General features: G+C 42.1%; 1 protein-coding gene and 2 long non-coding RNA genes across 4 annotated transcripts; 2 read left to right on the top strand and 1 right to left on the bottom strand.

Annotated features, from left to right (window-relative positions):
- Positions 1-1,099: 1,099 nt before the first annotated feature.
- On the bottom strand, positions 1,100-7,744 carry LOC116412436. The gene is made up of 3 exons (XR_004223696.1): positions 7,655-7,744; positions 1,384-1,528; positions 1,100-1,288 (listed from the first exon to the last, which is right to left on the bottom strand). It is a non-coding gene; the product is annotated as an uncharacterized LOC116412436 (long non-coding RNA).
- A 16,440-nt stretch (positions 7,745-24,184) lies between these two features.
- On the top strand, positions 24,185-53,813 carry slc6a16 (solute carrier family 6 member 16). 2 transcript variants are annotated; one of them, XM_002942139.5, is made up of 12 exons: positions 24,185-24,336; positions 37,506-37,767; positions 40,852-41,009; positions 42,212-42,338; positions 45,387-45,553; positions 47,108-47,218; positions 47,559-47,800; positions 48,121-48,295; positions 48,427-48,628; positions 48,851-49,010; positions 50,361-50,523; positions 51,487-53,813. In XM_002942139.5, exons 2-12 carry the CDS (start codon positions 37,578-37,580, stop codon positions 51,817-51,819), a joined length of 2,028 nt encoding a protein of 675 aa, XP_002942185.2. In that variant the 5' UTR covers positions 24,185-24,336; positions 37,506-37,577; the 3' UTR covers positions 51,820-53,813. The 2 variants fall into 2 exon arrangements, with proteins under 2 accessions (XP_002942185.2, XP_004916326.1); XM_004916269.4 differs by having other exon boundaries at positions 24,186-24,336; positions 45,381-45,553.
- A 2,981-nt stretch (positions 53,814-56,794) lies between these two features.
- On the top strand, positions 56,795-59,127 carry LOC116412278. The gene is made up of 2 exons (XR_004223638.1): positions 56,795-58,138; positions 59,011-59,127. It is a non-coding gene; the product is annotated as an uncharacterized LOC116412278 (long non-coding RNA).
- The last annotated feature ends 12,962 nt before the right edge of the window (positions 59,128-72,089 follow it).

The following is a 72,089-nucleotide window of genomic DNA, read 5'->3' as shown; positions in this document are numbered from 1 at the left end:
GCTACTCCCAGAATTGCTACTCCCAGCATAGTACTGTCTATGGGGGCACTTTCTATCTGGGCACTTTCTATGGGGGGGTACTGTGTATGGGGGCAATGGGGGGCACTATGTATGGGGGGTACTGTCTATGGGGGGCACTGTATATTGGGCCATTGGGGGCACTGTGTATGGGGGTACTGTCTATGGGGGCACTGTGTATGGAGGGTACTGTATATTGGGCCATTCGGGGCACTGTGTATGGGGGGGGAACTGTCTATGGGGGCACTGTTTATGCGGGTACTGTCTTTAGGGCACTGTGTATGGGGGCACTGTGTATGGTGGGTACTGTCTATGGGAGCACTGTGTATGGGGGACACTGTCTATTGGGCCATTGGGGGCACTGTGTATGGGGGGGCAAAACTGGTACAAAATTATAACTCACTTATAACTGACTGCCTTCTCTCTATATTTGTATTTTATATGTAGGAGTTGTTATATTGTTTTCCTTAAATAGTACAGTATGAGGATATAGCACATTTGTGTCTGATCTCACCATTCCAACTATATAAAAGGAGCAATTTTAGAAAAAAATGGGGTGTGTTAATTGGGGCGTGGCCACAAAGGTGGGCGTGGTCAAACAATTTGAAGAATTGATACCTGAGATAGAGAAATAATCTTTCTCTTAACATTTGGCCCCAAAAACTCAATATTTTATCTGTATTCCTATATTAACTTCCACTATAACTATTCTAGCTTATATCTCACTATATCTATCCATCTTATTACATTTATCTAATTTCTTCTGTTCTGCTTTGCTTTCCACTACTACTATTCTATCCATCTAATTAAATCATCTAGGTTTTTCTATCCTATATTAATTTAACTAATCTCAAACTACATGGACCAGTCCCATTTCACTTCCTTACCTTTGGTGGTGACATTTAACAGCAGCCATTGCATTTCATTTTATTCTTTTCTGCCATATTTTATGTTAACCTATTTTTATTTTCTGCCATCCTATGTTATGTATCTTATTCTACTTGTAATGATTCATAGGAGGGTTCCACCAGCACACCTGTACCTCTTATTTTAATGACCTTGTGCTCGGTCTAGAGGGTCGGCACCCTCAATTACAGGATATGAAGAATTTGCCCGGCACAACAGGTACAATGCAAGCGGGTTTATCCCTGCGTGTTTATTTCAAGTGAAAAATTGCAACACCCAACCCCTGTGTTCCAAATGATAAAGTCCAGGTGAAAAAGTCCTTATATAGAAATCCAAGAGGTATAAAGTCCAGTAATTGAAACACCTGTAAAGCAAAAAGTATCCCGGTAAAGAATACTTGTTAGGTTACAAATAATTACAGTGTTTCTAATTCCTTATGAGGGTTAGGGTAATAAATACCTCGTTAGAAGCCACGTGGCTCATCCACATTCCATCATATACTCCTATCTCCTCATATCTGGTGCTCCGTCTATGGGTGCAAGGAACCATTTTCAGGAAAGGTCTAACAAGATGTGCAGCTTTGTTTCCATGTTCGCTTCCTGATCTGCAGGCAGAAGTTAGAACTTAGTAAGTGGGACTTTTACCCAAAACATTGTTTCAGGCGTCAAAGTGCTTAGTGCAGGAGATACTGCTGTGGTATTATAGGTGTGTAAGCTTAGCTGCTGCTCTTTGTTCTTTTCTTTGCATCAAACACGATCTCCAAGTGAAGGTTTACAGAGGTATTTTCATCAGGCCTTAAGGTCCCCATACACAGGTCGATGTCGCTTGGCGATGTCGCCAAGTGAGCGGATCTTCTCCCGATATCCCCACCTATGGGTGGAAAATCGGGAGAATCCAGGTATAGGCAAAGTCGGCCCGGGGACCGCATCAATGAGCCGATGTGGTCCCCGATCTGACTAGATTTTTTAACCTGCTCGATCGAGATCTAGCTGATTCTAGGCCACATATCGGTCGGGCAGGCCCGTCGGTAGTGCCCATATACGAATCAATCTAAGGGACCGATATAGGCAGCTAGAATCGGCCCGTGTATGGGGGGACCTTTACAGGAAGGTTTAATGATAACCAAGGATTAGACATTGATAAAAAGCCCTCTTTATTGACATTATTGGTAATATAAAATTGCGAGGACAAAGCAGAAATAGATACTGCACTCAAAACTTGCACTGTGTGGTTATCCTGATGAAGCGAGGGAGTGCCCCCCCAAAACGTTGATTTTTTGTGGTACATTGACATTATAAATGCAGTCTCTATTTCTGCTTTGTTCTATACATTGTTGGGGTATTGCCATACGTCTAGGAGGCTTTGCACCACAGAAAATTGCCTAAGGTGAGTGCAGCTGTGAATTTTTTTGTTTGCTATAATATAAAATTGCTGCCATACTAAATGCTGGTTATGAATTATCCTTGCGTTACCTAAAACCTTCGACTAGATGGCGTTATGAGGCAGGAAAAGCACAAACAGCTCTATAGCGCACTGATGCCGAACTAATATAATCTTGCTTGCCACAGTGTAACCTCAGCACTTCCATGACATTTCCTTGACAATATTAAAGCTTTTATACAGGTCAGAGAGCTACACGGTAACTGCTAACATATGTATTAACTGTGCTTAGTAATGTCACATTACAAAAACAATGTACCACGTGTTGTAAATTAGTGCATTGCCTTGTGGGCTCCTCAGTGACACTTCCTATCCTTTACACTTTACAATAGGGGGGTACGCTATACAAATTATATAATAATTGGTTGCACACAACCAGAAAAAGAAAACATTTGCTCCAAGTGTGTCTGCTCTGATCAGTGCCCATAAAGCAGCCATAAACCAAAGAACCAGAAAGCAAAACATTTATTCTTCTGATCTTTGCAAATTGTCTTTTTTACTCCAGCCTCTCTTACCCATCATCCACTCTAGTGCTGAGGCTTTTAACATTGCTAGTGTAACCCTTTCTTGGGCTGTATATATGTTTGATACAGATTTCTTTGTACTCTGTGATTATAGATACTGGGAACTGGGATTTAGCGCAGTGCCTCCACCTAGTGGACACTGAGGAACTAGGAATAATCACACACAGTTTTGCAGCAATATCAAACTTTATGTAACTGTTGAAATAGAAAGTAAAACAAATTTCCTGTCCTGAGGAACTTGAGCAGTCTATCCGCTCCTGGCACAGTATCTGTAGGTGCCCAATCCCAACTTGGATCCGGATAGACCCCAACCCTTAAATCAGTTCAGTCCCTTCCCCAAGAGCTCTTAAGTCCCCCCAGGTAGCGCTACCTGCCCCTGAGTACCTTCCCCTATGGAAAGGTGGCTGCTCCCATGTAGCAGGCAAACGAACAATACCTGTTATCACCAGGGGACACACACAGAGATTCCACAGAGGACTCTGTAATCACTGGCAGCCCAGCAGACTTCTCTCTTTGCAGTCTGAATTACAGTTTGTACTAGCTGCTCACTCTGGATCTCTCTTTCAACTCTGGCAAACAACAGCAGGGGCTCCCTTTATAAACTGCTGGGCCCGCCCCTAGAATTTTGGTTCCAAAACCTTAAGCACACCTCCTCCCAGAGGTTCACTGCTGCATCCAGCCAATCGGGTTCCTCCCCAGTCTGTAGCTAGGCTGGATTATGTCACAGACTGAGAAACAGGGAACAGAGTTCTCTGATCCCCTACACTAGTTTGAGTGGGACCCTAGCAACAAAATGTCAGCAGTTAAAGGTCAACAATAAATGGTCAAAAGTTAAAAACTAGCAACAAGTAAATAAGGAACACCAAATACACATTGCTTTAGTGTCACTGGGTGTCACAGGGGATGCTGGGAATGGTAGCTCCAAAGCACAGGTTTTGAGTGAAGTACAATATTCCTCTACTCCTAAAGTTTCCAGAATTTTCAGCAAACGCTTTTCCGATTGTCGAAAATATCCACCCTATGCCTCATCTGGCATTGGCCTAAGTGGTTGGGTAACATACAGGCACAAATTGGAAGGTAAGAGTGCACCAGGTATGGGCATATGCCCTTAAGCGCAGGACTGGGCAAAATAATGTTTTAGTGCTCCAGAAGGTAACAGCTGAGCTTTTTCTTAAAGAGAGTGAGTGAGTGTTCCCTACGGAGGGATTCAGGGATAGAGTTCCAGAGATAAGGAGCAGCGAGATAGAAAGGTTTAAGAAGGAGGGATTCAGGGATAGAGTTCCAGAGGGAAGGAGCAGCGAGATAGAAAGGTTTAAGACGGAGGGATTCAGGGATAGAGTTCCAGAGGTAAGGGGCAGTGAGATAGAAAGGTTTAAGATGGAGGGATTCAGGGATAGAGTTCCAGAGGGAAGGAGCAGCAAGATAGAAAGGTTTAAGACGGAGGGATTCAGGGATAGAGTTCCAGAGGTAAGGGGCAGCGAGATAGAAAGGTTTAAGACGGAGGGATTCAGGGATAGAGTTCCAGAGGGAAGGAGCAGCGAGATAGAAAGGTTTAAGATGGAGGGATTAAGGGATAGAGTTCCAGAGGGAAGGAGCAGCGAGATAGAAAGGTTTAAGATGGAGGGATTCAGGGATAGAGTTCCAGAGGTAAGGGGCAGCGAGATAGAAAGGTTTAAGAATAAAGGGATTCAGGGATAGTGTTCCAGAGGGAAGGGGCAGCAAGATATAAAGGTTTAAGACGGAGGGATTCAGGGATAGAGTTCCAGAGGGAAGGAGCAGCGAGATAGAAAGGTTTAAGACGGAGGGATTCAGGGATAGAGTTCCAGAGGTAAGGGGCAGTGAGATAGAAAGGTTTAAGACAGAGGGATTCAGGGATAGAGTTCCAGAGGTAAGGAGCAGTGAGATAGAAAGGTTTAAGATGGAGGGATTCAGGGATAGAGTTCCAGAGGTAAGGGGCAGTGAGATAGAAAGGTTTAAGATGGAGGGATTCAGGGATAGAGTTCCAGAGGTAAGGGGCAGCGAGATAGAAAGGTTTAAGACAGAGGGATTCAGGGATAGAGTTTCAGAGGTAAGGGGCAGCGAGATAGAAAGGTTTAAGATGGAGGGATTCAGGGATAGAGTTCCAGAGGTAAGGGGCAGTGAGATAGAAAGGTTTAAGATGGAGGGATTCAGGGATAGAGTTCCAGAGGGAAGGGGCAGTGAGATAGAAAGGTTTAAGATGGAGGGATTCAGGGATAGAGTTCCAGAGGGAAGGGGCAGTGAGATAGAAAGGTTTAAGATGGAGGGATTCAGGGATAGAGTTCCAGAGGTAAGGGGCAGCGAGATAGAAAGGTTTAAGATGGAGGGATTCAGGGATAGAGTTCCAGAGGTAAGGGGCAGCGAGATAGAAAGGTTTAAGATGGAGGGATTCAGGGATAGAGTTCCAGAGGTAAGGGGCAGCGAGATAGAAAGGTTTAAGATGGAGGGATTCAGGGATAGAGTTCCAGAGGGAAGGAGCAGTGAGATAGAAAGGTTTAAGATGGAGGGATTCAGGGATAGAGTTCCAGAGGTAAGGGGCAGTGAGATAGAAAGGTTTAAGATGGAGGGATTCAGGGATAGAAGGTAAGGAGCAGTGAGATAGAAAGGTTTAAGATGGAGGGATTCAGGGATAGAAGGTAAGGAGCAGTGAGATAGAAAGGTTTAAGACGGAGGGATTCAGGGATAGAGTTCCAGAGGTAAGGGGCAGTGAGATAGAAAGGTTTAAGATGGAGGGATTCAGGGATAGAAGGTAAGGAGCAGTGAGATAGAAAGGTTTAAGACGGAGGGATTCAGGGATAGAGTTCCAGAGGTAAGGGGCAGTGAGATAGAAAGGTTTAAGATGGAGGGATTCAGGGATAGAGTTCCAGAGGGAAGGAGCCGTGAGATAGAAAGGTTTAAGATGGAGGGATTCAGGGATAGAGTTCCAGAGGGAAGGGGCAGTGAGATAGAAAGGTTTAAGATGGAGGGATTCAGGGATAGAAGGTAAGGAGCAGTGAGATAGAAAGGTTTAAGACAGAGGGATTCAGGGATAGAGTTCCAGAGGTAAGGGGCAGTGAGATAGAAAGGTTTAAGATGGAGGGATTCAGGGATAGAGTTCCAGAGGGAAGGAGCAGTGAGATAGAAAGGTTTAAGATGGAGGGATTCAGGGATAGAGTTCCAGAGGTAAGGGGCAGCGAGATAGAAAGGTTTAAGATGGAGGGATTCAGGGATAGAAGGTAAGGGGCAGTGAGATAGAAAGGTTTAAGATGGAGGGATTCAGGGATAGAGTTCCAGAGGTAAGGAGCAGCGAGATAGAAAGGTTTAAGATGGAGGGATTCAGGGATAGAGTTCCAGAGGTAAGGAGCAGCGAGATAGAAAGGTTTAAGATGGAGGGATTCAGGGATAGAGTTCCAGAGGTAAGGAGCAGCGAGATAGAAAGGTTTAAGACGGAGGGATTCAGGGATAGAGTTCCAGAGGTAAGGAGCAGCGAGATAGAAAGGTTTAAGACGGAGGGATTCAGGGATAGAGTTCCAGAGGTAAGGAGCAGCGAGATAGAAAGGTTTAAGACGGAGGGATTCAGGGATAGAGTTCCAGAGGTAAGGGGCAGTGAGATAGAAAGGTTTAAGATGGAGGGATTCAGGGATAGAGTTCCAGAGGGAAGGGGCAGTGAGATAGAAAGGTTTAAGATGGAGGGATTCAGGGATAGAGTTCCAGAGGGAAGGGGCAGTGAGATAGAAAGGTTTAAGATGGAGGGATTCAGGGATAGAGTTCCAGAGGTAAGGAGCAGCGAGATAGAAAGGTTTAAGATGGAGGGATTCAGGGATAGAGTTCCAGAGGTAAGGGGCAGTGAGATAGAAAGGTTTAAGATGGAGGGATTCAGGGATAGAGTTCCAGAGGGAAGGGGCAGTGAGACAGAAAGGTTTAAGATGGAGGGATTCAGGGATAGAGTTCCAGAGGGAAGGAGCAGTGAGATAGAAAGGTTTAAGATGGAGGGATTCAGGGATAGAGTTCCAGAGGTAAGGGGCAGTGAGACAGAAAGGTTTAAGATGGAGGGATTCAGGGATAGAGTTCCAGAGGTAAGGGGCAGTGAGATAGAAAGGTTTAAGATGGAGGGATTCAGGGATAGAGTTCCAGAGGGAAGGAGCAGTGAGATAGAAAGGTTTAAGATGGAGGGATTCAGGGATAGAGTTCCAGAGGTAAGGGGCAGTGAGACAGAAAGGTTTAAGATGGAGGGATTCAGGGATAGAGTTCCAGAGGTAAGGGGCAGTGAGACAGAAAGGTTTAAGATGGAGGGATTCAGGGATAGAGTTCCAGAGGTAAGGGGCAGTGAGATAGAAAGGTTTAAGATGGAGGGATTCAGGGATAGAGTTCCAGAGGTAAGGAGCAGCGAGATAGAAAGGTTTAAGACGAGAGAGCGCAGTGGGTGTGGATGGCGTAAAGAGACAGAGGCTCTGAGAGAAGCGGAGGAGACGACCCATTTCCAGACACAGGCAGCAGCAATTTACCTGGGAAATGTGTGCAATTATATTGGACCTCCCTACTTAATGTGCCTACCTATGGTGCCCCCCACAACAGCCTATAGCATGGTGTCCCTGCCCTTTAAACGCATTAAAGACGCTCCCTCCCTACCCCATGAGTAACAGCTCCTTATTCCTCTTTTTCCAGACTGGGAAAAGGGGCCATAAGCTCTGTAGCCTCACACTAATGTAGCAAACACATTTAGCTCAGACTCAGTGTCAGTTTATGGGCAGAATTGAACGGAACAGAACCTGAATGCCAGAGACGCCCCAGTAGCACATCGCCATCTCCTCACCCCAGTTTGCCAGACTGTCACAGACAAGGGAAAACAGAGCACACATTCCGGGGGCGTGGCCAGGAGGGGAGGGGCCATTAGGGGGAGGGGCCAGGGGGGCTGCACACGTGGCGGCAGTACACATCAGACTGGGAGCGGGGAGGCTGCAGGTGAGCGCTGAATGCTCTGGGCTATTGGGGCTAATACTATAGGGCAGCAGGGGGAGCAATGTTACTGTGTAGCCTGTATAGGGCACATTATATTAGGCAGCTGGGGCATAATATGCACTTTCCCCTCCCTGCTGGGTGGTGCGGGGTATAAATATAATTGTAAAAGTAACGTGATGTCCCAGTAACTGCGCATAATAATATTCTGCTATTTATTTATTCTTGTAATTGCACGGGAACTTTCTTTTTCTACTGTTTTCTCTTCTTTTGAATTTCAGTATAACCACAATTGCTTATTGTAGGACTATTTTATTGCTAAAGTGAAAGGGTTTATGGGGCTTTTCTAAAGAGTTCTGTTGATAGATCAGTGTGTACAACTAAGGGTAAAGACACACAGAGCTACTTAGTAGCAGCTTCTTGTCACAGCTACTAATTGCCAGAAAATTCCCTGCAATAGACAATACTGGGAATTGCCTCTGCTAAACCTATGTATTACATACATGAACTATTGTGAGTCCTTTTAGCTAATGAATTCTGAGTTTCGCTCTATCCAATGAATTTTAGAATTTAATTTTAATAGAAAACATGTTGGTTTTCAGATAGAATCATGTTATAGCTATATGATTAGAAATAGGGATTTGGGAGTACATTTGGGACTCTATAGATTTGTTTTAACTGTATAAACTGGCCTAAATTCTAACTAGAGTTCTAACTCCCCCTTTTGTTGTTATGAATTGATTTACTATTAATGTATGAACTATTTACTCAATTGATTTATGGTTTATTTATACATTTTTACTATGTAAAATTTGAATAAAGTTAATCTGATTGATTTTCACCATGGGTTGTAGTTTGTCGAGAGCACCAACTCACCGAGGTGAAATATTTTAGTAGCCACGACAAGTAGCTGCTACAAGTAGCTCCATGTGGTACACGGGGAGATTAGTTGCTCAGCGACAAATCTTGGTTGTCGCGGGCGACTATTCCCCCCACAATGCCATCCCACCGGCTAGAATGTAAGTCACCAGTGGGATGGCATACGCGTCGCTGTGATGTCCCACAGTCACCCGAAGTGGCCTTGAGAGGAAACTTCAGGCGACTGCGGGACATTGCAGCAAAGCGTATGCCATTCCACCGGTGATTTACATTCTAGCCGGTGGGATGGCATTGCAAGGAGATTAGTCGCCCGCGACAACCAAGATTTGGCGTGGAGCTACTAATCTCCCTGTGTACCCCTGCCCTTAGAAGGCTCCCTGTATACGTTAATCAGTGGGTCATGAGGTGCAGTTTTTGCCCCAGTTATAGTCACCCAATCAGCAGTTAGTTTTTTGTGGGTTGCAAGAAATTTGGCAGACTTTGCTCGTGTGAGCTGGGGAATGTGCCTGCCTTTCGTATGCATGTGCCTGCCCAACAATTGCATTCCCTGGAGTTCACCAGTTGGGCTGCTCATTAAAGGTCCAGTATTCTCCAGCTACAACCATAGGGCTGTGGAGATGATAGTGGCCCTAAGACTGCTACTTTGGGTGGGTTTACGGAATATGAGACTACAACATGTGAGAGATCAGGACACGTGAGTGTGAAACATATGAGGGTCTGGGATACCTGGTGATCTATCTGTAGTGGTTAGAGAATTGTGTTCTGTGGGAGTGCTGTATGGACATTGAGTTATAATTACATAGTGCTGTATGAGGTTAAGATTGTTTAGGTTTGGAATAATGTATGGGGGTTTGGCAACGTAAGATTCTATTTATGCTGTGTTGTGTTGGGAAGGATTCTGGGCTTGCAACATGTTGCTAGACAGAAAGGATTAATATGGCTTTGGGGCTTTTAGGTTTGGAATCTCAGAAAGGTCCTCTATTTGTACCAGAATTTCATTAGGGGAAGATGACTTATTTTTTGACTACTGTACATTTTCAGACATGTCAACTCATCTATTTGTTTTCTTGTTTTTCTACACTGAAGTTTATTCACAAAATTCATATTTTTAGAAGATTAATTGGCACACTGAAAGATACAGTTAAGATATTGTTGAACAAATTCTGGGAGGTGTATCATTTCAGCAGTGGAAAAGTACAGACAGCAGACTCATAGGTTGCTCTTAGACACAGGATTACAGAGGTCCAGGGGTGATGTGATTCCACAGGAAAAGCATTTAACTTTTATGAAATGTTCTCCATCTCAAAGGAGACATATAGGATAAACAAAAAAGCCTCTCATCTTGCAGGCAATTATGAATTATATATGGTGCTGTTTCACTTTGACCTAAAACTGAACATTTTTTATTAAAATTGCCCTTTATTGGAGCTCCCTATAGATTCTCTCAGGTCCCTGCCTGTGCTTCAAATGAGGAGTGAGTGTGTCCTAACTGTCTCAGAAGCACAGTAGGAGGGGGATAACAAATCGCAGCCCTGCAGTCACACAAGCAAAGACAGTCTTCAGTTCCCTATCAGGTCAGCCTAGCTGTCCTGATGTCTCCTGTAAACCTGGTTCCATACTCGAGAATCTGATTTTAGCAGTGGGGGGATAATAGCCTCTGGAAAGGGACTGTGGCTGTGGGATAGCAGGTATAGTAGGGAGAGATGGTGCCTATAGTAACAGTGGGGGGATAATAGCCCCTGGGAAGTGACTGTGGCTGTGGGATAGCAGGTATAGTAGGGAGAGATGGTGCCTATAGTAGCAGTGGGATAATAGCCTCTGGGAAGGGACTGGGGCTGTGCGATAGCAGGTATAGTAGGGAGAGATGGTGCCTATAGTAGCAGTGGGGAGATAATAGCCTCTGGGAAGGGACTGTGGCTGTGGGATAGCAGGTATAGTAGGGAGAGATGGTGCCTATAGTAGCAGTGGGGGGATAATAGCCTCTGGGAAGGGACTGGGGCTGTGGGATAGCAGGTATAGTAGGGAGAGATGGTGCCTATAGTAGCAGTGGGGGGATAATAGCTTCTGGGAAGGGACTGTGGCTGTGGGATAGCAGGTATAGTAGGGAGAGATGGTGCCTATAGTAGCAGTGGGGGGATAATAGCCTCTGGGAAGGGACTGTGGCTGTGGGATAGCAGGTATAGTAGGGAGAGATGGTGCCTATAGTAGCAGTGGGGGGATAATAGCCTCTGGGAAGGGACTGTGGCTGTGGGATAGCAGGTATAATAGGGAGAGATGGTGCCTATAGTAGCAGTGGGATAATAGCCTCTGGGAAGGGACTGTGGCTGTGGGATAGCAGGTATAGTAGGGAGAGATGGTGCCTATAGTAGCAGTGGGATAATAGCCTCTGGGAAGGGACTGTGGCTGTGGGATAGCAGGTATAGTAGGGAGAGATGGTGCCTATAGTAGCAGTGGGATAATAGCCTCTGGGAAGGGACTGTGGCTTTGGGATAGCAGGTGTAGTAGGGAGAGATGGTTCCTATAGTAGCAGTGGGATAATAGCCTCTGGGAAGGGACTGTGGCTGTGGGATAGCAGGTATAGTAGGGAGAGATGGTGCTTCTAGTTGCAGTGGTGATAATAGCTTCTGGGAAGAGCTGAAGAACCTTAAATTGGGTCACCATGCCTTTTAAATTGCAGAATCCACAAATTGCTTTGGTCCTGCCTTTACTAATGATATCTCAGCACACAAATATAAAAATATAAATATTGCATGTTAAATATTGTGATTATAGCTTCCTGTTACAAGCCAGCATAAGCAACCAGTGTTAGGAATTTCCCTAGGTACTTCCCTAAATAGTGTCCTAGAATTCAAGAACTGTGATTTACCGAAATTGATAGTTTGGGTTTTATTTCTATAATTATGGAGATTTAAGCATATTAAAGGTATATTTAAAGTAAAGGCTAGCCTTACCATTTATGCCACTTTCTCAAACACATTTAAGCAGTGAATTTAAGACTTTTTTTCTTGCTTCAGACCACCTCTGAGGGCCAACATTTGTTCAGGCCCCCTGAAAACTCAGATAAGATTACAGATATATGAGGCAATGCTGTATAAAGTATAACAAAAACAGGGGAGGGAAAAAGTAGTTATAAAGTTATAAAGTAGAAGAGCTCACCTATATATATATGTGGGGTCTGGGTACACATGCCCCCAAACCTACAACTTGAGGAGAAATACTTCAATACAGACGTTTCTGCTGTGGGCCAAGTTGACTTTTCTGCAGAGGTTAAGGTAGCCTTACATGGGCTGATTTAATCTGCTGATTTGAGTCATTCAGACCAATTTGGCAGCTTATCTGCCCATGTATATGGACCCCTGATGGGCCTCCCCAACCAATATATTGCCAAAAATGGTCCAGGTCTTCATTGGGCAGGTTTTATTTTCCCATCAGGACCGCATCAACTCATTAACCTGATATTGCCCACCTTAGTTGGGCATATTGAAAGAAAGATCTGCTTATATTGTGACCTCGCCAAACAAGTGGATCTTAATGCGTATGGCCACCCAAGGGGAAGTTACAAGTGCTTACATCACATAGAACTTTAGGATCCAAACTCTCTATTAAAGGAGGAAAGGGTAATACACCGAGGGCCAATATATGTTGGGCACCCTTGGTGTATTAATTTTTTTCCAGATCAATAACATCTATTGTATCAATCAGCTGCCTCATTAAACTTTTTAAGCTAATGTCATATGGGGCTGATTCTCAGCTGCTGAGCTGAAATGTGCTCCATGTGTCTGAACACTACCAATGCAGTGGCTCTGGGTGCAGGCACAAGGAATAGCTCATGCAATCGTAGGGGCTGATTCTTTGCCTGTATTTATCTGCATGCCAAGAATCAGCCCCATCTTGCATTAGCCTTAAGGTTGAAGATAAGAAATATATCAACAGTATGAAATGTTTCCCTGTTCTCCTCTCTTTTGGTAAATGGCAAACATTCTACTTTAGGTGACACCCATTATGTACAATACATGTCTTTACACAGCTTAGCTGGCAGCAATTCTTCACAGAGAGGCAGGGTATTTGCCTTGGCACCTTGTTCATATTAATGATGCTTGGAATTGTCTGAGCAGCACCAACCTTACCAACCGGAGCTTATGCAATACAAATGGTGTTCGTGTGGGGGAGATGTGCCCAACTTATTTACATGGTAGAAAAATGTAGGGTTTACATGTCCAACCAGTAAACTTTTGAAATGGTGTAGCAGAAGCCAACTGATTTACAGACCCGTGAATAGACATGCAAGCTGTTAATTATTTCAGTAGACAGAACCAGCAGTGCAGAAGTCACTCTAAAATCTCTGAAAAATTGTAGTGAATATATTTTAGCATGTTACTTAGAATTATATTTTCTTTTATTAGGCAACATTTTATCTTTTGCCTTGTTCATCCCCTATTCTAAATACTTATTCCTAAACTCCAGCATTTATTCTTTTCTTTGTCTAGTTAAATATCGTTGTTAAATAAGTGCAGATGGCAAGCCTGTCCTTTCTCTCCAGTATTACAGTGAGTGCATTCTGTCTGTCACTTATTTCTTGTACATCTTGTGCATTTCACATGTCCCTGCTAACCTGCCTGTAAGTCACAAGCAAACAAAGTTTCTTTTCCAAGATCCTTCCTGTAGTGCGCACTACATTGCCCTCTGCTTGGCATTGAGCTCCTCTCATTTTTCTAAGGACGTTTCTGCTGTGGGCCAAGTTGACTTTTCTGCAGAGGTTAAGGTAGCCTTACATGGGCTGATTTAAGCTGCTGATTTGAGTCATTCAGACCAATTCGGCAGCTTATCTGCCCATGTATATGGACCCCTGATGGGCCTCCCCAACCAATATATTGCCAAAAATGGTCCAGGTCTTCATTAGGCAGGTTTTATTTTCCCATCAGGACCGCATCAACTCATTAGCCTGATATTGCCCAACTTAGTTGGGCATATTGAAAGAAAGATCTGCTTATTTTGTGACCTCGCCAAACAGGTGGATCTTAGTGCGTATGGTCACCCAAGGGAAAGTTACAAGTGCTTACATTGCATAGAACTTTAGGATCCAAACTCTCTATTAAAGGAGGAAAGAGTAATACATCGAGGGCCAATATATGTTGGGCACCCTTGGTGTATTAATTTTTTTCCAGATCAATAACATCTATTGTATCAATCAGCTGCCTCATTAAACTTTTTAAGCTAATGTCAGATGGGGCTGATTCTCAGCTGCTGAGCTGAAATGTGCTCCATGTGTCTGCACACTACCAATGCAGTGGGCTCTGGGTGCAGGCACAAGGAAAAGCTCATGCAATCGTAGGGGCTGATTCTTTGCCTGTATTTATCTGCATGCCAAGAATCAGCCCAATCTTGCATTAGCCTTAAGGTTGATAAGATAAGATAAGAAATATATCAACAGTATGAAATGTTTCCCTGTTCTCCTCTCTTTTGGTAAATGGCAAACATTCTACTTTAGGTGACACCCATTATGTACAGTCCATGATTCTTTGCCTGTATTTATCTGCATGCCAATAATCAGCCCCATCTTGCATTAACCTTAAGGTTGAAGATAAGAAACTAATGTAATTAGAACAGTTTACAGAGTCAGAGAACACCCCCCCCCCCCCCCCATGACCCGGAGCTGCTCCAGGGAGACAACAGAAGGTGAATATTAAAAGGAGACATACTGTATAGTATAAGTGAAAACTCCATAATCTGGTAGTCATTGATGAGGAGGCAGCAGGAAGTAGAACCGATGGGTAGGACTAGTAGACGCAGTAATGCAGAATTTTTCAATGAATCAGGCCAAAACTCAACTTTTCTCTGGACATTTTTTCTATATTTAGGCTAAGAACCCACGGAGTGAGTGAGTTAGTCGCCTACGATAGATCGCTGCTATCGCGGGCGAGTAATAGAAGTCGCCGGTGGAAAGTCCTTTGAATCACTTCAGTAACCCGAAGTCACACTAATGTAACACTTGTTTGGCTTAGATATGGCAAAACCCAGGCTAGTGATAGGTATAGAGCATGTGTTACATGCGACCTTAATACACAGGAGTGGGCCTCCGCTATATGGGAGGTATTAATGGAGCTGAGGGTGTAGTTGAACTACAACTAGATAGAGCTTGTGTGGTGCAGATAGAATAATGGACGCCAGAAAGGTTCTTGATATTGAACTATAGTACAAGTTTATTGGACAAGGCACAACTTAATAGTGCAGCAGGGATTATACTCACAGACACAGAGGTATAGGATTTTGTCAATGGATTACAGCAGATGTAACACTTTAGGCACAGAATACCCCACTTGGAGGATGCACAGAGGATTAGTTGATACCCGAGATATAGACCTTTTAGAAGGGAGTGTTCCGGCCGACTGTGGTCCAGGGGTGAGCTCCTAACACTGGTACCTGGCATCTAATAAAACCGGTCCCTAAAGAACGACTACAGAGCCGGGGTAGGCTAAACCCTTTTACAACTCCTGGTTGGGGCTATTAACTGCCCTTGCTAAATAAGCTGACTGTTCTCACCACTTCTAGAGGGTGCTATTAAATAAACGACTTTATAAATGGCTGGTTCTCTTTACTGGGGCCTAATGCCTCAGGCTCAGTGACGTGAAGCCTTGAGACAACAGCAGCCAAAGAGGAAGACATTTCCTTGTGCAAGACACTATATAGTCTGCCAAGGGGAGTGGTCAACCTGGGCTAAACCTATTAGGAGCAGCTTAACACTGTAATCTGAGTGTAGAGGGCTCTGCCCTATAGCAGCACAGATAAGGGAAAGATAAGGGATAACACCATAGGGAGCTTAACCCTATGGGTCCCTACACTAAGTTTCCTCCTGTACTTCGGAAAACGAAGTGATGAGAAGGGCTTTTCACCGGCGACTTCTGTTCACCTTGTTCATATTAATGATGCTTGGAATTGTCTGAGCAGCACCAACCTTACCAACCGGAGTTTATGCAATACAAATGGTGTTTGTGTGGGGGAGATGTGCCCAACTTATATACATGGTAGAAAAATGTAGGGTTTACATGTTCAACCAGTAAAGCTAATGTCGGATGGGGCTGATTCTCAGCTGCTGAGCTGAAATGTGCTCCATGTGTCTGCACACTACCAATTCAGTGGCTCTGGGTGCAGGCACAAGGAAAAGCTCATGTAATCGTAGGGGCTGATTCTTTGCCTGTATTTATCTGCATGCCAAGAATCAGCCCCATCTTGCATTAGCCTTAAGGTTGAAGATAAGAAATATATCAACAGTTTACAGAGCTTTGCCAGTTGAAAGCCTTTTCGGATCGGTTACTCAACCACGATAGCAGAGATATATCGCAGGAGACTAACTCGCCCCGTGGATTCTTACCCTTAGAGTACTGAAATTTACTAGCATAATCTTGTTTTTATGCAGCATGTCTCCTTTAAACCTCAATATTAAAAAAGTTGTAGAAAAAATTAGAAATGAAAAACTATTGGGAAGAAGTTGTGATTTCTGGGGAACTGTCTGAAAACAACTGGACTAAAAAAAGTGTTTTGATGGTGAACAACCCCTTTAATGGAAAGTTTAGCTGACACCCACCCAAGTAATTTGGCATGTAAGTCGCACTCACTGCAGCAGTGGTCAAAGCAATTAGCCATAGGGTAGGAGAATGCAGACTTGCCTGCCTGTGTATATGTAATTACTAAGGTCTTTGGGTTGTAGTTGCCTAGTATTATGCATTTATATGCTAATATAAGTTCCTTCATAAATGATTTACAAACAGGCACAGATATGAAAAAGTGTAGCTGTCAATCAGTTGTAAATCATCCAGGGATGGAGGTTCAGAAAACTAAGTTAATATAAAACAATTGTTTCTAACTAATGTGGATGCATCACGCAACATTCATTTGTATTGGGTGCAGGGTTAGTAGATAATCTCAGTAATTAACTCATGTCTGGCAGCCATATCTGTATCTGGCTTGACATACTGACATTTAAGGGTTTTTTTTCTCCACTTTGTAAGTAGGTGACTCAGCACTTGTGCCCCGGAGCAGTGGCTGCGCGGGTAACCTGCATGAATGGTGCTCATTTACACCTATATGCCCTTGAGAGAGCCAGAAGGACCATGCAGCGTATGCAGTGGCGTAACTAGCTATACAGCAGACCCCACGGTTGCGGTTTGGCATGGTGCAGGCCTGGAGGGGGGCAGGGGAGGAGGGACTATTCCCTCAAAAGATTTTTTTGCAGGGGGTCCCGGTGCGACCAAGTTACACCACTGAGGGTATGCACATATTAATATCACAGCATGTGCTGCAGACTCAGCCAATCAGCAAGGCTACTTTGCACTGGGTTTGTAGAATAGGATTGGTTGCACCATTCCTAGGGGTGGATCCTTGCCAAACCATTGTGAAACTTTATATAACCAAAGGAATGCTGCCAAGTGCAGTCATGTTAAATAAGTGTATGCCCATTCATTATGGATTTATTGTGATTTAGAGGAAATCCGTATGGATAAATTAACACAGTAACATGTGTGGGTCACATGAAGTCACTAATTCTGGTGCCGTTGTTTTAGGGCCGTGGCAGACGGGGAGATTAGTTGCCCGCGACAAATCTCCCTTGTCGCGGGCAACTAATCTCCCCGATATGCCATCCCACCGGCTTGAATGTAAATCGCCAGTGGGATGGCATATGCGGCGCCACGATTTCCCGAAATCGCAGAAGTTTCCTCTCAATTTGTTGCGGGCGACTAATCTCCCCGTCTGCCGCGGCCCTTAAGCAGAAAAGTAGTAGTACTATACCCCCCAACAATGTAGGGCTTTATAAAAAATATACTGCCCATATGTAAAACCCTGTTGCATCTTAATAAACCATTTTCATAAAAATATACTTTTTTAGTAGTATGTGCCATAAGGTAATCCTATATAAAAACCGCCATTTTAAAAATGAAGGGCCGCCTCCTTTTACTACCACACTTCTTCCTGTTACAGTTAGAGCTGCATTATTTCCTGTCAGCTGATCTCTGAGGGAGCACACAGACCATCACAAAATGGCGGCTCAGGGGAAAAGATGTACAAGGGCAGTATTTACTGATATATATTCTAGTTTGGTAATATACATTACTAGGTCAATTAATGTGATATAAACTATTTGTTGGTTAAGTTTTCCTTTAAAGGGGACCTCTCACCCAGACATAAAAAGCTGTGTAATCAAAGTCCTTTTCAAATTAAACATGAAGCAGACATTTTTTAATTAAATTATCCATACCTGTTATAAACGCATTTGAAAATATTAGCTGTCAATCATATATTGCTTTTCCTGCCTCTATGTCTGAGGTACAGCAATCACTTTCACTTTTATTTCTGCACTTTCTAGATGTCAGTGCCCTCCTTACATCCCTCCCCTCTCCTCACTGTCAATAATTTTGTAGCCTGTGCATGGGCATATGCATCAGGTCCTGATTTCTGGCACATAAACATGATTTTGGGATGTTGCAAATTTTGCCTTCATAACAGTGTCCACAAAATGGCTGCACCGTGCTTGCTGCAATTGTGGATTCTGAAAGAAGAAAGGAAACAACATTTAGATAATTTATATAGTGTAGGTGAAGTTTATTTTGCCTGAGTAGGACAATAAAATATTATTGATTGCTTTATATGTTACTCTGTATGTCCAATGTATGTAACCCACTTATTGTACAGCGCTGCGGAATATGTTGGCGCTTTATAAATAAATGTTAATGTAATGTAATGTAATTTTGAATAATTTCTTAGGAAAAGGCAAGAGCCAAGGGTTGGCAGCACAGACGCTTGCCTAGAGTGCTCCTGTGTTGGAAAAGAGAGCAATGGCAGAATGTGTCTTGTGCAGTTTTTAAATTTAATCAAATAACTTTCCAATTACAGCTCATTGTCTCTCCTCTCTATTCCTGTGTCTTGGTCTGTGTTAGTCTGTGCCTGCCACTAACTGGCAGACAGTGGGTAATGGTCTGGGAGAACCGGGAGGGGCACAAAACACCAACCTTGGATGCCAAAGCTCCTTGGCCCAGATCTGTCTTTTTAGCCATGGAACACAAATGTATGTCCTCCATTAATAGGGTCTCTGTAAATTTTATATTAGGGTTTTTGAAATACATCTTGCCCATGTTTAAATACTTTGGAATGTGCCGATGTGCCAGAAATAATATTCCTGTGCCAGTTAACTGACTAAAACCTGTAATGCAGTCACGTAGGACCAGTTCTTTAGCTGAAATCATGCTGAATGTCTTTTTTATTCTGAATAGGAGTTCATATGTTTATAGCCCAGCAACTAGATTGTAGATTAGGTTTATAAACACACGTGTGTATCACGGTTGTTTCAAGTTCCTCATATTACAGTGTACTGAGTAAATCATTACTATTCCATGTTTAACCCATAATGCCCTGGTCACATCGCCTAAAGTGTATACATTTTAATGCACTCTATGTATTAGAGGTTACTTAGTACATGAGTATAAATGTGCCACGGGAGCTGTGTCACTGTCGCCCAGTGTAGCCTGACCTTCTGTTACTAGTTTGAAAGTCAGCCTCTTTCAAATGGAAAATTACTTCATAATGGGAATAACTTTTGGAGATATTCACTATTGCTATGTCTAAAACAGTTGAAATACATAGGCTGCTTTGTAAAATTAAGTGGCTTAAAGCCATTATTTTTCTTTATACTATTTAGAACTCTTTTTGGTAAAATTCTGGGATAATTGCATTGCTGCAAAGGCTCTTTGTAGCAGTGAAACCACCCCCACCAACCCCCCACTAGGGTTGCAACCTTTTCTAGATAGAAATACCAGCCTTCCTAAATTGTCTTATCTTCCTTCCCTATTAATAACATTGGCACCAAGCACCATTTTTACTGGCCAGTTGGCAACCCTTCTCCCTACTAGACCAAGAAGGGTTTTTTTACTGGAGCCATCATAATGCCCTGCTGTGTAATGTTATAATGGAGCCTGCTCATGTGCATATCCCAGAAATGTACCATCACACTCTTTAGATATAAACGTGCATGGGGTGCATTATGTCTCCACATCATGGCTTGCAGTGGCTTCAGACAAAAAATATTTGGTCACAATATTTGGTCAGTCAGTAGTCAGTACCAATAAAGCCAACTAAAATGGGTTTTTAAGAAGATGTTATACTATAATGGGACAATTTCATATTTATGACTGTCTTTTGCACCTTTACCATTATATGGTGAATATTGCACCACCTATTGTAGCCCTCGAGGAGTTCCATGCAGCTGAGAGCCTATCCCAAAGATGGCAGCTTTTGGGGGGCAGCCCTTCGGTGCCTATATACAAGATTTCTTTAAAGGAAAACTATACCTTCAAACAATGTAGGTCTCTAAAAATATATTGCATAAATAAGCTATGTAAAACCCTGCTTTATCTAAATAAACAATTTTTATTAAAATTATACTGTTGTAGTACTATGTACTATTGGGTACTTCTAAATAGAAAATTGCCATTTTAAGAATTAACCCTTTCACTGCCAGCCGTTTTGAACAAAGTGGAACTTCTACTGTCAGACAGTTTTTGAACATTTTGCACTGTTTCACTTTAGGGGCTTTTCCTCGGGGGGACTTTTAGTTTACCCAGGAAAACTATATATCGTTTTTTTCAGGACAACCTAAGCTTTCAAAATATGGTGGAATTTTTGTGTAATTCCAATTATGTAACAAGATATAGGCTTCTAAATGTCTAAAAAATGAAAAAAAAATGGAATATTTTCCATTATATAAACACGTACACCAGAAACAAAAATTATTTTATGAACGAAAATACAACTGATTTGGAAAGTTCCATGTCTCCTGAACATGGCAATACCAAATATATATAGCTTTATGGAGATTTCTCACTTGTATAGGTCAAAAACTCCCAGCAGTACACTACCAAATTTCCAAAGCACTGCTCCAGAAAGCTGCATACTTTAGATTTTATACATTATAAATTATACATTTTTAGAAAGAACAGATTCTGTGGAATCCAGAATAGGTAGAACTGCCTGTCTACTCCAAACTACCAAGTCGCAATGCTTTGCTAAAGTTATTGGTTTTTACCAAAATGTGTGAAATTTCTTAAAAATCGCTTCAAAGCTTCCTGTCTATAGTATCATATCTCCTACAGGTCATAAAGTAACCAAATAAAAGGGAGGGACACAGGAGAGACGCAGGCACAGCAGCTGCACTGAAGAATCGGTGAGTGGGCGGAACAGGAAGCGGGGGAAGCACAGGAAGGGAGAGGGAAAGCAGAAGAAAACGGACAGGAAGGAGCTACATGCTGGCTTTTTCTATGGGGCCCCTGGGCGATTGTGCCCCAGGGGCCACTAGTTACTCCCCTCTGCTCGTTCCCTAGGGGGTTTACCTTGCGCTCGTTCTCTGCACTCGGATTAAGCAGGGAGCACAGAGAACGAGTGCAAGATAAAGAAAACGTAGCTCCTACGTGCTTGGCATTTAACATCTTTTTATGCCAGCACGTAGGAGCTACGTGCTTGGCAGGGAAAAGGTTAAGGGCCACCTCCTGGGATCAAAGGATTCACAGTGCACACAAACAAGGCAAGGCACACATACATGCTAGGCCACATCAGCCAATTAATGGGCAGAGTTCTGCCTTTTACTCCCACACTACTTCCTGTTACAGTCATTTTATCTCTGAGGGAGCACGCAGCCCATCACTTAATGGTGGATCAAGGAAAAGGTTGTAAAAGGGCAATATTTACTGATTTTCCAGTTTGGTGGAATTCTTTAATAGGTCACTTTACATAATATAAACTTCCAGTTTGGTGGGATTCTTTAATAGGTCACTTTACATAATATAAACTTTCCAGTTTGGTGAGATTCTTTAATAGGTCACTTAACATAATATACATTATCTGGTGGTTAAGTATTCATTGTATAGTAAAAAAAACTCAGCCTCCGCTGCAGAGTTGCTGCAGTGTGTGAAATCATTCCTATGGAAGTGACATCATGCGCCACCAAAAATAAAGCTCACGCTGCGTGTGACATCTTTTCCGCAACGCTGGAGGCGCATTTAGGTTCGGTGTGTAGGGTGGCACTGGACTTAAATACAGCACTGCAGGTCATGTAACTCTGTAATGACTTCTAATATCTTCATATTTCACAACAGGGGGTGCAAACACGAGTTTTAGTGAGTCATGTAAAAGAAATGACATCACTAAGCACCAATTATAACTAATGACATTACTAAACACTGTTTATAAAGATATCAAGATATCATTGTGTATTGCATGCATATACTGCACAATATCTATGAATATCTTGTAATATTATCATAGCCTTATATTTTACAATAGGTGGTACTTTATTCACTATATTGTTAGGATTAGGTTATGGTTTAGTTAAAAAAATAAAACCCTGGACATTTCAAAGAAATTTTTTTCCTGGCACATACAGCCAGTCCATGTAAACAAAAAAAGATGAGACCCAAACTCTATAGTACTGTTAAAAGTCTGTCCTAGTGCAGGTCTTGCCTTCAGTAGTGATTTTGGTTATTTAAAAAGTTTCCTTTAGAAAGCACCTCTTAGGGACAACAAAGGGGAATTCAACTTTCATATTATTTTTAGAATAATTAGTGTATTAGTATCTGCAGGTTTTTTTTTTTAATGTTTTGTGGATTTGCCCAGAGAGTTTGAAAAATTCCTAAAGTATCTCTTTATATATTGACAGTTCTGAATGTCAACTTAATATAATTTGAAGAAAATCTTTACTACTCCATATTAAGGGGGCAGTGTACATATGTTTTGCAACATTTGGAATGCTGTAGGCTGCCAATCTCTAAAAACCTGTAAAATAATACAAACTGTATTTTACGGGGGTTCTTTTATAAAATAAAGTGGGTAGCCTTTCTGCCCACTGCAACGCAGACTTCTACCCGCTGCACCACCATGCTGCCCTAGAGAGCAAAGGATATCTGCAATAGCATTGCATGGCAGGACAAGTTGGCTGAAAGGGACACGCAATTTAGCATGGGGGTCTTTACTTGAACACTTTTTAAAATTGTATTTTATGCACAAATATCTGAGCCCTCTGGGCAGGCAAAATCAATATAAAGGACCTGGTTATACTTGTTAAGTGAGGGGAGAGGCAACTAAACTGGAAAGTCTCAGTTATGAAGAAAGACTGGCCAAATTGGGTCTGTTTGAGGTGCTTAAGAGGTGACATGATAACTATGTATAAATATATAAGGGGATCATATAATAACCTCTCTAATGCTTTATTTACCAGTAGGTCCTTCCAACTGACACAAGGACACCCACTTTAGAAGAAGGGAGGTTCCGTTTAAATATTCGGAAAAGATTTTTTACTGTGAGAGCTGTGAAGTTCTGGAATTCCCTCCCCGAATCAGTCGTGCTGGCTGATACATTATATAGCTTTAAGAAAGGGCTGGATGGATTCTTAGCAAGTGAGGGAATACAGGGTTATGGGAGATAGCGCTTAGTATAAGTTGATCCAGGGACTGGTCTGATTGCCATCTTGGAGTCAGGAAGGAATTTTTTCAAATTAGAGAGGCTTCAGGTGGGGTTTTTTGCCTTCCTCTGGATCAACTAGAAGTTAAGGTCCCCATACACGGGCCGATTATAGCTGCCGATATCAGTCCCTTGGACCGATTCGGCAGCTTATCGCCTGTGTATGGGCAGAACCGAGGGGCCTGGCCGACCGATATCTGACCTGAAATTGGCCAGATCTCGATCGGCCAAGTTAGAAAATCCAGTCGGATCGGGGACCGCATCGGCTCGTTAATGCGGTCCCCAAGCCAACTGCCCCATTGCTGCGTGCAGAATTCGATCGTTTGGCCCCAGGGCCAAACGATCGAATTCGCCTACATGCCTCCGCGATATCGCCACCCATAGGTGGGGATATCGGGTGAAGATCCACTCGCTTGGCGACATCGCCAAGCGAGCGGATCTGCCCGTGTATGGCCAGCTTTAGGCAGGTTATATATAGGCATTATGATTGAACGTGATGGACGTACGTCTTTTTTCAACCTAACTTACTATGTTACTATGTTTAGTTGCATGAGGCCCCAAGATTTTGCCCTTCACCATTGTTCACTCCTGTGGTAAACATTCCTGACCAAATTCCTGTCAGACTGTTAAAACCACCATTCCTAGCACACAGGGAGCCCCTCCAGCTGTGCCAATAGTATAACTGAAGGGTGAGTTGGCACCATGCATATATAAAACTTACTGCTGAGCATCAGAGGGCATAGCTTTTTATTCTCCCTTGGGTGCTACTACCCCCCCCCCCCCCCAGGTTGTTATTCAAGAATGTTGTGTGATTGTGTTGCGTACGACAGCATTTGCGATTGTGCTACTGACTGAAGCGAGGATCCTACTTTCCCCCGCTGTCATGGCTTCAGTCTGTAAACAATGCTCCGTTCGGAATGTGGCTGCTACAGGCTGAAGGGCGGGGCTTCCCTGTGGCTGGGCGGGGCTTCCCTGTGGCTGATGCAACTCCCAGCTCCGCTCTCTCTCTCTAGTGTAAAAAAACACGTGTGACAAGGACTCGCCTTCAGACTGGAGCTGAGTGAAATGTGGCGGGGTTGCTAGGGAGCCGGACTGCTTTATATCTTCTGTATACGGTTTGGTACGTATGTCCTCCTTATGTACGGTATGTGCTGTGTGCAGTCGGGGCGGGCTGCTGGATCGCTAAGCTATAGGAGACAGTGCTAATAGTGACAGCCACATTTACTGGCTATTCTGTGCACACGGAAGAGGAAATTGCTAGGAGCCTTCTGTAGGGGAGAGGGGTATCGGCATGGGCACCCTTAGGTGCCAGAGGAGCGCTCGGTGCCTGACACACCTGCTTAGGATTTATGGGTTTATTACAATCTGGCACAAATGTCTTCTGTGTTAATCATAGTAACTGATCTCTGCGCTAAATGCGAGGGACTGACGTGGCAATGAGAATCGTTTCTATAATTGTATATATATACATACACATTGAGAGCCTTCACACTTGGCACAGCTCTACCCACTGTATGCAACAAAAATCTGCCTTCTAAACAGTAGGAGGTTCCCTTGGGTGTTACATTACCCTGCTACTGAGACACTGCTGCAGTAATATACTATATTATAACAGGGGGCAATAAGCAAGTGTTCTAGGGCGCGTTTGGGTGCAATTGTCTCATACTGGGAAGCCTTGTGGGTGTGAATTCCCCAGTACAGGTATGGGATCCCTTATCCGGAAACCCGTTATCCAGAAAGCTCCGAATTACGGAAAGCCCGTCTCCCATAGACTCCATTTTAATCAAATAATTTAGAATTTTAAAACTGATTTCCTTTTTCTCTGTAGTAATAAAACAGTACCTGTACTTGATCCCAACTAAGATATAATTACCCCTTATTGGGGGCAGAACAGCCCTATTGGGTTTATTTCATGGTTAAATGATTCCCTTTTCTCTAATAATAAAACAGTACCTGTACTTGATCCCAACTAAGATATAATTACCCCTTATTGGGGCAGAACAGCCCTATTGGGTTTATTTAATGGTTAAATGATTCCATTTTCTCTGTAATAATAAAACAGTACCTGTACTTGATCCCAACTAAGATATAATTACCCCTTATTGGGGCAGAATAGCCCTATTGGGTTTATTTAATGGTTAAATGATTCCCTTTTCTCTGTAATAATAAAACAGTACCTGTACTTGATCCCAACTAAGATATAATTACCCCTTATTGGGGGCAGAACAGTCGTATTGGGTTTATTTAATGGTTAAGGGCTCTGGCACACGGGGAGATTAGTCGCCCGCGGCCAAACTCCCTGTTCGCGGGCGACTAATCTCCCCGAGTTGCCTTCCCCCTTGCCATCCCACCGGCGAACATGTAAGTCGGCGGCGGGATGGCAGACGCGGCGGCGCGATTTCGCGCAAATCGCCGAAAAAAAATCACCCCGCCGCGTGTGCCATCCCACCGGCGACTTACATGTTCGCCGGTGGGATGGCAGGGGAAGGCAACTCGGGGAGATTAGTCGCCCGCGAACAGGGAGTTTTGCCACGGGCGACTAATCTCCCCGTGTGCCAGAGCCCTAAATGATTCCCTTTTCTCTGTAATAATAAAACAGTGCCTGTACTTGATCCCAACTAAGATATAAATAATCTTCATTGGATGCAAAACAATCCTGTTGGGTTTAATTAATGTTTAAGTGATTTTTTAGTAGACTTAAAGTATGAAGATCCAAATTACGGAAAGACCCCTTATCCGGAATACCCTTGGTCCCGAGCATTCTGGATAATGGGTCCTATACCTGTACATCCAGGAAAGTACATTTGTTTTTAGAGTTGTTCTCTGTGTTATACGTCCCCCCTTTCTATATACACCTACAATGAATGGATATGTTGTTAGGTATACTTGTATGTTTATTTACTGGGCTTGTCTTGCAAAACATAGCCCCCAGACTATTTGCCCAAGCAAACAGGGGTAACAACATGGCTGATGTAGTTGGTAACTATGTGTAGATAAAGCTGGGCAGGATTACTGTGGGACAAAAGACATTGGCCTGCATGTGCAACTATGGCAAGAAAATGACCTTCAAGTTTCTGTTTGATCCCCATTAATTACTGCATGTGTTCCATGGTTCTGCCTCCTGCAGATGCCTTCCCCTTGCCTGTAAAGCGCAGGTTGTCTGGTGTGTGCGTAGAAATATCTGTAGGTCAGTAATTGGCAGCTTGGCTGGGTTAAGGCTAAAGCACCACTGTGTGCCAGCAGCCTGTTATACATATTCCAAACTGACCCAGAAATAGCCTGTTAGGTTCTTACTGGATACTCATCTAAACCCAAACTAATAAAAGGCTTTAACCTTTACAAAGCAACAATGAGATTGCTATTTCGGTGCAATCAGTGTTTCCAATGTTGGCCAAGTCTTTGGGTATTAGGGCTCTGGCACACGGGGAGATTAGTCGCCCGCGGCAAAACTCCCTGTTCGCGGGCGACTAATCTCCCCGAGTTGCCTTCCCCCTGCCATCCCACCGGCGAACATGTAAGTCGCCGGTGGGATGGCAGACGCGGCGGGGCGATTTCGGGAAATCGCTGAAAAAGACTCACGAATGGGATGTCAGGGGGAAGGCAACTCGGGGAGATTAGTCGCCCGCGAACAGGGAGTTTTGCCGCGGGTGACTAATCTCCCCGTGTGCCAGAGCCCTTAAGTACAGGTATGGGATACATTATCCGGAAATCCGTTATCCAGAAAGTTCCGAATTGCGGAAAGGCCGTCTCCCATAGACTCCATTATAAGCAAATAATTCTGATTTTTGAAAATGATTTCCTTTTTCTATGTAGTAATAAAACAATAACTTGTACTTGATCCCAACTAAGATCTAATTAATCCTTATTGGAGGCATAACAAGCCTATTGGGTTTATTCAATATTTAAATTATTTTTTAGCAGACTTAAGGTATGGAGATCATAATTATGGAAAGATAACTTATCCGGAAAGCCCTGAGCATTCTGGATAATAGGTCCCATACCTGTACATTGCTGCAAATGGGTGCGTTGTGCTCAGATGTCCAACCTTAACCAGGAAGGAGCCCAGCCAGAATGGTGCCATTTGTATGGTAAGAGCAAGGGATGGCTATAATTGTTGTGTGCAGTTCTGCATCCCAGGGGTGCCCTTATCTGATGTGCATTGCTGAACTGCCAACATTTGCTCTTTGGACCAAGGTATTTGATAGTTGATGCATGATGGAAACCCTGTGCCAATGTCTTGCTCCCTTCCATGGGGACTTTGATTACATTTATCTGCTGTAATATTTTGTGCACTGTTCTTCCACTGCTATACTTGTCTGTTCTTATAGTCACCACACTAGTATATAAGAATAGAAACAACATACAAGCATATTATTACAGTCCAACAGACACAGTTGGGAGCACTGGCTTTATCCAGTGGCATAATTAGTGTAATTGCTATTTTTAAGTAACTTAGATAATATCCATTCTCAAGGATTGTTGTCCCTGTTCTGCTCAAGGTTAAATCGGGCTCTGGCCAAAAAAATTATAGTTTTTTTTTTTTTTTTTTTTTTTAAGGATGACACTGGCAGTTATTTAAAGGTAGGAAGGGCAAACTGACGTTGCAGTATCTGCTTACACTGGCCGGGAAGGGAATGCAAAGCCTGGTTCAAGCTTCTGCTGGAGCAAATTTGACCCATAGAACCTGTGGGGTTTTATCTGTTAGCAGAGCTACATTTGTTTTAAAGAACAAAACATATATTATTATTATTATTATTAATCTAATTTAAAACACCTTGAGGTAGTTATATACCCGTACTTCAGAGTCTCTTGTTAAGAATGGCAGCTAGAGTTGGGAAAGATAAAGTAGTCTTATGTTTTGTCATGGATTGTGGATTGTTCTTGTTTCTGCCAATATTTTCAAGCATCCGCTTTCAAAAATGAAATTATGAACTGTGCTAAAATGACACAATTGTCACACAATCCGTTTTACGGAAACACATCAAAAATGGGATGGCCATCTCCCGTAGACTCCATTTTAATGAAATAATTCCTATTTTCAAAAATAATGTTCTTTTTCTCTGTAATAATAAAACAGTAGCTTGTACTTGATGGTAACAGCTGCATAAATCCATATTGGAGGCAAAACAATCCTATTGGGATTTAAAGTATGGAGATCCAAACCACAGAAAGACCCATTATCCAGAAAACCCCTGGTCCAAAGCATTCTAGATAACAGTTTCCATACATGTCTATAAAAGGTTATTGATTTTGGCATTTTTAACTGCATTTTCTAGGAGCCACTTTCATCGGAAAGTAATTCTGAAAAGGTGAATGTGTATAGTTCTAAATACAGCTATATTAAGTGATTTTAGCTAATGGCTGGGAAATGGCACCTTAAAGTATTTCTGTTCAGAGGCCCTTCAGCATCACATTCCACCAGTGCAAGCAGTTACAAGCAAAAAAGTGCCATTTTTAGGTCAAAACTTCAACCTATGTTTGTTTCTCCAAATATTGGTTGTTAGTCATCTCATCTTGAGTGCCTTAAATATACCCGGTGATGTCTGATTGTAGGGGTTTTAAGGAGATTCTATTGCAGGTATTATCTCCCATTTCCTTTTGCTCTAAGGAACAGATTAGTGGCCAACTAAACCTTAACTTTTAGTATGTTATAGAATGGCCAGTTATAAGCAACTTTTCAGTTGGTCTTCATTGTTTATTTGTTTATAGTTTGTGAATTAGGGCTCTGGCACACGAGGAGATATGTCGCCAGCGATTTTTAAAAAAGCGATTTGGTGACAAGACGAGCGACAAGACGCCAATGCTAAATCAATGGAAATCGCCAGCGTCAAAACATACGAGGCTACTTCAAATCGCCTGCTGTTTCAAATCGCACACAGACCCTTTTCTGAGCGACTTGAGTAAACATGAGGGGGGGCTAACTGTTGAGTGTACCATGGGTAGCAGATCGCCTGGAGCTCAACTCGCATGAAATCTCTTCGTGGGTATTGTCGTGGCGACTTGTCGCCAAAGCACCAGGGGGAAAAAACGCAGGCGACAAATCTCCTCATGTGCCAGAGCCCTTATGTCCCTTCTTCTTCTGGCTTTTTAGGGTGAAGACACACGGAGCTACTAGTAGCAGCTACTTTTTCAAGGCTACTAAACTCCAGAAAATCCCCTGCCATAGACAATACTGAGAATTGCCTCTGCTAAAACACACATAAAGACAATTATCAGTAAATGATCAGCATTGTCTATTTTAGTAACTACGACAAGTAGCTGCTACTAGTAGCTCTGTGTGTCTTCACCCTTAAAGGGAAAAGAAAGTCAAAGTCACTTGGGGGTGCCAAAATGTTAGGCACCCCCAAGTGACTTTGACCACCTACCTTTTACCCCGGGCTGGTGCCCCTGTGAGGAGGGAACAGCACCAGCCCGGGGTAGCTGCCGGCGCTTCCTTCCTCTTGTTTCGCTGCGCGCGCATGCGCAGTAGAGAGAAAAGCCGAACTTAAACATTAAAGTCGGCTTTTCACTCTACTGCGCATGCGCCCACCGCTGGCATTCAGGAAGAGGAAGCCAGAACACGGAAGCGCTGCGCTCCAGGTGCCCCGGGCTGGTGCTGTTTTCTCCCAACAGGGGCACCAGCCCGGGGTACGAGGTAAGCGGTTAAAGTCACTTGGGGGTGCCTAACATTTTGGCACCCCCAAGTGACTTTACCTTTCGTTTCCCTTTAACCTTCAAATGGGGGTCACTGACCCTAGCAGCCAAAACAATAATACTCTGTGAGGCTACAAGTTCACAGTTATTTTTATTATTATTCTGTTTAGGTCCTCTCCTATAAACATATCAGTCTTTAATCAAACCCCACTCCCTGGTTGTTAAGGTAAATTGAACCCAACCACCAGAAATTGAAATTCCAAACTATAGAGTTACTGAACATAAAGTGAAATAATAAAAACACACAAAAGATAATAAAAAAAGACCAATTGTAAATAAAATATTACCCTCTACATTATACTAAAAGTTAACAATGTGAACAACCCCCTCAATTACTTTTTTCTTTGTATTGTAATAATAATAATAATGTTTGTGTGTCCGTTTAGTTTTGGCAATTTTTACAGTATTTTTAGTATCAGTTGTCTTTTAATATGCACCTGTTCTAAAACCCCAATTGAGAGGCAGAGCAGTGAAGAACCACTTCAGGCTATTGTCGTGCCCCCCTGATTGGAGTGTGTTATTGCTAGAAGAGAATAGAAAATACCAGCTGTGAATGCAGAATTATATCAAATAGTTGAAGCAGAAGATGTGTTGTCCTAGACTTGTCTTTCTAAATTATTAAAGGGTGTTGGATTTTGTATTGTTCAGTCCCCGAGCAAACTGTATTGAGTTTTAGATCCCAAACCTAAGAAAGGGCCTCGATTGGAGGCTCAATGTACAACATAGTTCAGTTTAGATCAGCCCGGTGGCTGTTATCAGCCCAGTCTTATCTCCCAGCAAACTCCTGTGTAAATGTGTGATCACGGCAGTCATGTGTTACACCTGTAAATCTCTTTTTCTATGGCGTTTAGTCAATCCTTTGATCAAGTTCTTTTCTTTTTAGAGCTGCACAATTAACTCTTCCAATCTGGTTTTCATTCATCATGTATTGATGCATTTTCTCTTGTATTTTATAGGAACTGGTTGCCACTCATTTTAGTCCAGTTTGTAGCTGTAAATGCTTCAGTTTCTTTCTTAAACTGGTTGCAGAGCCACTGACATCTTTAAATGGGCATTAACATGCCATTGCTTTGACTACAGTTTGTTTATTTTGTTTGGTTCTTTTTTCATGCAGATGGATCATTGCTTTAGAACTGGCTTTCCAAGACAGCATACAATTTTTACATAATTTCCTTTAGGGTGAAGACACACAGAGCTACTAGTAGCAGCTACTTGTGGCTACTAAAATAGACAATGCTGATCATTTACTGAAAACTGTGTCTATGTGTGTTTTAGAAGAGGGAATTCTCAGTATTGTCTATGGCATGGTATTTTCTGGAGTACAATAGCCTTGAAAAAGTAGCTGCTACTTGTAGCTCAGTGTTTCTTCACCCTTATTCTAGGCTGCTTGTCCTGTGAGTGCAGACATATGGGGTTAAACCTGGAGCCTTTTTGAAGTAGGACAACAAAGCTTTTTAGCTCCTTCTTCCCATTGGCTTTTGTTTTGCCACAGGAAGTTTGGGCCTTGGGATTTCCCATAGTTTTAGTTAGGATTTTTATTTTTTTTGGGAGCACACAGAATCTGCTTTCAAGGGACCTGGAGATCTTGGCTGGTGGCTGCCTTTATTGGGTGCCCACTGAGTCCTCTTTGATTACCCAGGTAGCTAGGCACAGAAGGCCAGAAGAGTATTTGGGCAACCCCCCCCCCCTCTTGCCTAGCGGGATGCATTGCCCTCCTGTAAGTACATCACCTTCCATAATAAGCACTGAAGGCACCAAACACCGTCGACCTCCATCCAGCAGAAAACTCCTGTTGGGGATGAAAGTTGCCTTTCATTTCTTATTGTACATGTTAGAGGTTAATCCAGATATATGGTACCAAAAGGATAAGGCAATGGTCAGTGGCAGGCAGTGAAGATTTATAAGTCAGGGACAGGCAAGAGTCACAACCACTAGAAATCAGTTCAAATTTAGCAAAGTCAGAATGCACTAAACCAGCTCTTTTATTCCCTCTCGTATAGATGCCATATACAGTGCAAAGGGCCCACTCAGCATACAGTGGCACCAGCTCTCCACAGCTAATTGTGGGCAGTTTCCTAAAATGGCTTCTTTTCAGACTTCACTAGTTCTGCATAGCTGTGAAATTTAGCAGTCAGTAGGGACAGCACTACCCAGTACTTATAGGGGTCGTAGTGCACAATGTTTAGGTTCTGACAGCCCTCAGCATCTTGGGCACTACTTGCTCTGTGTAAATATATTTATTTTGTATGACATTTTTGAGTTGAATAATATAGAAACAACCCCCTTGGACTAAACCTGCAAGGCTTCATCCCAAATTGTACAAAGTTTTCAATTTACTTGAAAACTACATTCAGTGTCACTCCAGGGGGGCATCCTGCCTGCTTTTTAGATATGCACTCCGCCTAATGTATATCTGAAATAGAGCCCCCTACTGGAATTATGATTTCTTTCACAACACCATTTTCTCTAGTTGGCCCTACTGTCAGTGATGACTTATGGGTTTTGTCTTCTTTCACCTCTGAAGGCAGGATAGAAAAAAAGGTCCTTAAAAAGCACCTGTCACCATGAAATTGCTTTCCTACCACCAGAGGTTTGGCCATATAGAGCCCACAGTCCGGTTGGGGGAAACAACCGTTTTGCTTTTAAAAGGAAACTTTCCTTCTCCTTTAAGTTAAATTCTATTTGTATTCATAGATTTCCATTGTGCATTTTGGCTGAACATTTTTTGTTATATGAGAGCTCCTGGATTCTGGATTTTTCTGAAGGTACTAGAGTCCTGCATCATGCGTTTCTATAGATTCCTAAATGCCATTGTTCAGCAAGGAAGGGCATGGATGATAAGTAGGTAGAGGATAGCTTCCACCTTGTGACTTGCAGGAGACGGACCAGCTGAGAGCTTGCAAAGTCATTTGGAAACTTCCAGGATTAAATTTAGGAAAAGTTACCAAAGGGGTGTGTGGGGCACACACCTCCTTAGGAGGGAATTTGAGTGGCTGAGACTTTGGAGAGGGAGGGGTGAGGATTTTTATTCAGTGCATGGGAAAAGATGACTGGCGGGTGAAGATGTCCTTGGAGAGGATTAAGTGTTTTACATTTTGTTTCTGGCACCTCCGAACAATAATAAAGGTTTTAAACCCGGCACTGTGTGATCCACACTCAGGAGTTTCCTCTGTTTTTAGCTGGAGAGGGGGATTAAGAGACATTAAGGGCAATTATAAGGGATTAAACACCTGGGTTTTCTATATAACAGAACTAGGATTGCATAATGTGTGAAATATTGAGCATTCGTATCTTGGCACCAAATTAGCTTTTTTTTCCCCTGAATGATTAAGCACAAGTGGAACAGGTGTATTTAGTCTTTTCCTATATCCAGACAAAGTATAAAACTTGTAATGCAAGTCGGGCAGGTTGGGCAGCCCGGGCTGATAAAAATACCATGGTGTACCACATATTGTCTACGGGTCCTAAACTGGACAACCCCATTCTAATGTATTCTTGGCTAAATACGGGCAGCACTTTGCTGGGTGCGGTAGTTGAAACAGATCTTGCTGGCTCAAGATATCTCTATATTGGGCAGCGTCTCAACCAGCTGGTTATCAATGTGGTTGCTTATAACATAATGGAAGCTGCTCAATACATCATGTATATCCTATGTAGGTAGTACTAATTATATTATAGAGGTCCCCTCTGTAGGTACATGCTCACCATGGAGACCTTCTGTAAGCCATTAGGGCCTCTGTAGGTACTGCTAATTAAGTCATGGAGCATAAGCAACTGTTTATTACACCATAGATGCAACATTTGTGTGCTGTACAATCTATTGCATCTTTATAATGCTTCATAAATAATCCAGCATCAAACTTTAAATATTTCCTGTATTCAAGAAAGTCAAGTGTAATCAACACCTTCAGGTTATATTATAAATCATTATTCTATGCACATACAGTCCTACACTGTTTTGGTGTGACTCCCTCCAGGCCTGGGGGGTTAATTGATTGTTTCACCTTATTTGTATATACAAGGCCGCCTTTAAAAATGTTGGGACCCTGTACAAGTTATTTATATAAGGTCCCCCACACAGTACCAACATTGTTGGGCCCTTGTGTGTTCTACACAAAGCCATTTTGCATAGAGTCCATTTTTAGCAAATCATTCTAATTTTTAAAATGTATATATGTATAACAGTGCCTTGTACTTGGTAACTAAGCTGCATGAATCCATATTGGTGGTAAAGCAATCCTTTTAGGTTCATTTCATGTTGAAATGTTTTTTGGTAGGTATGAAGATCCAAATTACAGAAAGATACCTTATCTGGAAAACCCAATTTTTACACTGTTTTTGTGGAATTAGCTTACATTTTGGCTGACAGATTACATTTTGCATATAGGGGAGTAGCAGTGTTAAACCTGTGTTATTCATAATCTATTTAGTGTATCCCACCCGTTGTCAAAATTGGCATACCAGTGCCCACCGGAAGGCCAGTAAAGGACCCGCCTTCACACTTCTCTGCCTTTTTCACATTAATTTCTCCTCACCAGCCATTGATAGTCATTACTGGGTTATACCAGTCAGACTTGACTGTGCCTCACAGCCAACTGACATGCCAGGGACAGTGGGGACCAACAGAACTGGGTACTACTGGGTTTCCCCCTGGTCTGATCCTAATCCTGATCCCACTAAGGTTGCCACCTTTCGGCATCCAAAACTCCGGGCAGGGGGGTGTGCAGTGACATCACAGAGGCAAGGCTGTGATATCATGGGGTGGAGTGAGCGACGTCAGAGGCAGGACTGACATCAGGGGGTGGGGCTATGAAGTAGCAAATAGTGATTGGCCAGTCGTCGCATCAGTCAAGGATAGTCCTGCCTGGATTTCCTGATTTGGAAAATTTTGACCCAGACAGTTTCGGAAAACTGTACTTACTGGGTCAAAACCAGACAGGTGGCGATTTTCGTTCCCTCCCATAATATAAATATTGCTGTGCCATCACTCCTCAGCTTATACTTGTTCATGCAGAAATGTTTCCGCTGTATTGTTAGCTCACATTAACCTCTAAAATAAAACACTGATTTTGAAATCATTCCACATGCTCGAAATAGGGTAGTACTAGTGATGAAAGGCAGGATGGTATGGGGAAGGTTGCTCACTTATTGCTTTTCGCACTGCTGGTTACAACACTACATGTGCCAAAGACCTTGCTATTGGCTATTGTGAGCAAATTTGAGTTAATATGCCCGGGGCCCGACCTTTCCTGCACAACCCTTCTGCCAAAATGTAATCAGCCTAATATTAGTCAGCATGTCTATTTGAGTAGGCCCTTTGCTGGGCAGCTCAAATTTTCCCTAGAGTCACAAAGGCCAGCCAGTTTATATAGTGGGAATGCTGATTATTCATTTATCTCCATTCTAGTGTGCTATTTGGCTAGGTCTCTTACAATGTGTAATGGATCAAAAGCCCAGGTGTAACAAAATGTCCAGACCTATTTCAGCACCAGCATAAATCTAATTTACCGGTGGGAAAACACGGGTGTCGCCTATGCTATGTTTTCCCACTGGTAATTTATATTAATGCCGGTGGGAAAGGAACTTCCCATTTGTTCCACCTGCTGCACCCTTTCCCAGGCTCTATAGGGGAGCTGACTGCACTTATCAGCAGCTAGGCTGACCTGATAGGGAACTGAAGCCTGTCTTTGCTTGTGTGACTGCAGGGCTGTCGGATCGGGGATTTAGTCGGATCGGGGACCGCATCGGCTCGTTGATGCGGTCCCCGAACCGACTCCGCCCATTGCTCCCGTTATAATTCGATTGTTTGGCCCCAAGAGAGTGGATCTTAACGTGTATGGGCACCTTAAGACTTCAGTCCACATCAAATGGTGTCACTGGCTGCACATCTCATCCTTATTTACATATTTAATGCCTTGTTTACATGTGCTTTTCAGGTTTATTTATGTTTAAGGGTTGCAGCAGGAAATAATTCAAGCTTTGCTTCACAGTTTTCCATTTAAAGCAATCTGATGCCTCATATTTAGGTTTTAATGCACAACTAGGATAGGTGCTATCATATCCCATTGTAGGGATAGCATCAAGCTTCATTTATCTGGTCAGATCTCAATTACATAACACAATCTCCCTTGTTTGCACCCATAATATAGCTTGGGACTTCTTGTCTGATCTATTAACCCTGTTGGTGGCCATCAGTTTATACTGGAGCACCTTATCTAATCACATTCCAACTAAGGGCCACAGTCACCCTTGGTATGGGTCATCAGTGTGACATGGAGCCTCTTATCAAATCCCATCTGCAGACCACAGTCAACCTAAAGGTGCCCATACACCTTCAGATCCGCTCGCTTGGTGATGTCACCAAGCGAGCGGATCTTCTCCTGTTCGGGAGAATCCAGGCTAATTCAATCGTTTGGCCCTGGGGCCAAATGATTGAATTATAACGACGGGTATAGGCAAAGTCGGTCCGGGGACCACATCGGTTCATTGATCCGACTAGATCTGACTAGAAATCCGACTAGATCCAACTAGAAATCTGACTAGATTTTTTAACCTGCCAGATCGATATCTGGCCGATTTCAGGCCAGATATCGGTCGGGCAGGCCCATCGGTAGTGCCCATACATGAGAATCGGCCCGTGTATGGGGACCTTAAGGCTAAGGTCACACAGGCTTATTGTCAGCCTGTGGATAAACACAACAATTACCCTTGTTTGTGACCATGAAAATAGCTTGGGTCTCCTTTTTTCACTAGATCCCAGCTACAGGCCACTATCAACCTTGTTGGTGGCCACTAGTTTATCTTGGGGCATCTTTTCTGATTACATCCCAACTAAGGATTACTGTCACCCTTGTAAGGAGTCATCAGTGTGACTTCCTATAAGATCCCATCTGCAGACGACAATCACCCTTGATATTGGCAATCAGCATAGCTCAGAGTATCATATCTGATCAAATCCCAACTAAAGACCACTGTCACCCTTGTTAGACACAGTGAGGAGGATAGAGAAGGGATAGGTTAGGATATACGGATTGTGGAGTGGTCCTAGTTTTTTCTGTTATGATTCTCAAGATATTGTATAGCTGGGGGTTACTCCTGTGTCTTTTCTTAACAAGGGGTCCTGCTGCCTCAAGGCTAGCTTAAATACTAAGGCAACAGTGCCCCCAAAGAAAGGCAAAAAGCTACTCCTGGTAACTTAAAGAGCCGAAATTCTGATTTTTACATTGGAATGTTGGCTCTGCTCGAGCAGAGAACACAATAACGGTGTGGCCCCCTATGATGCAAAAAACCTAAATGCAGAGGGGTGTGGGGGGGGGGGTCGTCGTCCCATAGGCCACCTGTGGCCCCTGTTCATAACCACAGTCTAGCTTTATAATCCAGAGAGTCCATTGCTCTGACGCTATTAAGTGTAAATCGCTAACCTTTGGAAGCACAGCTCTAGTTTTCTGTTACAAGTATACTGAAAGGTATAGTGTTTTTGTTCATTGTATAGTTGTGTCTTGGCACATATAAAACTTCAAAGTTAAATTTCTTTCCCTTGTAACATTTTAAACTAGTATTATATTTTTGAATAACTTTTTTTTTTTTTTTTTGCAGTTTGATGACTTTGGTGCTGATAATTTCCACTTGAAATTTAATAGCTGCAAATCTCTATTACTTGAACATCCAATGGAAAAGTCTCTAAATGATCTAGAAGGCAGTACTGCTGGAGAGTCCCAGCTTGGTCTGCTACCTGCTGAATCAGTGGCCCGCCCTACATGGGGCAGTAAAGTGCAATATATTCTTGCTCAAGTTGGCTTCTCTGTTGGCCTTGGGAATGTATGGCGGTTTCCTTACCTGTGTCACCAGAATGGAGGAGGTAAGAAGGTCTATAAGAAAACTGGTAATTGTGGGTTATTAGCTAGGATACTTCTGATAGCAATTATCTAATGCATGGCTTCAGGGGCTCGATAATATTAAAAACATGATGTAATTGAAATAAATCTGTGGAGCATTTGGGCAAGCCATTGAGCCATTGACCATGAAAACCCTTGTAGGGCTACGTTCAGTCCGATGGCCTATTTGAAAACAACAACTAAGGCCTGGGGCCACATGGGCAAAAAGGTCTGTATCAACCATTTAGTTGCCTAATTAAAACTGACACCAAGTACTGTTGGTATAAACTTGCACAAATTTGTAGTAATGTACTGAATAAAACAGTGGGTATGAGATACAAAATTGCAATATTTGGGTGTGTCCCAGCTGGTGTGCATGGGGCAGTATTGTAGCAGAAAAACAGAGAAAATCACAACAGCGTGTAAATAAATAAATATATATATATATATATATATATATATATATATATATTGCTAACACCAGCGATGTAGCAAGGGCAGTTGTGCAGTTCTTTCTGTGTGAGTGATCTGTCTTTCGTCACCTTGTTCTTATGTAATCAACTTGCAAATTTCTGCTCTGCAGATAAGGACACCATATAGAAACTAGAAATGGAAGACATGACACCTGGTGATAGTTAAAGAGAAAGGGTTGAAGGCAATAACAAAATTAAAAAGCAGAAGTGACAGCGGCCAAAAGAGAGAGACCAATGGTGGAGGGGAAAAAGGCATTATTGTAAAGAAAACCTAATAAAGGCATAAAAGGGGAAAGATTATGGGGATGAATGTAATGGTGACTGATAGACTATAGGTCCCCATACATCGGCCAATAGTAGCTGCCCTTGGACCGATTCGGCAGATAATCGGCCCGTGTATGGGCACTTCCGACAGGCCTGCCCGACCGATATCTGGCCCGAAATCGGCCAGATCTCGATCGGGCAGGTTAGAAAATCTAGTCGGATCGACTTTACCTATGCCCGTCATTATAATTTGATCGTTTGGCCCCAGGGCCAAACAATCAAATTACCCTGGATTCTCCCGATATCGCCCACCCGTAGGTGAGGGATATCGGGAGAAGATCTGCTCGCTTGGCGACATCTGCCAGTGTATGGGGACCTTAAGGAAGCAGAACTGGGTGAATGAAAATAAAGAAGAATAAATAGCACATAAAGAATGGGAATGTGAAAATATAGATAAAACAGAAGCGATAGACAGGACACAAGGGGAAAGGACAAAGGAAAGTGATAAAGTAGAACAACAGCAGCCAAAAGGGAGAACATAAAGGAGATAGGGAGAAGAGGGGTGTGATAGAGAAGTGAAGATATAATAAAGCCAAGGTGGGCATATCGGACAGAAAGATTTGCTCGTTTAGCATGTATGGCCACCTTAAAGGAGAAGAAAAGGTAAAATTATGTAATTGCTTACCTTATAGCACAGGTTGGCGCTCCTGTTAGGGGAAAATCGCACCAGCCCAGGGTAGCTGCGAACAAGTGATCCTCTTTCTCTTGTCTTCTTTCTACGCAATAGTAGGGCCGTCGAGTGAGAATGCCGGCTTTTTGGCTAAAGTTCGACTTTTTACTCTACCGCACATGCGCAAATGGCACAAAGAAAGAAGATGGAAGAGGATCACATTCTCGTAGCTTCCCCCGGGCTTTTGCACTATTCCAGGGTATAAGCGATTACAATCACTGGGGGTACCTAACATTTTGGCACCACCCAGTGATTGTACCTTTCCTTCTCCTTTAAGGGAAAAGAGAAAGAGGTGATCAGGTAAACATGATGACTGACAGATAAAAAAAGGTCTAAATATTAATAAGTAAATATAAGGATGAAAAAGAAGAAGAGGAGGGATTAAGTATGGGAGGGAATAAAGCATGGAAGAGAAGGAAATAACATAGACAAGTACTATAATATTCTCCATTGCAAGGACAGGTAATAAAAATTAATTATAGTTGTGATGACTTGTAATTATTTGGTAGTAGTACATGTATCTGAGTACAGCCTACATAAAATATGCTGGAAATGAATGGGTGCTAATAATGGTCACATTAGAGGATCAGAACACAGTAGGTTCATAGCCAAATAAACCCTGTGCTAAACTATATCAGCTGTAACCAAACAAGAGGTGACTCACTGCTCCAGAACATCCAATCATGCTTACTCCTTCACAAACACACTCCCCTATTTACATAAAGACATACCTGGTAGAATTACCTGCTGTTGACTTTTGCCTTTATGAATGGGACTTGCCTTATATGCCTGCCTTCCTGCCATCCAGTTACATTAATAACCAAAGTCACAGACATAGTTTTTAGCCAGATATTTAGGGAGTCATTACCATAATCCCTAGCCATGTTATGGCTAATGCCTAGTGAGCAAATATCCAGTAATTTTTGCATTCCAACCACTACAGTGTGGCCTTGGATCCTTTTTCAGCAACAAGTGCAATAACTTTTATTTTACTCTCCAGATGTATTATTTATATTGTATTTATCTGTGCCATTATTATAAAGATTATATTAATTATATAGGCAAAAACAGAGGAGGAAAGGAATAATCACGGGCGTGGCAATTTTTTAGACAACCCCCAGCGTTTATAACCCCTTACCTGAGACCTATGAAAACTGCACCGGCCTGGAGCAGTTTCCTAGGAGTGTAGCCATCTTCTTCTTCTCTGTCCCAGAGATCCCAGGATCTCACGTGGCCGATGGGCACCCTGTCCTAGGCTATACTGGGATCATCAGAAAGGGAGAAGATGGCGACGTGGCTCTCCTTCAGTAGTACCCCGGCTAGTGCAGTTTTTAGGAACCAGGCACACCAGTCCAGGGTCTCAGGTAACCAAACAAATTGGCACCTAAAGTGTCCTTCTCCTAATCCAACTTAAGTTAGAATAAATTCTAATTTTAAAAAGCCTATATTAACTATAATGTTTGTGTATATCTATAACATTGTCAGCACAGAAAAAAAAGTTGGCCTACAACGTAAAACATAGATCCAAAATGATATTGATTTGATATTGACATGGCACTAAGTCATTATGAGAAAGAGATAACCTCCTTTTTGCTTTTCAGGGTCCTTTCTCTTACTGTACTTTCTGCTGCTTCTCATCATTGGCATACCTCTCTTCTTCCTGGAACTGGCAGCAGGGCAGAGTATTCGCCAAGGCAGCATCGGAGTGTGGAAGCACATCAGCCCACGCCTTGCCGGCATTGGATTTGCTAGCTGTGTTGTAAGTACATCAGCCTATTGTAAAGAGCATTTTAGTTCCGAGCACTAGAGTTAGTAAATGATAGTGGTGAAGTAGATAGCATTGGTGGGGAGCACTGGATGCTTCCATACTCACTCTATTGCACTAGGCTAGGGTATTGTGCTGTATAGCATTGATACATGCCCAAGGGCACACTTAGGGGTTGATTCACTAAAGTGCGATAAAACGAGCGCTATTTATAGCATGCGTTAAAAATTTTATTGCTTCTTATTTTTTGCGACTTAAAGCTCGATTCACTAAATAATTTAGACGCGATGTTCTTTGTGTTATTTAACTCGTGATGAGCGGTTTTCTTGCGTTAATTCCCGCTGCATGCTTTATTTCCCGCTGTGCGCAATATATTTTGCCGCTTGCTATATTAGCTCACGATTTTACGCACGTAACCATTACTTTTGGAAAACTACTGTTCTGAAAATGACCATTTCCCTGAAAACTGGAGGCTGCATCACTCTAGGGCCAACACATACTTGAAAAAATCCCACTGCAAAGTCCATATTGTGTTGCCAAAAGCTCAGGAACCGCAATTTTCTTTAAGTACCGCCTGCCCCAAGTAGGTGTTAATATTCGCACAGACTAATGCGATATTTAGCGCGTTAAACGCTTCATATGTGTTTGTGAATCATGCATTAGTATTATTTCTATGCGAGAATTAACACAATGCGAGGTATATAACGTTATATATAACTACGCTATATAACTATGCATTTTTTTGCGCATGCGATATGCGTCTTAACGCATGCAAAATGACTGAATCGGGAATTATCGCATTGCTTTTTAACGCAAAAAAGCAATAGATAAGCGTTATCGCACTTTAGTGAATCACCCCTTAGTATGACATAGTGACAGCTTTTGATTGCAGCACCTCACAGACACAGGATTTCACTTGTTAAACCCATTATAAATTTCAGCATAAACGTAGGTCTTTATTGATTTCATATTTTATAAAAGATTGATGTACTGTCCCTTTAAATTAAAGTGAAAAAGATTTTCTGCCAGTCATGTGGTGATTATTGTGGGTTTCTGATACAGTGCCACGCACAAGGAATCACAATGCTAATGACGTGCGAGGGGGTGTGTGTTGCCACTCTGCTTGTTTAACCTTGGGGTGGTATTTGTGTACTTGGTATACAAGTGATTTATTTGCTGTATGTTTTCTCCATCAGGTGTGCGGCTTTGTAGCCCTGTACTACAATGTTATCATTGGCTGGAGCCTTTTCTACTTGTTCAATTCTTTCCACTACCCTTTGCCCTGGGAGAACTGCCCAACGTTACCCAACATGACGCAGGAAGGTCAGTGAGATGGCACAGTGTTTGCTACAATTGCCACTTATATATAAATATATTGTATTTGTAATATCAATAGACATTGGTGACCTCCATGTGTGGAATCAGCATTTTTTCTGTGTCAGGGTCCCAGCCCAGAAACTTTTAGTTTTATTTAAGGCACAGTTTTGAAATATCAAGATATGTATTTCCAGTAACTTCAAGTAAAATACTTTGGGGTGAACCTTGAAGTTGTATTTCCCTCAGTTACACATTCATATTTGCTTGACATCCTTTGGAAAAACTTAAATGGTTCCAGCAACTAACACACAGGTCGATTTCTTCTCCATGGATTAATGTGAAAGGAAAATTTGCCACCCCAAAGTCCAATGACCCCCAATGAATGAACTGACTGACTTATTAGCACATTAATTATTTTGACTATTTATATGAACTCCTTATTATAGAATGGCATCAACTGTTTATATTGGAATCTATTTACTGAATTATATGAGCATCTCCTAGACAAACATTTTAGCATTGAAATAACTAGTTATTGGGGCCCCCCAGCAAGATCATTGGGCTCCAGAGAATCTTGATGGGAAAACTTAGTTGAGCCCCAATAAACTGACTTATTTGCACATTAATTAATCATTGTAATGATATATATTAACTACTTAAAACAAAGTTAACACCAGCTGTATATAGATTATCTATTTATTGAATTATATGAGCTGCATCCTACATTAAATTTTTAGCATTTGAATGATTGGTTATTGGGCCCTTACAGCAAGAACTTTGGGCCCTAAACTTTGGGAACGGGACATTTTTCATAAACGTATATTGCAGCTGTCCCCCTATAGCTCTTGGGTCCCCCAGCAATTGCCTGTTTTCCTTTATACTTACACCTGTGCTTTTAAATAAAATGAGTTTGTATCATAGGTGTGGGGGTGCTGAGAAAACCCGCATCCTAACTGCTTGTTCTTTTATGTAGCATATAAAATAGGCTTGGCCAAAAATGTTGGTACTACCTCCTTGGGGCCAAAACAAATAACTTGTGCAGGGCCCCAAGATTTCTGATTGAGGCATAGGTGGATTTTAATGAATGTTAGGGAAGGCTAAGGCTCCCCAAACCAAATCATATGCACAGCCTCACTGACCTCAGATGTGGATTTTGCCAGAATTTCATTTTTAAATCTTGTCTCTGTTAAAGTTACTGCCACAGGTTCAGTTGTGGGCAGGGAGCAAGGCTGACTCAGAATCAGTTCGGGTAAGTTACAGGTAGGCAGAGTAAAGAGAAGGAAGTAGTGAATGAGCAGCAATGAGCTCATAATGTAAATTACTAACACTGAATGGGCATAACAACAGAGAGAGGTTTCAGTCACATTAGTTTTCTTCAATTCCAGCTCCAAAGTGTGTTTTTTCTGCTTGTCTCATTTCTTGAGACCATTTTGTCATATGCAAAGTGCAGTGGGGCACAGAAAGGGAGTCAGTGCAGGGAATGGTGAATGTGTCTTATGATGTGAGTTTATGAGTACCTCTAATCTGCTCCAGTCTGTGTGTAAGCAGCATGAGTTTGTGTGTTAAATACTGTATTTGTATGTTGTGTATATTTCTGGGAATCCCTCTGTAAAAGGGGTTTGTGCATTTCTGTTCCTGTAAGCTTTATTGGCTAACCTGATAACCTGTATGTTTCCCAAGTCCTGTGTTTATTTGAGCCTGGGTGTGCCTGGAAATTGTACCTTTCAGGTACAGCCTGTTACATATACTCATTTCAGTAACACCCCAACCGTAATTTATAATCCACCTGTTGTGTATAAAAACAAAGATCAATGACCATGGGCAAAGGGTAAATGTGGTAGCTTGCTAAAGACTTTACAGAAAGAGTTTCCAAAAAGCAGTGATCCCCCAAGTTAGCATCCATTAAGATTAGGGGGGAGAGGGGGTACAAAAGTTACCTATGAAGTTACGCAATATATGTAACATCCGCAAAAATTGCTTGGAAAACTACGTAACTTGCCTAGAACTTAACTTACTTGTATAACTAACTTGCAAAAGACAATGCAGAGAAGATTTGCAGGGACAAACTCTACTGACCCCCAATGAATTTAAAAACGTAAGGTTTATTCCACTGCCCCCAATAAACTGACTGGCTTATTAGCACATTAATTGTTAATTTTAACTATTTATATGAACTGCTTATTATAGCATTTGTTGATTGGATACCAAACTGGCTCTGGGGGACACAATGGTCATTGCTTTCTCAGAAAGTTTAACCCCTGGATTCAATGGCTAGTGCACAATATTAAAGTTGGAGGGGATATATCCTGGATGGGAGATATATATCCCCTTTTTAGGTTCTCACCCCTTTAAGAGAACCAACACAGTGTTAACTAGCAGGAGGGTGAGAAGTGTGTGGGCTGGACAGCCAAGGGGGTTTAAGGCAGGGAAAGGCAGTTTTGGAGGAGCTGAGTGTGGAAGTAAGAGCTGCACATGGGAGCTGTTTGAAATGCACCTGATTTTCCTGAGACAAATCGGTGTTTGTTGGGACTGCATTTGGGACTCTTTGTTGCTAAATTATACTTACTCTGTTCTGTGGAACTTTTGGTTGGTGAACTAAAGCTATTTTCCTGTTGCCCTTTGCTGTTAATGAAAAGCCTTTTTTGAATAAACAGATTGTTTTTCTGAAAGTTTGGAGTGAAAGTATGAAATAAACTGTATTTTCAACTTTATGGCCTTTTTGACACATAGGTATTGTGTGGGCTTGCAAAAGATTGTTGTAAGAAATTGGTAGAATTAGCATCCCCCAATGCAAAATCCACCCTCTGCCTATGGATTGGGTCCCTGGCGACGGCTCCAGCTCTGTCTGAATAGAGTAATAGAGAGGTGAGCCCAGATTACATCAGTCACAAGCATCGGCGCACTTGTCTGGTTTTCTGGCCTTTGGTTCTGTAGCAGCTGGTGACTTACTGGGAAGGGGGCATTGTGCATGGACACACACATTTATTTTTATATGTTATTTTTGTTTATGTGTTTATCGCACTTTAACCCAATTTGTCCTCTCTTTAGTAACAGAATGTGCCAAGAGTTCGAACACCACTTACTTCTGGTACCGCTCAGCTCTAAATGTTACAAACACTATAGAAAGCTCTGAGATGAACTGGCCCATGACGGGATGTCTGTGCCTCGCCTGGTTCCTTGTGTGTGGAGGAATGATTAAAGGGATTAAGTCGTCAGGAAAGGTAAGTACCAAATTACAAATTACATACAAATATATAATAGGATTTCCATTGACATTGTGGATGAGCAAGTATGTGTAGTTTATAGGATTCAGGCATGTGGGTGCTAAATGCTCTTATGTGATTGTTTCTACGTTACACTATGACAATATTTGTTTGCCAGTTTGTGCTAGTCTGCAGATTCTTAAATCTCTCATCAGAGTTTTATTAAAAAAAACCTAAACTACCTCCAGCCAACATACCTACTAATTTGTGTCATAGTAACAAAGATTTTAACGGCATATAAATGGAACAGTCAGCCATATATTATTATATAAAAAATTGTATTGCATAAGTTTGACAGTATAATTGATGATAATTAGTACAGGTAATGCTAATAAACTTTTTTATTTCCTGAACAGTATCACCAGAAGGTGTCAGTATTGAGCAGTTATTTAGCTATTGTTAGTTAAAGGAGTAGTTCATCTTTATTTATATTATTTTTTACTGAGGTCTTATTTCTTTATTAATTACAACTCGAGTTTATTTTCATATAGCACCAGCCAAGATTTAGTTAGTTCTTCATTAGTTACATTAGTCTCTGCTCTAATGGAGCTTACAGTGTACAATGTAAGGTGGCTGTGGCATAGTAGATATGGTTGCCACTCATGGTTTTAGTTAACCAATAAAGGATCATTTTTACAGGAGAAGGAGCCCTGCCTTTTTATTCTTTTTACTGTGTTGCTATAGCAGATATGGTGCCTATAGTAGCAGTGGGGGGGATAATAGCCTCTGGGAAGGGACTGTGGCTGTGGGATAGCAGGTATAGTAGGGAGAGATGGTGCCTATAGTAGCAGTGGGATAATAGCCTCTTGGAAGGGACTGGGGCTGTGGGATAGCAGGTATAGTAGGGAGAGATGGTGCCTATAGTAGCAGTGGGATAATAGCCTCTGGGAAGGGACTGTGGCTGTGGGATAGCAGGTATAGTAGAGCGAGATGGTGCCTATAGTAGCAGTGGGGGGATAATAGCCTCTAGGAAGGGACTGTGGCTGTGGGATAGTATGTATAGTAGGGAGAGATGGTACCTATAGTAGCAGTGGGGGGATAATAGCCTCTGGGAAGGGACTGTGGCTGTGGGATAGCAGGTATAGTAGGGAGAGATGGTGCCTATAGTAGCAGTGGGGGGATAATAGCCTCTGGGAAGGGACTGGGGCTGTGGGATAGCAGGTATAGTAGGGAGAGATGGTGCCTATAGTAGCAGTGGGATAATAGCCTCTGGGAAGGGACTGTGGCTGTGGGATAGCAGGTATAGTAGGGAGAGATGGTGCCTATAGTAGCAGTGGGGGATAATAGCCTCTGGGAAGGGACTGGGGCTGTGGGATAGCAGGTATAGTAGGGAGAGATGGTGCCTATAGTAGCAGTGGGGGGATAATAGCCTCTGGGAAGGGACTGGGGCTGTGGGATAGAGGATTCTTTCACATAGTTATGTGTCTTTTGAAGTAGTTCCAACCATTTACTTTTTACAAAAATTGTATGAATAGATTGATTTTGTGACTATTTTTGGTTTGGATTTTCTAGGTGATGTATTTCAGCTCTGTGTTCCCTTATGTGGTCCTGTTTTGTTTCCTGATCCGTGGCCTGTTGCTGGAAGGGGCTGCAGATGGAATCCGTATCATGTTTACTCCAAAGGTACAGATTTCAGCATCAGAGTAGTAGTAGTAGTAGATTTCTTTAAACTATACAAATGGCACCTTAATTCTATATGACTCACAGACGGTAGAAGCCAGTCAATTGAAAGGCCATCAGCAGCTGAGGCCACAGATTGGAAATTCATAGAATAAATTCTATAGTGATACAATTTGATATAGATATATAAAAGGGGCACTATATTTTAACACACCATTTTGCCAGGGGTCAGCCCTATGCTTCTAAATAGTAAGAAGGTAACAAATGCTATACTGTACAGTGCTGCATTCTGCATTGGCCTATATACATACTGAAGCCAACTGATTATTCTCTCGCCTTTCAGCTGGAGATCTGGGGGAACATACAGGTTTGGAGACAAGCTGCTACCCAGGTGTTCTTTGCCCTGGGCCTTGGATTCGGAAGTGTGATTGCCTACTCCAGCTACAATGACCGTCAAAACAACTGCCACTTTGATGCCATCTTAGTGTCCTTCATTAACTTCATGACCTCGATTTTGGCCACTCTGGTGGTATTTGCCGTCCTCGGATTCCGGGCCAATGACCTTACTAGGCATTGTATTGATACGTAAGTTGTTTCTTTATGTGCAGGGTGTTAAGCCCTGGAGCAGCCTGTAGTACCTTTAATGGCCTAGGGAGGGACCTCTGTATATAGCAAATTAGAATGTTGTTACAACTGCTTCTCCAGCTAAATAATGGCACGCGTCCATTTCTGGTACTGTTGTACCACAAATAGTCACAAGTCCAGCTTGTAATTGGTTCGCCAGATAAGAAAAGTACTGTGTTCTACATCCCTCAGCTACTCCCTGTTGTTAAATAGTTACATTTGCCCTTTACTTTCATCCTTTGCTTCACAGTAAAGTATTGTTTTTTGTTTTGTCCCTTTAGAAACAGGGAGAAGATTCTTTACCTGATAAGCAATGGAAGCCTCTATGAGAACATTGTGCCAATGAAAAACCTGACTAATTCAGAATACAGCCAGTGGTATGAAATAACAAATAACACGTTGAACTTGCAGCAGTATGGCATCTCAGACTGCAGAGTGGAAGATGTAATGAATGAGGTGCGTAGGAATGCTTTCTCCCATTTCCCGTTATTTTGATGCCGGGAGACAGATTTAACGCTTTTAGCTCCTAGGAGGCTAAAGGGATGGATATGCTACTGTATTGTAACAGCTGTTTGTTCTTCTTACAGGGTGTAGAAGGCACTGGATTGGCTTTTATTGCTTTCACTGAAGCCATGACACGCTTTCCTGCCTCCCCGTTTTGGTCTATATTATTTTTCCTCATGCTTCTCAACCTGGGACTTAGCACTATGTTTGGGAACATGCAAGGAATCATTACCCCTTTGCTTGACAACTTCCCATATTTGCGCAAGAAAAAGACTATATTCACAGGTATGTTGCCGTTTAAGTAGCCTGAATAATTTATAAGGGTGTCTCTTTGCATTTAATAAAGATGAGCTGTACCCAAATCAGATCAGCTCTGACGCTCGTTGTTTACATCCCAGCCATTTTGGGTGCCAACCTAAGAGGAGCCAGAACAAAATTTTGTTTGAATTGTGACAGGGTCATTTGGATGGCCTGCCCTTATGGTACTTCTGTTTTGTTTCTCTACAGTCATCTGCTGCATTACTGGCCTCTTGATTGGACTGATATTTGTGCAACGATCTGGAAGTTACTTTGTATCCATGTTTGATGACTATTCAGCCACCTTACCTCTCATCATCGTTGTGATATTTGAGAACATAGCAGTGGCTTGGGTGTATGGCGCAGAAAGGTAAGCTATTGCCATAGAATGTTTTATCAGCTGATTTCAGGTCCTTTTTTTTTTTTTTTGTGTGTTGATGTGAAATGGATTGTGTAGATCAGTGCTTCCCAACTTAAACCACTTTCACTTCAAACCACACCCATGTTATCACAGGAACTTTTCAACCATACCTACATTAATGGTGGTAACACAGCAAAAACCCAAATGGTTGGTGCTCACTGCAGGTATATTCCCCCATCCCTCACATGAAAGAAATTTATTGTCATGTTAAGCCACCCCCTTGCCGCCTCTACCCATGTGGATAGCACAGAAACCCCTGTGCTCCCAAACTCCCCCCCCCCCCCTTGCTGGCTGAGATCTGTAGCCCCAAGCAGAGAGAAAAGGTGTGCAATGGGGCTGAAAAAGTTCAAGGTGGTTGCCCCAGTGGGCCCCGGACACACAGTCTGATAATAGGATAATATACCCCCTACTATAACTTATAAGGCTAAAGCTGCCCATACACACTTATATTTTCATGCCCACCATGTGTGGGTGATATTGAGGTAACTCCTCATTTGGCCCTAGGGCCAACCGATTGAATTAAGATGGACGTAAAAGCTGGGAAAATCAAATATGACTAATCAACAACTGCCCAATTTTTGGCCAGATATCAATCGGGGAGGCCCACGGGGGTCCCCATACATGGGCAGATAAGCTGCTGAATCAGTCTAAAGGACTCAAAATCTGCAGCTTTAATCTGCCCGTGTATGGCCACCTCACGTCAACAAGGAGTTCCATGACCATAAAAAGGCACTAGGTCACAGGTTAATGCTAATTTGCTACAGCTTTGCATAAATATTTCTCCATTGTGGGTTTTAACGCTTCTCCATTCAAGAATATTTATCTTTTGAAGGTGCTCACTTGCCTGCCAGCGATTGAACAAGGCCTGACTAAATGTAAAGCATCAATGAGGGGCTTCTGATAGAAAACTTTAAAAAGCCCTGGTTTGCGTTTGTAAATATACACTTCTGTATAGAAATAATCTAATTAACACATTTATAAAGTGCAATGTTTTCCACAGTGCAGTAGAATAGATGACAGTATATATGATATAATACAGATTACATACAGATAATTAACCGATACAAGAGGTAAAAAAAATCCTGCTCAGTAGAGCTTACATTCTTAAACTATAAGTGGGTACAGAGCACAAAGTGAGGGGATTATTAAGGAGTCGGCAGAGTAAGCGATGTGGCATTGAGCACTCCATTTAATAGGTGGCAGTGTCATATATACAATCTGATGGTTTATGCTATCCCAGTATACTTATTCTTTAAAAAATTACTAAATATTGAAGACCTGTAATCTAATTCTCTTTAGATTCATGGATGACATAGGAGGGATGCTGGGCCATCGCCCTTGGAGAATATACAAATACATATGGCAGTACATTAGCATCCTGGGTATGATTGGACTCCTGCTTGCCAGTTTGATCAGAATGTGCATCGAGTACCCCAGGTACCAGGCTTGGAATCAAGAGCAGGTACAAGTGTGTTTCTATGTTCTTAAACATATATTTGGGATACGTGCATCCTCTATCACCAGATCATTTTCCATCTGCTCAGTTAAATGTTATTATAAAGTTAGCATAATTTTATTTTTTTTCATTTGTGTCTTGTTTGCTTTATCCATTATTAAGCAAATATGGGTTGCATTTAATAGCAAAGGTTCTCAATTGCACAAGTTACCTGAACAACAAATTTTTATAGTAAATTGCTATAGTAATTACTTACTGGTTGCTATTGGTAACTGCACTGCTGCAATTTAGAACACCCATGATGTAACTGCGCCAGTATATTTACAACTTTATCATAACAGACCAAAGCAGGCCCTACATTTAAAGAGCCACTTATTTGGCAACAGGTTGGCCAAAGTGGGCTGATTCATTATGTCAGGATATTAATCAAATTATATGGGATTTTTTGACCTAGCATGACTGATATGATATGTATTATAAAAATCTCCTAAACAAGTGAGGATGGGAGGGGTAGTCCTGAAGAACGTAATGGACTTATCACAAGTAAGAAACTTAAACCATTTATGTGTAACTCTTCTTTGCACTCCTAGAACGTATGGTGCCATTATACAAAGCTGTGCATAATGCTTCCATTTTAATTATATTATGGCACATAATGCACATCTATACAGCGTGGATAATGCATTAAGGTCAGCGTACACAGAAATCCACTTGTTTATCAAGGAGATGTGTAAATTGAATCTGGCTCCAGTGGCATAACTACAATAACTACAACACACTGCCCCACCCCTCAGAAAAAAAATCCTCAGAGGAAGCAGAACTTGTTGTCCGGGCCCTCCCGTGGCCATGGGGATCTACTTCCTCTACATTTACACCTGTATCTGGCCCATTATAAACTCACCTAGTAACCATTTAATTTTGAAAATTGAACATTTCCAGGCTAACAGTTGTTACTGTATTTTTTCCCAGGCCAAGAAAGAGATGCTGGAGTATCCACCTTGGGCTCTTGGCATGCTCACCAGCCTGATCATAGTGGCCGCCTTACCTATCCCCATAGTATTCCTAAAGCATATCATACAAGACTGGATACTGAAATGGAAAACCAAGACCTATGGTGATTGCGACTACACCCAGGGGAACACAGTGGATGACATGATTGGGCCAATAGTTGAGAGTCCTGCAGACCTGGGCTATGTGGGAAATGGCTACCTGCCAGTGGAAATGGAAGACTTTGCAGAAAGAGGGAAACTTACAACTGAAGAAGACTTGGATGATGCAGAAGAAGACACTGCAAATGGCTAATTCGAGAACAACTGAGCTCTGGGGGATCATTCTGGGTTTTGGAAATGATGCAGTTTGTTGTGCGATCAAAGAAGACCTACAAACCATAAATAGACTGCATGACTGCCAGCAAGGCTTCTCTAGAACAAATCAGTGATTACTTTAAGAGAATGCTTCATGCTGCATGCTCTAATAATGAGAATGACTGCGCCCATATGGATACATCAGTATTTTGTCACCTTACCTCTTCAGCTCATTAGATTATAAGAAAAATAGTGGCGCTTTTTTCAGCAAGAAAATGGTTCAGATATTTTCCAGAACAACCATGTTTTCTAAAGCATGCAGAGTGCAGTAACTCTGAAGCTAGAAAATGATTCCAGAAGACGGCACGTGGAGTACTCAGAAGAGGAAATCAAGTAATGTTGCACCACTAGCACTTTGATTGGTCAGTCACAGAATGGTGAAATAATTCAGCTCGTTCTGTTCTGACTGTTTGTTGGACCACATAGTCAGGGGTTATACTAAATGTTAACGTGTGACCCTCGTAATCCTTGTCTATACTGCTGGTTATTTGAAAAAAAAAGTTGTACCCAACTGGTTTTTTTTTTTTTTGTGCTATATTTTCTATAAAACTAAAAGATATGTATGTTGGTGCTTCCTTGAACATGGACATTGGAAGGACCAATTCTCTTCCATCTCCCATAAGATCTGAGCTCAAGACCGAAAAAAGACTTACCCCAGGAATAGGTCTCTCTGTGTCTTCACGTGTACCTGGAATTCTAATACTGTAAATAGTTGATATTTATGGTTCTGCGTTCAAAAATAAGATTTTCTCATGGGATGTACATTTTTGAGAAAGCCTTTGACAGGTTTGTTTATTTTTATGCTATGCATAACATTTTTTATGATGCCATAGCAGTTGTGTTTTTTTGGAATGAATAATCGGTTACATTAAACGCTCTGTGAGGCCATAGTCAACTTGGGAATTGCGGATTGTAATAGTGTTTCGTTGTCATGGCTGGTCTTAGAGCTACAGTCCTAGTAATCATAGGTCCTAAGTGCCATTGAGGTTTTATACTGAAGTAGTACAGTCCTTTTTGGAACTGGTCGATTCATGTTTTTGTATCCAAGCAGGTTTTTCACTACTACAAAACTACACGCTAACGAGAAGATTTTCTCATTAGATGTACATTTTCAAGAAGACCCTTGACAGGTATGTTTTTTTTTTTTTTTTTTTTTTCATGCTATGCATAAATTTTAAATGATGCTATAGCAGTTGTTTCTTGGAAAGGAACAGTCCGTTACATTTTAGATTCTTTTTGACTTGCCATAGTCAACTTGGGAATTGCGGATTGAAGTTACAGTTTCACTGTCATGATCTGGTCTTAGAGTTACAGTCCTAGCAATCATAGGTCCTAAGTGCCATTGAGGTGTCATACTCAATCATACATACAATCATTTTTGGAACTGGATGATTCATGTTTTATGTATCGAAGTTTTTCCCTTATACAAAACTACACATGTAGACAAGGGAATTAAGCTCTGTTAAACAGATGTTTTTTTTTTTTAAATGCTGTTTCTGTGAAAGATTTCCAAATGTTGAGGATTACCCAATTCCCACTTAAGAAAGTTATTTGAACACTTCCTTGTCACCTATAGGTAAAGCCTATATTGGGAGTTAATTTACAGCTAACTTCTTTAAAAATAACAAAAACTTCTAAGGGTTTTGGCACACAGGGCCCCATGCGGCATTGCCATAAAGGTTTTCCATTGTCTGCTCTTGAAAAGTAAAATTTTATTTGTCTATTTGCTACTTTGTTCTTTACTATGTGAGTTTCTAAAATAGATTATATATATATATATTTAAATTTCAAGCTACAGAAATTGAGCAGTATCTTATTTAACTTCAAGCACACTCATAGCTGTTACGTTTAAATTGGAAGAAAATATTTTTTTATTTATTTTGAATTTAATTTCCAGTGTGCCAGTTTATTAATAAAGTTGTTTCAAGTTGGCATATGTGTTTTTAGTTTGTCTTAAGCGAAGGGCTAACCCTGTCCTCTCACCCCAGCCAAAAAAAAATGGACATTCATAGAGTTTTTATGTTTTATTGATTTTGGCCAAGTGCAAAAACATGACCTATTGCAGGCTTTTTTTGCCTTGGGCTTCGCAAATGAGGCCTCAGGCCTTCATGAGTGACTGGTTACAATAACTGTAAATTGCCTGGGGGCCTCCAGATTATTAAATTGGCAGGTGAGTCATCAGGACCTCCTTGTTAGGGACAAGGTGATTGGCTGATACAACATATAGTTCTTGCCAGCCAGCCCCCAGTACTTGCCTCTAAAGAATATCAGTACCTTTGCATAAAGCAAGTTAACAAAGAATATTTGTACTATATATATATATATATATATATATATATATATATATATATATATATATATATATATATATAATATATATATATATATATATATATATCAGAAAGAATAGTGACAGCACTCACAGGAATTTAGCACAAAAAAGTAATGGGGTAAACATTTGGGAACTGAAACGTCGGACCCAATAAACTTCGATTTTTTTCCCTTCAGCAGGGAAAGAGCGGGGAGATTAGTTGCCCACAGGGACTGACTTACAATACAGATAGGGCTGCCTTTCTTCAGTGGAGGGTCTGGTCAGGGGCATGGCTAATTACTTTGGGGGGCAGAGATGCATCAACCTGCATTTTGCATCAATAACACAGTTCTGTCGAGGGTTTAAAACCTTTGAAATCCCAACAAGTTAAAAAGCAGAAAGGTGGGAACCCTAAATGTACAATGCACCCTAAATTAATTCAAATTTTACATTTCATGGCGGCAGTGGTGCGACTAGGGACCCTTGTACCCACTTACAACCACATCCATGTCATTTTTTTATGCCAAATATTTTTGCCAAGTATTTTTTCTATATAATAGTTTGTTACTGGTATCGCACATCCTATGTTACAGATTGAAGGTTTCAGTTGCTTCCACTACTCCCAGACTGCAGTGGTGGCTTAGCAAAGTTAGCCAAGTGGGAGTATTAAAAAGTACCTCAGTCAAGAGTATAAACTCCATATAGAATTTTACGAAAGGAATGTTTAATTACAGTCATTTAAATATGACTGACCCCCTATTTCAGCATGGCCAAATTACAACTTTAGAGCAGAACATTTGGCAGACAAGCAGCCAACACAGATCTGTGCCTCACAGTTACATGTTAGGAATGCTGGTATTTCAGCTTCAGGCTATTAGTACAGTATCTCTCTAAAGGATTTCAAGTGAGGTGGAATTGCAGCATTTATAGCTAAGACTATGGCGTGCTGGTATTACATAAAGGAAGAATGACCAATGTTAGATTATGAGTAAATAGCTATGAGGCATTGTGAGTAACAAGGAATGGGCAGTTTTACTCGTACTGCACTGTTCTTTCCTAATACTTAATAATAGGTTGTCTAGCATTATATAAGTGCAGATTCCAATAGAATGCCTAAAGATAGCTGCCACCACTTATTTTTTTCATTCAGTTTTTGTTCCTCCTTATGGGACCCATACAGTCCCTAAATACACCTGTATATAACATACTCTTCACATGGGCTTGGCATTGAATGAAACTTATATATAACCACCGATGAAGAAAATCTCGCACTTCTCAGGACTTATGATATCAATGAAAATTTTTATTGCGGGAGACTCTTGCAATAAAAATTTTCATTATGCATATTCCGTGACTCCACCCAGGCAAATATATATATATATATATATATATATATATATATATACAAAAGCAGGCACTCATGTTATAGAAGCAATACAAATTTGCTTCTGAAGTTCAAATACTATTTGTATAATTAAGCTCCATTAGCATTGAAGGCATGCAGGGTTCCTTTGCCCCTTGGCATATCAGATAGCAGATGCTATTAAACTCTGCCCACTTGCCCTTGGCCCTGCTTGCAGTAGTGCAGTAAGCTATGAGGCAAGGTGGCTCTTTTAGTGCAAAAGCTTATGGTGTAACTATAAAGGAAGCAGGCACCGCAGTCACAGAGGGGCTGGTACTACAGAGTCGGCTTCCCTGGAAGTTGCAGAGCAATACCCCCCTGCCACTATCCTACCTGAAAGCTGGCAGGGAGCGGGGGGGTGTCATCTGGCAGGTGGGCAGTTAATAGGGGGGGCAGTCAGGGGTGGCTGTTTGCTAGGACCCTCCACAGATTTCTTTGTTTTGTTTTCATTAGTAGTGCCCCAGTACCCCTAATTTTATATTTTTGGTGTTTCTGGCTGTTTAAAGAATTTAAGCCTAAAAAAAGAACATGGCTAAAAATGCTGTGTATTATATACTAAATTTACTTTACCAGTCCAGAGGTCCAGCAGCCCTGTAGCAGTAATGATCCAGAGCTTTAAATTTGCCAATAGCAGCTCCCCACTAAAATCACATCTGCTTAAAAGTATCCAGTTATTATTTGCCGTTTACAGAGCTGACACCCCAAGATAAACTAAAGGTCTAAGTGTACCATACACTCTTAACAAAAGCCTAAAAAGTAAAAATTACTGTTATAGTTCAACCATTATATTCTCCTAAATAAGACCATACTTTATCCTTAAATTGCAAAGATTATATTTCTAGTCCACAAGACCGTACATCTTTGGGTAAGTGTGGGTGACAGCTGCTGAGTTCTTCCCCAACACCCTTTTGGGGCCCCCGGAAACGTCTGCTGTGGAACTGACAGGTAACCTGCACACTTTAGAGTTAGAACCAGAGTAACAAATTACCTTTGACCAATATCACCCATTGTGTTCTCCTAAATTACCCATTTTATTCCTAAATTGTGAAACTCTTACCCTCTTTGATGCCACAGTGAACAGAAATAAAACCTCTGGCCAATTACCCCTTTTCTTTGCATTGCTTAGCCTTCTCAACCAAGATGCTTTTATTCTTTTTAGGTCCAAGGACATCCAGTTGACTTCACAATGCAATGGTAAGACTCCAAACCTCATGTGAAAATGTATTTTCTGTTATAATTTCAGATATGATAAGCTAATATTTTGGTAACTGTGGTCGGGGGCCTGGCTCTTTGGTTCTGCAGCTTTAGTTGCTGTCAGTCTGTACCAAACCAGCTTTTCCCAGACCTATAGAAACCACCAGGCTGAGCTCTTCCTTGAGCTGCCTTTGCAGATACAGGTGTGGACATCTCCCAGTGTCTGATGCTCATGTATAATACTGCACACATTCCCAGCTTAGTGGGAACTTCCTACTGCTCTAGAACCCTGATAGCTGCACTACCACTCCCAGCTGCCTGTAACATAAACTGGCCATTCTCCAAAATTAACTATTTACTGATACCTTACAAGGACCAACAATTTTAACTGTGGCCCTTTAATATTGTGCAAGATGAGACTTGCGATTCCTGTTTAGTTCTAATGTAGGCGCCAGTCGCTGGTTGCTGAAAGACGATCTGGGACATGTTGGAAATGCAGGACTGTTGCACTGTGTGCGTTGTTCTGAGCCCATGTGTGGGGGTGGGCTGTGAGCTTGCAACTATTGGGAATAAAAGTCTGTCGAACATTGGTGTGTGTCTATGTGCTACTTTCTGTTGTTGGTTGCGAGGCTTAAAGGGGTATATTTATCATGTTGTGTAAAAAGTGGAGTGAAACATTAATGGTGATGTTGCCCAGCGCAACCAATCCGGTAATGTTTTACTGCACTTTTTACACAGCATGATAAATATACCCCTAAGTCTAAAGTTGGCAGTGGGTGCTGTACTATGTTTTCCTATCCCTTTAGCCATCATGTATGAACTGTTAAGCCTTCCTCACTTTGATGGCTAGTTTACCAAATGTTATCTTTTTAACTTTGTTGGCAGCTGTTAAGACATTATACTGTAATTTTCCCTTATATAGCGCCTACATGTTCAGCAGTACTTTAGGGGTTGTCCCCATCTGTCCCTGTTCTATCGGAGCTGGCAATCTATTGCATGCAGTAAGGTCAGTTTTATTAGGAGCCTGCCTGTAAGTTTTTGAAATGTGGGAAGAAACTGGAGTCCCAGAAAAAAACCATGGAGGTACTTGGAAGATCATAGAGACCATTGTAGTGCCGCTGGCTGCTGTGTCTGAAGTAGCTCTGTGGGGTGAGTACAAACCCAGGTACAATGAGGGCTGCACACTGCCCTTCTGTTGTAGACCACTGTCTATGGTACAGTTCTTTACAGTTCCTCAGTCACATTATAAACTGCTCCTCGGCTGAATTCTTTGCATTGCTAAGCCTTCTCAACCAAGATGCTTTATTCTTTTTAGGTCCAAGGAAATTCATTTGACGTCACAATGCAATGGTAAGACTCCAAACCTCATGTGAAAATGTATTTTCTGTTATAATTTCAGATATGATAAGCTAATATTTTTGTAACTGTGGTCGGGGGCCTGGCTCTTTGGTTCTGCAGCTTTAGTTGCTGTCAGTCTGTACCACACCAGCTTTTCCCAGACCTATAGAAACCACCAGGCTGAGCTCTTCCTTGAGCTGCCTGTGCAGATACAGGTGTGGGCATCTCCCAGTGTCTGATGCTCGTGTATAATACTGCACACATTCCCTGCTTAGTTTTCTGCAAATGGTAAGGCTCCTGTTTCTGAATGTTTTTTTTTTTTTGTTTTTTTTTGAGTTGAGGAAGTTGATATCATCAGCAGTAAAGTGTGACTGAAGTTTATCAGAGCACAGGTCACATGGCTGTGGCACCCTTGGAAATGAAGAATATGGCTAGCCCCATGTGAAATTTCAAAATTAAATATAGGAAAATCTGTTCTTTCCTGGGCTTTTCCTAGCTTTGCCATGACCTGTTCCTTACTCCGTCCTGGGGCATCTTACCTCTACAGTCACACATTGTCACTGTGCAGATGTGTTAACCGTATAGATCTTATCTGTGTTTATGAATACCCACTATCACAGAGGGCAGATAGGGGAGGGAGATCAGAGATGTGGCTAAGGCCAAATGATATATGTATTGGAGTCATGTTTTATATGTACACCAGCACTTCACAATGCTCAAGAATTTAGAGCTGTAATCTCCTTTTAGGATGGTGTATGATGGGCTTTGATTCAGACTTAAGGGGGATGAGGCACCACCAACTTCTGTAGCCATTTCTCCTATTTTCTGTGTTATCTGCATTGTACTTAGCAGTCTTTCACTTTTTCTTCTCCCTCCACTCCTAGGGACTTCAAGATCTGTCTGCGGTAACTCTTTTTCCTTTTGCCTTTTTGAAAGTGATTTTAAAAGGTACCCAATCTTATTTTTCTACTGAATAAAAAATAAAATCTTTGGCATGACTAGCTCCTGAGTGATTTTTTTATTTTATTTTAATATAGTGAATAGTGATGCATAATAAGGATTCATGGTGGGTTTTATCAACTGTTTAAACAATTAGACATCTTAAAAGTTATTTGTTATGCAAATGGAAGCTCCTATGGTTACATACTATAACTTGCAACACTAGGGCTGCACAAAATTCAAAAAGTCAAAAATGTGGGTGAAAGTTCCAGATATGCTACCCTAGCAAAGTCTTAACTGGGAGTTTGGTAAAAGGCAATGAGTGAGGGGTAGTACATGAAAACATAGTACCAGGCCATACTGTGAGTATCTGGATATAAGTTGGGAATTGGTTTGAATGTCAGGGTTATTAGTTTTGAATGTTACTCTGGAAGGTAGTGGAACCAGTGCAGAATCTGGCAGAGTGGCATGGCAGCACACTTGCTAGTTGTATGAGCCTGGAAGCTGTATTAATTATAGGCTGTAGAGGTTACAGTCTCTGGAGGGGAAGGCCTATTAACAAAGTCAATCATTTGATATGAGAGAAAAACGAAAATTTTGGTGGCATGTCTGGCCCCAAAGCCATGCATAAATAAACTGGAAATGATTTCAAAAATTGGAGTTACACAATGTTGTCATTCTGAATCAGATTCTTAAAGCACACGTAATGTTATAATGGCAAAAAAACTAACACCCACTTCAAACTGTTTCAGGTGTTTCAGACTGGGTTTTTTTTGATTCATAAATGGCTAATGTTGCATTTTCTAGTGTTTCATCTTTCCTTTTATGTTGTGAGGGTGAGTGTTACTGTTAACAATGTGAGTTGTATAATATAAATACTTTCCTAGAGACTATTGGATAAGGCAGGGCTGTCCAACTGGCATCCCCCTCTGTGTGGCCCCCCACCTGTCTGGCTGCTTTGATGATTTACCTTTGTGGAAGCTTTAAATGGTATCAGTACTGAGATTAACTGGCCCCCTGCATGGTTCACACCTCATATTCAGCCTGTAATCCCCCTGTATTGTTTATATATGTAATCTCCTGTACTGTACACACCTTTTAATCCTTGCATTGTTCACCCCCTGCATTGTTCACACCTCAGGCTCTAATCACCCACATTGTTCCCCTGTTCACACCTCAGACTGTAGGAGCAGTGCCAGCATTATGTCAGTGTATGCTGTCTGTGTGTGCCATACACACAGGCAGAATAGAGCAGAGAGAGTATGGCACACATAGGCAGGGTAGGGCAGGTAGAGTATGGCACACATAGGCAGGGTTGTCCCATACTCTGTCTGCCCTATGTTGCCTATGTGTGCCATACTCTGCCTGCCCTACCCTGCCTGTGTGTGCCGTACTCTGCCTGCCCTATGCTGCCTGTGTGTGCCATACTCTGCCTGCCCTATGCTGCCTCTGTGTGCCATACTCTGCTGTGGGAGGTGAACCTGGCAGGGGTTTGTTCTGGGAGTTTGATAGCATTTGAAAATAGTCATTATATGGTCCCTAAGATGTGTAATTATGTGCTGGGGTTTGCGGTGCTATCCACAGGGGAAGAGGAGGCATAGGTATTTAAGGTTGTTTCTTAATATGGCATAATATAATTCTTTCACATATGAATGAAGGGTGATATCCCTACAGTGAGCACCAACCATTTGGGGTTTTGCTGCGCTACCACCATTAATGTGGGTATAGTCTTAAAAGCTCTTGTGATAACATGGGTGTGGTTTTAAGTGGGTGTGGTTTAAAAAGGGGGAGTGGTCAAACTGGCTTCCATTATCGGCCGTCTACCGCGCTGGCCAGAAAAATTCCAGCCCTCGGTACCACAGAAGTTGGACACCGCTGGTAAGGCATTGGCCTCCTAAGCCAGTGGTTGTGGATTTAAGTGCCATCTGGGGTGGGTTGATGAGTTTTTTTTATCATTTTGCAGAATTGCACTTTATTTGTGGGTACTGTCCTCATCTGCCACAACAATGACTCTTCTATCTCATCCTGTCCTTATCAATATGACAATACAGTTTAGTGGGGTGTTTGCAGCAGAGGATTGAAGGGGTAATGTCAAGCAAAATTAAAGCCACAAATCTTAAGGCTAATGCCACAATAGGAGGATTCTCTGCCTGCAGAAAAACACCCCTACGCCTTAAAGGAGAAGGAAAGTTAAAAACTAAGTAAGCTTTAACAGAAAGGTCTATGTAAATACAGCCATAAACACGACCACTTACAGAAGTGAGTGTTGTCTCTTTGTTTTGCTTTGCCAGAGACACGCGGCTCTCTCCTGGTCCCCCCCTCCCTCAAGAATGCTAAAAATTCACTCCCCCCCCCCCCCCCTTAGGAATGTGGATCTGAGCCAATCAGCAGGAAGCTTCCTCATTATCTTGAACTGAACTGAGCATGTACACTGGTCTGGGTCTTGGTGCAGGAGTGAGGAATTCTGAGAACTTTCTTTACAGAGCTCAGCGTTTTTTTTTTCCTACGAGGCTTCTGATCATCTGAACAGGAGAAATATGGGGAGACTTAAGGGCACTATTGAGGGAACTGAAGGTATGCCTGCAGCTTGAGATTAACTCTTCATTAGTCTTTCATTCTCCTTCAAATATTTGATTGTTTTGCCTGTACCTTGAGTTGTTATCTTGGCCCAGGTACAGGCACATGAAGCGGAATTAGGCGCAAAACTGCTTGCATCTTGTGCATTAGCCAAAGACTCTGAATGATTGGGAATCCATACCAGTGGCACAGGCGTTGGTACCCCCTGAGCCTACTCTGGAAAAGATTATAATAAATCTCCATGTTCAGCAGGGAAGCATAGCTAGCTAAAATACTTTTTGTTTTTATGGGTCAAATACAGAAACTTTGGGGCCCCCCATAAACACAAGCACGCAGTACCGAAATTTGGCCACACCCCCTGTGTGTGCAATATGAACAGCTGATGTTACTCCATAAAAAGCAGTCCATATAAAGAGTTCCATTGATTAATGTGCTAATAATTCAGCCAGTTTATTGGGGGTCAGTAGAGTTTGCCCTAAGTTTAACCCCTTCCCACCTACCTGCCCCTGCTCTGGCTGTCATTGCTTGATATGGAAGTTACGTCCGTTTTTGCATAAGTTTAGGGGCCAGTGACCTTCCTGTGAGGCCCAATAACTAATCAGTAGTAAATAAAAAAAGTAAAAATAATGTGTTAATAAGTCAGTATTTTAATTGGGGGGTTGGGAGTTTATACGTAAGTAACTTAGCTCAGGTAATTGACAGCATACAGTATGAAGATGGGGAGCCAGGGCCAGAACAAAGGGTAGGCATGATGGGCAGCTGCCTAGGGAGGAGCAACAGAGGCAAAATTTCCCTCTGAAAAAATATACAATTTAATTATAAATTGTTAGAAAAGACAAATAGAAGCTGCACAGCAGCAGTGAGCGAGTGGTGGGAGTGGGTGCTGGACAACATTTCTACCCTAATTCACGTTAAACTTTAGTTCCCCTCTAAACGGACGAGGTATTGAGAAATGGGGAATGGCGGGTGTATTTGTGGAGCTTCCTGTACCATCATGCCCAGATGATTATGTATCCAAACAGCAACTGGCTCAGTATCGCTGGGTCATCTTTTGTTTGCTCACACATTTCATGGCTCAATTGATGTTGCTTCTATGATTCATATGGGCATTAGCAAAGGCTCATCAGCTGCCAAGTATCAACATAACTGATAGTGGTTACTCATTTACTGTATCATAAACCTTAATTTCAAGTATTTTATATTTGCTCTGCTGAACTTGCCGATGCAGCTGCACCAATAAAGCCAGGTGTCCTGCTTTTCCGTAAGGCATGGCATCCTGGGGGGTGTAGTTCAGGCACAGCAGTAGAGAAAAGAGTTCTAGTATCCCGTCCGAGAGTAATACTTTATATACTGTAGTTAAGCTAAAATCTACCATTAGAACATTAGCATAGAGGGGGCCCTCAGCAGGAATACTGGGTTTAAATAAAATAGGGATTTCAAACCTGCTGTCCTTCAGCTGCTGTTAAAGGCAGTTGGGGGACTGCTGAGAGTTGCAGGTGAACCCTAATGTAGCTATTAAAATATCTAAAAAATATGTTCTTTATCATCATCTTAGTCGTTTATATAACGCAACGAGTTATGCAGCACTTTACATAAAATAACAAACAGGGGTCATACAATGATAAAACAAACGAGTTAGAATAGAATAGAAATGGGACCACAGGACCCTGTCAGAGTTGGATTGGGGTACCCAGGACCCACCAGATCAGGTCGCACTTCAAGGATAGCACGGCTATCTTTAATTTTGCTTTATTATTTCCGAAGTTGCGGGAAATGGGCCTAACAGGGCCGGGGCACACCGGGATTTGTCCTGGGATCCTCTTGTAACAAGAGCTTACAATCTATATTGAATCTACTGAACCGCTGAGATGCTGGGACCCAGGTAAAGGTCCTCTCTACCATGTTCAGAGCAGTTTCCTTCCACTGTGTTGTTCTTACCTTTATCAATTCTGAAATAAACTCCTGACCTACAAGAAACCAATATTGAAGTAGGAAGTCGGTTCTTGAAACCCTCGAAAGTGCTCAGCCAAATATATCCTGGGTGTTGCTGAAGCTCCAGTACATACTTGACGTTCACATGTATATTTGTCAATCAGGAAGGCAAGCCCGGGCTATGTCAGCTATATATACATTGAAATATCTGGGTTATTTAATCCTTCGTGCTACAGCAGCTGCTGGAATGTGGACCGTTGTAACAGAGGAAATATTCAGCAGCAAATATGGTTATGTTCCTCCTTTTCAACATTTCTCTCTTGAGCCTGGTCCCATTGTCCTTAAATTGTTATTGATTTTTTGATTGTTTATTGAGTTGTTGAATCATATTTTAACATTTTTAATTTAGTGGAAGCAGAGGCAGGTCTGCCTAGGCAGTAATGCTTTAACAAGATCCCTCTATATAGAAGCCAAATATGTGCCCTTAATTGAAGTATTACCCTCCAGAGTGTGCCTGTTCAGATTAAGCTTTTGTTGCTTATTATGCCAAATAAATATCTGATATATGCACAAATGCTGAGAAATTCGCTTTGGGTCTCTGCAGTGTTAGCAGGTGTACCACCTTTCGGGTACATCAAAAGATCATTAGAGTGTCGTAGAAGATCATCCCCTCCCAAAAATGGAACTATTCACTCTAATGACCCATATGTGTAATTTTTGGGGGACTACCTCCCCCCCACACACACACACCACACAAGGGATTGTTTGTGATAGGGATGTGAGAATAGGATTGCCACCTTTCATAAGGAATAATACCGATCAGGGTATAGGGGTGGGGTCAGGTAGGGGCAGAGTTATATGATGTGGAGTTGTAATGCAAAAGGGGTGGAGCAATAACATGGGGCATGGGGCAGTACCGGACAGGTTAGGCTAGTGCTAAAGAAATTTGGTGAGTTGGGCACGGGTATCAAGGTATTGGTACAGGGCTGACCTGAGCAGAAATAGGGCGTGGTTAAAACAAAAAGTATACTGACAATATATTGCCAGTTACTTGCAATACCAGCCCTGGCTTTGGCTCGTATTTTACAGGTTAGGTAAGTAAAATACTGGCAAGGTGGCAACCCTATGTGTGTAGGAAGGTACCATGTTTTCTGCTCTTTGCACCTTGTACCTTTTGCTTTGGGATTTGTGCCCACAATTCAGAGGGATTGCACGTGGCCAAGACCATGACATGCTTTTACTCTGAATGTCAGTTACACATGGAAATAATGGACACATGGAAATAATACCGGGGAACACAAGGAACACCTGTATTAGCTGTACTATTGGCCTTGCAAGGCACATGGCCAAGAATGTTTTACTTATGCATAATCTTTAGCTTTTGAGGGCCCTTTAGCACATACATGACTGCCTGTAAGGAACATTTTCCCACCACGTGTTCCTGCCTCAGAGGAAGTATTTCCCACCCACACATTCCATACAGTTAGGAGCGCCCAAATGCCGCCTACGAGGAGCATCCGCACACACATAGACCCCCTCCCAGAAACTTTGCCCAGATACCTCCTATATATATAGAAAATTACTTGTCAGGGACAGTGGGCACTTGCACGATATCAAAAATTTGACATCAGACAAATATGGTTCTGCACGACCATAACAGTTTGCAATAAAAAAGGTAGTTTGCAATTGAATAAACTAAAAACCACCTACGAATAAATAAATGATTGGCACAGGAGTGAAAATTCCCCTGCCATTATTTTAGTCCCCCAGCTGTTGTACGTTGGAGATAGAAACTTGCCCTACTTAGGCATTTCTGTTATTTGGGATACGACGAGCTGCTATCCGTATTTGAGACGAGGTTGGCGAGTGAAGTTCCCTTACAGACAAAATGGTAAGGTTGCAGCATTGTTGATAAATAACGAAGCGTGGTGTGCTATCATAGGCAGAAAATAGTGAAGATTTCGTCTTGGCGCAGTAAGAATAACTGACTCCTGATAGAACTGACCACAGCATGTGTAATTGTGATAGGGACTTTAGAATGTAAGCTCCACTGGGCAGGGACTGGCATGAATGATGTATAATCTCTGTAAGGTGCTGTGGAACTTGACCTACCTATATTATAAAACGCGTGTTAGTCCTGAGCTGAGAAACATACTGAACAAGGAATTGTTTAAGCGCGGTGTGCTGTGGGGTTACCGCAAAATGGCAGCGGCAAAACTACAGTTTATTGCCTTCACTTTGGCCTACAGAGATAATATGTCGCACTGGCACCTCCCACAGTGATGTGAGTTCACTGTGTCATGTGATATCCTGGCCATGTGACCCTCCCCACCTAAACACTGGGAATTCTGGAGGGAACCCTCTCTTATTTTGCTTTTATACTCCTTATTCAGTGCTGAAATGATTTGCTTGTTGATTCTTTGACCTCCTTTCCCCGCCTAATCTTTATAGAATGCAGTAAACCATTTTAAAATAGTAAAAAGTGAGTGAGGCATAAAAGCACCGTTTTGTGTGTGGGCGAGTTACAACCTGAAGGTCATTTACAAACAATATTCTGGATTTTCTAAGGGCTCATTGCTAATTATCACTTCTGCTTCAGAAATATTCAGCTAGGGCTGGAATTGCCAATAAATTTGTAATACCTTATAAATCCCTCCCTTCCCTGACCCTCTCCTGCTGGATTCCCACTAAGGGCTGTGACACACTGGGAGACCTCCCTTGTCGCAGGGAAAAAATCTCCCCAAAATGCCATCCCACCAGCTAGAATGTAAATCGCCGGTGGGATGGCATACGTCGCACCGCGATTTGCGGAAGTTGCCTTGAGAGGAAACATCGGCAAATCGTGCCGCCGCGTATGCCATCCCACCAGCGATTTACATTCTAGCCGGTGGGATGGCATTTTTGGGAGATTAGTTACCTACGACAAGGGAGATTTGTCACGTGGCGGCTAATCTCCCCATGTGTCACAGCCCTTATAAGGACAGTCCCACATATATCCTGCCCATATCTCTGCCTGGGAATGCGGAAGTGGGGCGTGAATGCGTACGTACGTGACGCAGCGTACGTACTCATTCACACAGCACTTCCGCATCTCCGGCTTCATCGCAGTCCACCAGAAATCCATGTGGGATCGACTTCTTTATGGGCTCTGCCCAGGGCCGTTTTAATAAATGGGCAAAAGGGGCAATTGCCCAGAGCCTACCAGGACTTGGGGCCTACCATCAGACCATTTGTCTGCTATAATCTTTGACTGAAGCATCCCCTCCAAAATGGTCTGCCTCATTGTAATCAACTGGAAGAGCTCAAAGTTATTGTTTCAGTAAGAAAATATGTTCCTAAAAAATATACTAAATAAAACGCTGTCATTTGTGATCACATTTTTCCCAGTTAGTACAGGCTGGTAACTTGACCTCATGTCTATTTCACTAAGCACAGACTTGTTTCTGTTATTTCCTCCCATATTGTATTCAAGTTCCTCTGTTTGAAGGTAGTCCTATAAGGAATTAATTACCAATGGGATCTTTGCCCTGGGCCCACTGGTGTCTTAATGTGGCCCTGGCTGTGCCAGTAAATTGATTTCCTACAAACTTGGCACCTAGTTATTGCATACAGGCTTAGACTAGAAGAAAACAGTTATTATTAATTGATGACTTTGCCATACCTCCCAACATTTGAAAAATGTAAAGAGGGACAAGGGCAGAAGTGTGTGGTGTGTCTGTAGATGTTTAACACCAGGGTGGAAAAATAATACACTATTTACATACCTGCCAAAAATGTATAGTGTGTTTGTGTGTGTGTTTGATAGCCCAAGGAGTCAGCTCACTTGTTATGACGGATATGCAGTATGTTTTTCCTGTTTATCAATGAGAAAACAAAACATGTAACCATTGTCTAGCGTGCTACGGGGATACAGAACCATGATCTCAGCACTTTGTTATTCAGTGGCTTTGATGAGTCACGGGCCAAACTGAATGCAAACCGAGGGAAGGCATGTGCAGCTATTTTTGCCACCTGGTCAGTAAGTAATCTTTGCTGCCAATGTTATGAATAGGGAAGAAAGATAACAGAGAAAGGAAGTTTTTAAAAAAAAAAAAAAATCAAAAAACTTTAGAAACACTAAGGGGCACATTTACTAACCCACGAACAGGCCGAATGCGTCCGATTGCGTTTTTTTCGTAATGATCGGTAATTTTGCGATTTTTTTCGGCGTCTTTACGATTTTTGCGTAAAGTCGCGATTTTTTTCGTAGCGTTAAAACTTGCGCGAAACGTCGCGCCTTTTAAGTTTTAACGCTACGAAAAAGGCGCGACTTTGCGCGCAAGTGTTAACGCTACGAAAAAATTGCGACTTTGCGCAACTTTCGTAAAGATGCCGAAAAACTCGCGTTTTTACGCAAAAATCGTAAAGACGCCGAAAAACTCGCGTTTTTACGCAAAAATCGTAAAGACGTTGAAAAAATCGCAAAAAATACGAAAAAGTCGCAAAATGTTCGTTTCCAATCGGAATTTTTCCAATTCGGATTCGAAATCGTGTCTTAGTAAATCAGCCCATAAATATAGCCGAAGGCACTAAAATAGTTGTTGAGTTGTGAAACTTTAGTGACAATGCTAATATTCTTCATCTGAGGCTAGACCTTTTAGTTACATGTGGTACAGATATGGGACCTGGTATCCAGAATGCTCAGGAGCAGGGGCTTTCTGGATAATTGGTCTTTCTGTAATGTGGTTTACCTTACATTAAAGGAAAGTTTAAAAAGCCAAAATGTTAGGCATTAAGATCGTTTATCATTATCAGGTATGCTATTACATTGACTGGGAGGGTGCCTAACATCTGGCACCCCCAGTAAATTAGACTTTCCTTTATCTTTAAGTCTGCTGAAAATTAATTTAAACATCAAATAACCCAATAGGATTGTTTGATTTCAATAAGGATTAATCATGTCTTAACTAGGTTATTTTTTATATTAGATATATAATGAATTATAAAATGAAATAAATGAATTATGTGATAAAAAGGAATTTGGAGCTTTCTGGATAACGGGTTTTCAGAACACAATGAGCATGTGCAGTGCCACTGGCTTTCAAAAGATGCCCTAACAACATCCAAGATTGCAAGCTGCTGTGCGAAAACTTTTAAAACATGGAACATTACTGTTATAGGGCTGCTGATCAACTGAGCTGGTACAATAAGGTGCTGGTGCATGTAAGTCTATGGAAAAAAACCATTTCGGGGGGAAATATATTGCAACTATATTGCAATATTATAAATGCAGGTTACTAAATGACTGTAATGTAGGCTGTTGACAAAACATGAGCAGACTAAAGAAGATTTATTTTCATAATAATAAATGCTTTTATGGCAAAAATACTTTGGCTGTATGTTTTCTTTGTGATATTTAAATATTTGACCTTGCTAAAATCATGATCAAAGCAACTTCACAACTTCATGCTTTAGTTCTCCTTTAACTAAACATTCTGTGTTATGAACCACATGCCATAAAACTACCAAGCCAAGTTGTGGCCCTGAGGGCAGGTATAGGAATAAACTGTATAGAGCCCAGGTGCAGTGCCTTTGTATTTGTATAATTATGACTAAAATGTGGGTAACAGTGAGTCATAGGACTTGCACAATAATAGGATTCACATAAAAAACACTGCATATCGCACATTTTAACTATCCATTATTATTATTATTAACTTGTGTTTAAGTACCAGCATATTTCACAATGCTTTACTGCAGGGGGGGCCAACCTTTATACCTGTGAGCAACATTCAAATGATAGAAGTGTTGGGGAGCAACACAAGCATTACATTACATTAACATTTATTTATAAAGCGCCAACATATTCCGCAGCGCTGTACAATAAGTGGGTTCCATACATGGGACATACAGAGTAACATATAAAGCAATCAATAACCGATACAGGAGGTGAAGAGAGCCCTGCCCAAAAGAGCTTACAATCTACAAGCATAAAAAAAGTTCTAAGGGTGCCAAATAAGGGCTATAATTAGTTATATGGTAGCATCTATATGGACTGACCGCCTACAGGAGACTCTGTTTGGCAGTACATCTGATTTTTAAGGAACCAAAACTTGCCCCCAAGTCAGGAATTAAAAAATAAGCACCTACTTTGAGGCCACAGGGAGCAACATACAAGGGGTTAGTTTGCAACATGTTGCTCACGAGCCACTGGTTGGGGATCACTGCTTTACAGGGTCGGACTAGGCCATCGGGACACCAGGAGAAAATCTGGTAGGCCCTGCTAACCCAAGCCGGTGCTGTACTATCAGCGCTGGAATTCAAACATCTTTCCTGCTGCAAGCGCGCATGGGTGGGCATTTAAACTCCCATACGGAGCAGTGGGGAGAAGTCCCCATTGCTCTGTATGGGAGCAAAATGTCAAAATTTTGTTGCGGTGGGACGGCTGCCCTAGGCCTGTGCGCCATCAAAATTAAATAGGAGGAAGGTGCAGGTGGGGAGCGGTCGTTGGGAGGAGGACCCTTGTTATTGCAGCCTCTGAGGGGAGGGCCCCTGATGCCCCAGTCCAATGCTGATACAATATGAGGGTGTATACATCAAATATACAAATTATATACAAGTATGGGTTAATACAGTTGGTATGGCTAGCTGCAGTCTCCATCTTGAAAACATCCACTGCACATACAAGTGCAAATATAAAAGCGCCTTGGCCGGTAATTTCCAGTTATAGGCACACACATGCGGTTTCAAGTTCTGTGGCTGTTTTGATTATGCAGGGAGTTGCAAGTCAGCAATGCCAGAAATGGTTAAATTTTATGTGACTTTTCATAACAGAGTGACACTCTTTTAAAGTAATGTTTTAGCCCTCTCAATGTGTTAGGTAGTGTGTAAAATGAAACACTGCAGTATCTCACTATATTGCATATTTCTTACTGACCACACATTAGTGCAAGTGTATTTCACTCTCACGCCCACCCTGAGCCCACAAACAACTTTCTCTTTTCCTCCTTGTTTCTGCATGTCACTTCCTGTCCAGGTGTATTTCCTTTAACCCAGCCCTGTGGGACCCTCCGCTATATACTTCTATATATTTGCCTAGAGGTTAAGCACTCAGCACATACACGTGCTTGCTTTATTAGCTTTGGCTAATACTGACTGACACTGCTTAGATTTGCAGGGTTATCCACAGTAGCCACCAAATTCTTCTCAGTTAAGGACGCCACCAACTCATTTGCGTGTATAGCTAGTATTGATTCTATTGTATTTATCAATGTTGAGCCTCATTGCTAGTTTACTGACTGGCCATTTCAGTGGCCGCTGGTCCCTCTAATTTATTCAGCTCACTCCCAAAGAGGAAACATCCTGCATTGTTTGGCAAGTGGCCATAGAAGAAAAACTGATCCTTCATTTCTAGCAATTTTTTCAGTGTTGAACTGGCCTTCCAGAGTGCTAGATAATTTCCCAGTAGGCCCTGCCTCCCTAATAGAGTACAGCCTTGGGTGATTTTCCTCCCCCATTCCTTATATCTAACATAGACCCTTAGGGCGAGGGGCAAAACATGCATTTTGGCGGTTTTTGGGCTAATCCCCGCTTCTTGTAGTTGCACTCTGGCCAACGCTGTCAGTGCAGCTACACACAGAGTGTGAAAGTGGATAGGAGCACTGTAAGCCCAGTATTTCCTGACCCTTAGCACTGTCTACATTTGTTTGTGGGTGCGCCCCAGATTTTATCTTCTCTGGTGGGCCTAAGAAGGTCCAGCCCTTCACTGCATTTTTTTAAAGGTATACTTTATTTACACCTGGTTTGCAGGAGTGGGTTACATTTCTAGGGAATCCTTATCACACAAGGCCTGCAAAATCTTGTCCAACTTTTCATTTGTCCCCCTTGTCTTCTAGGTTAAAGTGGCCATACACGGGCCAATATCGGTCCCTTAGACCAACTTGGCAGCTTTTCAGCCGTGTATGGGCACTAGTGACGGGACTGCCCAACTGATATCTGGCCTCAAATTGGCAAAATTTAGTCAGATCGAGGACCGCATTGACCTCGCCAAGCTAGTGGATCTCAGCGTGTATGGCCACCTTTAGTTTAATAAGGGGAATGGCCCCACCCACCAGCTGCCTCCAGGAGGTTGGGCGGGGGCCACAAAGGGTGATGTCGACCACCCTCAATCACTAGGGCAGAGAGTGCAATTGTGCTCTCTGCACTAACAGAGTTGAATTTCCAGTTTTAAAACCAGAAATTCGGCTCTTAAAGTTACCAGGAGTGGCTTTTGCCACTGTGCTCCACTCTGTATTCCGACTGCTCCTAATTAGTGCTACTGGACCTAAAACACTAGGAAGCCTCAAAACACATAAAAGTTCAATTTTTAATTACCATAATGATAAAGTTGGTTAAAACACTGGCAGGCAGGCCAGGACTGGCAAGTGGCAACCTGTAGATGTTATCCAAAAACAATAGAGGGATGATCACACGTTGTTAAATGTACAAATATCTCTTACCCACAGTTACAGTGAGTCAAGGTGCTCATGCCCCAGAC

The sequence above is a fragment of the Xenopus tropicalis genome, chromosome 7, assembly GCF_000004195.4.
Source record: "Xenopus tropicalis strain Nigerian chromosome 7, UCB_Xtro_10.0, whole genome shotgun sequence".
NCBI classification, from domain to species: Eukaryota; Metazoa; Chordata; class Amphibia; order Anura; family Pipidae; genus Xenopus; species Xenopus tropicalis.
Note: the sequence above shows the minus strand (reverse complement) of the source record. Positions and strands in the feature narration are given on the sequence as shown.

Coding starts and splice junctions, on each gene's coding strand:
- slc6a16 (XM_004916269.4), top strand. CDS start 37,578: ATGGAAAAGTCTCTAAATGATCTAGAAGGCAGTACTGCTGGAGAGTCC. Junction 37,768..40,851: donor GTGTCACCAGAATGGAGGAG/GTAAGAAGGTCT, acceptor TTTGCTTTTCAG/GGTCCTTTCTCTTACTGTAC. Junction 50,524..51,486: donor AGGCTTGGAATCAAGAGCAG/GTACAAGTGTGT, acceptor ATTTTTTCCCAG/GCCAAGAAAGAGATGCTGGA.